This window comes from Prionailurus bengalensis, chromosome B4 (genome assembly GCF_016509475.1).
Source record: "Prionailurus bengalensis isolate Pbe53 chromosome B4, Fcat_Pben_1.1_paternal_pri, whole genome shotgun sequence".
In the NCBI taxonomy this organism is placed as follows: Eukaryota; Metazoa; Chordata; class Mammalia; order Carnivora; family Felidae; genus Prionailurus; species Prionailurus bengalensis.
In genome coordinates, this window is record NC_057358.1 from 81147396 (window position 1) to 81219484 (window position 72089).

The 72089-nt window shown below is 36.9% G+C and overlaps 4 protein-coding genes and 1 pseudogene across 4 annotated transcripts; 3 read left to right on the top strand and 2 right to left on the bottom strand.

The window, feature by feature from the left end:
• Positions 1-8308: 8308 nt before the first annotated feature.
• Positions 8309-9286, bottom strand: LOC122473625 (olfactory receptor 9K2-like). Its single transcript, XM_043564267.1, has one exon. It carries the CDS (start codon positions 9269-9271, stop codon positions 8309-8311), a length of 963 nt encoding a protein of 320 aa, XP_043420202.1. The 5' UTR covers positions 9272-9286.
• Positions 9287-18279: 8993 nt separating this feature from the next.
• On the top strand, positions 18280-19238 carry LOC122473035 (annotated as a pseudogene).
• Positions 19239-22797: 3559 nt separating this feature from the next.
• On the bottom strand, positions 22798-23736 carry LOC122473036 (olfactory receptor 6C75-like). Its single transcript, XM_043563152.1, has one exon. The coding sequence runs from the start codon at positions 23734-23736 to the stop codon at positions 22798-22800; it is 939 nt and encodes a 312-aa protein (XP_043419087.1).
• A 23842-nt stretch (positions 23737-47578) lies between these two features.
• Positions 47579-51288, top strand: LOC122473321 (olfactory receptor 9K2-like). Its single transcript, XM_043563716.1, has 2 exons — positions 47579-47597; positions 50543-51288. The coding sequence occupies exons 1-2, from the start codon at positions 47579-47581 to the stop codon at positions 51286-51288; spliced, it is 765 nt and encodes a 254-aa protein (XP_043419651.1).
• An 11940-nt stretch (positions 51289-63228) lies between these two features.
• On the top strand, positions 63229-64200 carry LOC122473627 (olfactory receptor 9K2-like). The gene has a single exon (XM_043564268.1). The coding sequence runs from the start codon at positions 63259-63261 to the stop codon at positions 64198-64200; it is 942 nt and encodes a 313-aa protein (XP_043420203.1). The 5' UTR covers positions 63229-63258.
• The last annotated feature ends 7889 nt before the right edge of the window (positions 64201-72089 follow it).

Here is a 72089-nt window from a genome sequence, read left to right on the forward strand (position 1 = left end):
AGTGTTTCAGGATACATGGTTACTATACAAATGTTCATTGCTTTCTGTATACTAGCAATGAGCAAGTAGAATTTAAAATAAAAAACACAATGCTATTCATATTGTCACTTTTGCTAATAAAATACTTAGGTATAAATTTCACAAAATATGTATAAGATCTCTAGGAAGAAAAGTATAAAATTCTACTGGAAGAAATCAAAGAAGACCTATATAAATGGAGAACCACTGAATGTTCATAGAGAGTAAGGCAATATTGACAAGATGTAATTTCTTCTCAACTTGTTCTACATATTCAATGCAATCCCAATAAAAACTCTAGCAAGTAACTTTTTTGTTATTGACAAACTATATATATATATATTTATTTATTTTTCTTTTTCCTTTTTTTTTTGTTTTTTGTTTTTTTTTTTGGCAAACACTATATTAAAAATGAAGTTATATGAAAAGGTAATAAGCCAGAATAGCCAACATAATATTGAAGGAGAAGAACAGAATTGGAGGACCGATGATACTACACAACTTCAATTATACACAACTACACATCTACACTAATCCAGATAGTGTGGTATTGATGAAAGAATAAACAAATAGATAACTGAATAGAACAGAGAAACTAGAAATAAAGCCACATCGATAGACTCAACTGACCTTTGCCAAAGGAGGAAAGCAAAGAGGATACAATGGAGGAAAGACAGGATGTTCAATAAAGAGTGCTAGAACACCTGGACAGCCACATGCAAAACTGTGAGCATAGACATAGACTTTACAGCATTACAAAAATTAACTCAAAGGAGCCATAAATTTAAGTGTAAAACACAAAATTACAAAACCCTTAGAAGATAATTTAGGAGAAATCTGGATGACTTTGTGTTTGGTGATGCCTTTTTAGATACAATACCAGGGCATGATCCATGAAAAGCATAACTGATAAATTGAACTTCACCAAAATTATAAAATTATGCTCTGTGAAAGACATTTTTAGCAATTAAAAGAAAAGACATAGTCTCAGGGAAAATATGTAGAAAAGATATATTTAATAAAGGTTATGCAAAAATGCAATGAGCACTTCAATACTCAAGTATAAGAAAACAAACAACCCTATTAAAAACTACACAATGACCTTAACAGACACCTCTCAAGGAAGATATGCTGGTGGCAGATAAACATATGAAAACGTGTTCCATACCATATACAGTGAGGGAATGTCATGTAAAACAACAATGGATACCACTATGCACCTATCAGAATAACCAAAATGCAGAATATTGACAACATCAAATCATTGCATGTGGAGCGACAGGAACACTTAAGCATCACTAGTGGGTAATGCAAAATAGTACAGCACTTTGGAAGACAGTTTGGCAGTTTCTCACAAAACTAAACACATTCTTACTGATCTATGATCTACCAAGTATGCTGCTTGGTATTTATCCAAAAGAGCTGAAAATGTATGTCCATACCAAAACTAGCACATGGAAATTTACAGCAGCTTTATTTATAATTGCCAAAATTTGGAAACAACCAAGATTTCCTTCAGCAAGTGACTGGATAAGTAAACCATGGTGTATTCGGGCAATAAAATATTATTTAGTGCAAAAAAAAACCCCACATTGAATTATCAAGCTAGAAAAGACCAGGAGGAATCTTAAATACTTACTACTGAGTGAAAGAAGCCACTCGGAAAAGAATACCTATGTATGAGTCCAAATATGGCATTCTGGAAAAGCCAGAACTATAGAGTGAGGAAAAAGATAAGTGGTTGCTAGGGCCGTGGGTGGAGGAAGGGATGAACAGCGGGGTGGAAAAGATTTTTAGGGCAAAAGATTGTATGGCTCCACCATTATGGATGCATGTCATTTATATTTGTCCAAACCCATAAAATATATGACTCTAGGGTGAAACCTTAAATAAACTGGATTTTGGATGATGATAGGTGTCACCATAGGTTCATCACATACCAATCTGGTGGGGAATGTTGGCAATGGAGGAAGGTATGCATCTGTGGGGGCAAGGGATATCGGGTAAATGTCTCTGTACCTTAAACTTCTCTAAAATGTAAAGTCTTAAGTAAAAAAGAAACAAAAAGAAAGAACAGTATACTACTACTACTACACCCCTATTAGAATGGCCACAATAGAAACTACAGACTCTACCAAATGCTGGCAAGGATATGGAGGAACAGTAATCCTCAGTCATTGCTATGGTGAATGCAAAATGGTATAGCCACTTTGGAAGACAGTTTTTCGATTTCATGCAAAACTAAAAATCCTCTTACTATACAATCCAGTAGTTGTGCTCCTTGATATTTACCCAATCAAGTTGAAAACTCTCACGTCCACACAAGATCCTGCACATGAATGTGTCTAGCAGCTTTATTCATAATTGCAAAAACATGGAAATAACCAAAATATCCTTTGGCAGGTGAATGAGTAATGGACCGTGATGGAATAACATTCAACCCTAAAAAGAAATAAGCTAAGGGGCACCTGGGTGGCTCACTCGGTTAAGCATCAGTCTCTTGATTTCAATTCAGATCATGATCCCAGGGTCCTGGGGGTGAGCCCCATGTCAGGCTCTGTGCAGGGTGGAGAGTCAGCTTAAGATTCTCTCTCTCTCTCTCTCTCTCTCTCTCTCTCTCTCTCTCTCTCCCTCTCTCTCTCTCTCTCCCTCTGCCCCTCCCCCGCTCATTCTCTCTCTCTCTTTCTCAAAAGTAAAATAAAGTAAAAAAAATAAGAAAAATGAGCTAACTCTCAAGTTGTGAAAGGACATGAGGCGGCTGTAAATGCATGTGATTAAGTGAAAGAAGCCAATCTGAAAAGGGTACATACTGCATGATTCCCACTACATAACATTTTTCAGTTATTGTACGTTTAAGCTCCCGAATATGTGTTTGAAATAACTTTCGTATTTTTTTGTGTTTTGGCTTTAGTTTTTTACCTGTATCATTCAATCTGTTTGCTCTGAGAAATGCTTCGTGTCCCTTTCCAGAGGCACAAGCTTGGGCTTGTGTGTACTCTTGGATGACAGTGGATTTATTGGGTAAGCTTTGGCTGTGTCCTCCCCTGATCATTTTCTTGAATGATGTGCCACTGTAGGTTTCCCACCGAGCATAGAGACTTCACAAATTTTCTTGTTCTATTGTTTTAAAAAAATTGTGTGACATCTATTTCTCTATTGTCTCATCCAATTGTTTTGGCCCCCTCTGCAAGGATGATCTTTAAGGCCAGTCTTTGAGGTTTGCTCTAATCCCAGAAGGGCCTTCTTAGCTGTCTCCTTACCTGGTTCTCTCTAGTAAACATCTAGTTGGTCTGCAGTTTGTTTTTTTCTCTCATGAAGCTATCAGCCTCCTCTTAATTTCTCATCACCAAATGTGCATTGTGTTTGAAAGTCACTTATGCTAGAATTTTCCCACACTTTGTTCCAAATAAAGTCAGTTCACCTGAGGAGAGTTTGGAGCCTCTGTTATTATTGCCTACCTTTCATTCCAGGTAAAGCCTGTTCAACTGTTCTCGAACTGGAAAAGAAGCAGTGGCCCATTTCTCTCAGAGAGACACCCTGGTTTTATGAGCAGATTTCTGCTGAGGTCAGTAACCTATGGTCTTCTAAGCTTATCTCTCCTGGCAAAAAACATCTATCCTTTGAACCAATGCAATTGAAGTTGGAGCCTTATAATTCTTGGCCTATCATGCTTGGGGTAGACCTTCTATATTATGAATGGTTCCTGAGTAGAGGTAGAGATCTCTAGACATTTTAGTTACTCTTGCCTTGAGTAGAGCTTCTGTAGCATGGAGCTGGAGGGGATAAGAAATGTTTTCAGCCTGCCACTCTCAAGGTGATAGGGTAGCCCTTGACTGGGATCTAGGGGAAGAGGAGTCTGCACTTGCCTGTGTGCTTCCTATCATGCTGGACTGGGAGAGGGGAGAGACGGAGTAGCCCTGGTTCAAATACATGTCATGTGAATGTTCATATTGCTGTTATTCACAATATCTAAAAGGTGATAGCACCTCAATTGCCCATCAGTTGTGGGAGGGGGGATGTTCTAAATGGGTAAGGGGCATTAAGGAATCTACTCCTTAAATCATTGTTGCACCATATGCTAACTAACTTGGATGCAAATTAAACAATAAATAATTTTTTTAAAAAGCCCATCAATTGAAGAGTGCATAAAGAAAATTTGGTGTTTGTGTACAACAGAAAATGGAATGCTACTGAAAAATGAAAAGAATGAGTTACTTATACACATGACAAAATGGCTAAATTCAAATTCATTTTACTCAAAGAAGCCTGCCAGGAGAGAGTGCATATCATATGCAGATTAAATAGGTAGATAAATAGATGGATGTGCAAAAACAAAAACAAAAACAAAAACAAACAAAAACAGATCACTGGTTATCTGGGAATGGGATTGGAAGGAGACATGATTTAAATAGGGGCATGATAAGTCTTTCTGAGGTGATAGAAAACTTCTGTATCTTGGAGTTCCTGGCTGGTCCAGTAGGAGGAGTAGGCAATTCTTGATCTTAGGGTCATCAGTTCAAACCCCATGTTGACTGTAGAGATTACTTAAATAAATTTTTAAAAACTTTAAAATAACAGTCTGGTATCTTGGTCTGGAGAGGGTTTCATGATGTATAAAACTGCCAAAAGTCAGAATTGTATACTCTGAGTGAATACAGTTGATTTCACACCAACTATTTCTCAATAAAGTGATTGAAGAAAGAATTGGGCAGATCTTTTTTAGGTTGAAAGAGTTGCATTTTAGAGCAATGACTCAGAGGTGTCTTCTCTCTCTCTCTCTCTCTCTCTCTCTCGTATCTGGATTGAAGTTTTAATTTTGGCCTAAAAACAGGAAACTACTGAAGGCATAGAGAATATTTATGATATAAAAAATCTCAATGATAAAGTAGACACAAACCTTTTACTGTAATTGTTAGCATAGCAGGTGTGGAGTGAGGATTCACTACCATTAACACTATCATTTAAATTAAGAAAACTTTACTAGTTATTGACAGTGCAGTCATCTGTAATGATTCTTTAATGGGAAGTCATCAGATGAGTTTGAAGAAGTTCCTTATGTGCATTATGTTTTAGACAAGAGGGTGGGTGAAATAGGTGAAAGGGATTAAGAGTACACTTATCATGATGAGCACTGATAACGATGTATGGAAGTGCTGAATCACTATATTGTACACCTGAAACTAATATAACACTGTATGTTATAAACTCTACTGGAATTAAAATAAAAACTTAATAAAAAATCATATAATCTCAAAATTAAAATATTAGCTATATATTATTAAAATGGTTTTGTATATGACTCAACAAACTACAACACTGATTTGTTTATAAGTGGTCCTATAATGCATATCATATTCAAAGAATTACATATACATACATATTTATGCATTTCTGAATCTATTTTGATTCATCATATTAACATGAGAGCTAATATTGTCATTATTATTCAATATATCCCTCCTTTAAGAATTTACACTGTACAGCACATGTATCCTTCTTGAATCAAAAGTAAAAGGGTAAGAGTAATTTCCTAACAGGAGTGAGAATAGAATATACCTGAATGCAATTTCTATACCAACACAGAAATTACTTGACGTCAGGAAAAGGGAATAGGTCAGAATTGAAAAATTATTGTGCATATCTTGCCATGGTGAGGTCTGTTAGCTCAGCCTGAGGATTCTTTCCTGAGTCAGCTGCATGACATTAGACATATATTGTTATAGGTTCAGTGATACATCCGGTGATCTTTCTGGGTGTTCTGATCAAAGATATCCTGGTATGAGCATGCGTGTGTGTGTGTGTGTGTGTGTGTGTGAGAGAGAGAGAGAGAGAGACAGAGACAGAGACAGAGATAGAGACTGAGACACTATGTAAATGTTTGTATATATGTGCATGCGTGTCCGATGGTGGTTGTGGGGTGCAGCACATGGTGAATATAGAGGAACATTGTTCTCCCATGGCAGTCAGCTCTATTGTTAGGGTCTTTTTTTTTTCTCAGTTTGATAAAGGATTACTAATATCATTGGATGAAGATTTAAAAAGTTAGGATCCTCTCTCATTTCAGGTTTATTCCAGTGTGTTACTTGAGGGTATCTGCATTTTATTCATAGGGAGGGTTAGTAAACTGTGCCTCTTTCAACCTAAACATGTTTCTGCTTCATCTCAGGAGACACAAGACACAGCGAGTCCTGTATTTTCCCTAGTGATCTGCATTTTTTAAAATGTGGTTGAAGAGATGACATTTGTTAAAATATAAGAGAGGATTCTTAGAGAAAGACATGGGTAGAGAGATGAATAGATACAGCATTTGATGATTAGATAACTATTTTGCATTTAATTGGGGAATGGGCTCAATGGGTGATGGGTATTAAGGAGGGCACTTGTGATGATCAGTTACTGACTTCTACTCCTGAAACCAATATTACACTGTATGTTGGCTAGTTAAAATGTACATTAAAAAATAGCACTAAACAGAAAAAAAATAATTGGGGCTTCTTTTGCCTTTTTGATCATTTTACAATCTTTTCCCTTAGTTTTCTGCGGAGAGAAAGGTAAAGACGGAAATAACAAAGTAGTAAGTGTTTCTCAAGCTCTGTCTATGAAAATGAAAACGGATATGCTTGGAGAGTTGGAGACATCATGGCACAGAGGGAAGACAGAGGGGCAGAGAAAGTTAGTGTCTTCTTCTCTCAGACGTAACATGAATAGTGTTGAGAGCAGGAGGAAAAGACAAATCTGATGTGGATTTAACAAACATGAAATTTACATAATTCAATCATTCAAGTGACTCTATGGTGGAGATTATCTTATACACCCCATTTTTCAGGAGGAAATAACAATGCGGAGATGCTATGTAACTTACCCGAAGCTACAGGGGCAAAAACAGAATTTGAAAGCTCTGTCTGACACCTGAGCTTATTTTCTTAACTCTTACTGATGAACTATTCTTACCCTTATATTTCCTTCCTCATTATGAGGTAGCATTTTCTCCAGCACAGATGCTCAAACATTAGAGTCATTATTCACTTCTAGGTCATTCTCATGTGATCAACCAGCAATCAGTATTCAGCTTACTTTACCTTCCATTCTAAAGGTCATCTCTTTCTTCGCTGTCTAATAAGACTCCGTCCATTAAAGCCACCATAACCTCTTGGATGACCACACACTTTCTGGGATTACTGTCTTCTCTCTATGAGTATTTATCTTCCTCAAAGGTAATGGTATGATTTTTGTAAAATGCTAATTTGAATACAACACTGTCTTTCTAAAAATCCTCAATGCTTACCCCCGTATACAGAATAAAGGTCAGCTTCCTTGGCCTGACATATATGTCAGTAAATCTGTATGATTTCCATGAATTTCCCTTTAAGTCTCATGCTTCACTCTTTGTCTTGTGTGTTACAAATCACTTATAAACCACATGAAGTTCACCATAGAGTTATTTTCTTCATTTGCACAGAAAGCTATTTATTTCATTTGGCTTAATGCTATTTGTTTTAAAATGTGCTTAGGAAGTGTTCTGTGACCAAAGAACCACTCACCTTTAGAGACTACACTTTCTTTGTATTTTCCATAAATGTCTTTTTCACTGGACTAATATATGGCAGTGTAGTTCTCTATAGCTATTTCCCCCGTATTTCATGGTGAGCTAGGACTGAAATTATTTATACATAGGGAATTTCATAGGACAAGAAGGCATCAAAATTCAATAATTATCAATGTGATGAATTAACTCTCACTAGCCATATATAACAAAAAATGAATTGTCTTTATTTTTGGTTCAGTTTCATTACAGTTATCTTGTGAAAGGGAGGATTTGCAAGAATAATTGATCTAAGTCAGAGAAACCATTAACTAAGTGTTCCACTCACTCAGTTCTTACACAGTTGAGTGACTCACGTGTCACCCTTAGGGTGACCTTATATCATAAGGTTATCTACCAATTATACACATTATGTAATTATACACATTATATAATATTTGTTACTGAATAAAAAGGAAAATAAATCCTAACATCATCCTTAGAGAGCCAGCAGTAAATTTGGAATATATTTTCCTTAAAATCAAATTACATGGCAATCATTGTCCTTACTCAAATGAAGGTGAAGTATGGAGAAAGCTCTTCCACCCAAAATCAACAGCTAGGCAAAATATAGACCAAATGTATTCTTCAGCTATAGGTACAAGGGATTCAAATAAATAAACTTTCTAAAATTGAGAATTTCAAAATCATTGGGTGCATTGCTTGCATCGATGCCTCCCAGACTGCCATAATACCCATGTCTTTCAATTATGTCACTGTTAAGATAGAATTAAGTAAAAGTATTTTTTTCCCCAGAATCTTTCTCAGAGCTTCTTTGACATCTTTGTTTCTCAGAGAGTAAATCAAAGGATTCAGCATGGGAGTGACTAGGGTGTAACACAACGAGGCCACTTTACTCAGCTCAGGAAATCTGTCAGGAGTGAGATACATAAAAAACACAGCACCGTACAGCACACTCACGACTCCCAGGTGTGAGCTGCAAGTGGAGAACGCTTTCTTACGTCCCTCAGAGGAGCGTATCTTGAGAACTGTGGACACAATATACAAGTAAGAAATAATAATAACTATGATGGTAGGCAAGATGATGATGCTCGATAAGAAAAAGGAAATCATCCTATAGATGAAGAAGTCAGAACAAGATATCCTCTCAAGTGGGCGAGTGTCACAGTAAAAGTGGTCAATGGACCGAGAGCCACAAAAGGACAGAGTAAATACCATGCTTGTCTGAAGAACCGAGCTAATGCAGCCACAGATATAAGAACCAGCCACCAACTGAATGCAAAGACGTGTTGACATCTGGGAAGAGTAGAGGAGTGGGTTGCAAATGGCAATGAAGCGGTCATAGGCCATAGCTGCCAGGAGAAATCCCTCCGCCACGATGAAGAGGGCAAAGAGAAAGAGCTGGGTCACACAGCCTGCAAAAGAGATGGACTTGCTCTCAGACCAGAAGTTGATCATGGCCTTGGGTGCAATAACAGACGAATAGAAGAGATCAATGAAGGACAGGTTGCCTAGGAAGAAATACATCGGTGTGTTCAGCCGGGGATCAGTCATAATAATGGTCATCATCCCAACATTCCCTAGGAGGATCATGGCATACACAAGCAGAAAGATCAGGAAGAGGAGAATGTGGAGCTCAGGGCGGACCCTGAAGCCTACAAGGATGAAGTCAGTCACTTCCGAGTGATTGTCTGTTCCCCTGTCACCCATGGCAGAAACCTGCTGAAAGGGACAAGGAAAAATGAACAAATGAAACCTGTGCTTTGTTTCTAGTGACACAAATACTTTCTTAAGTGTGGAAAAAATTAGTTATATCTTAATTAAATATTGTATATGAAACCATGTTAATGTCATGAAGAATCAGGAATTTGGATTAGATAATAGGAGATCCATGAGACTGTTTTTCTGTTGAGCAGTGAAAGAAGTTAATGGGTTATTGTATTTTAGGTCATAATTTTGCTGAGTATTCACCAAGAAAGTAACATAATATGTGGTCTAAAATTCATCACTTTTTGAATTTCTATTCCTAATATATTCATTGTTAAATAATTAGCTTTACCTAAAGTAAAAATGTAACCTAAAATGCAGGGAATACATATAATCTGTATGATAGTGCTATAGCCATCATGATTCACTGTCCGTATCTGAATCATTAAAAGACAGTACAAAATATATTTAGAAATATGTTTACCTTCTTTTATGTACAATCTTTGGTTTCCATTATTACTGTGCCATCTCTAAAAATGGAATAAAAATCATAAGTTATTGGTATGTTAAAATTAATAACATCAAAATAATCACTAAACCTAGATATCATTTTCTAATGCTCTTTCCAAATCTATGTTCATTTTCTCAGGTCAAGGATATTCCTCCCAAATAGATGCATTTTTATTGCCTTGTTATATATATTTTACTTCCATTAGTAGGTGTGTGAATCACACAGATTCACTTAGCCATTTTCTTTTAAGCAGAGAAGAAGCTGATAAACATTCTAATCCTCACATGACAGTGAATAACTTCTATCAAAGCTGTGTCAATTCAAGGGATGTCACTCTTTAGTCAGGACAAGCCAATTAAGGAATATATATTAAAGGAGAGTTCCTTTCTTATATTCTATTATGCCTTATATATCTTAAAATGAGGACAATGGGATGACCATGGATATTTGAGGACCATAATAACCTTCGGTCTCCAGAGTCCATGATCACTTGGTAGAATATCAACAGTACTTACTTTACTTCTGATACCTTTCTTCAGGAGTTTTCCACATTGAGGTTTTGTTCATCCTCTGTGATGGATTCCACTGGGAGAGGAGCAATCATAAAGTCAATTATGGAGACAGAAGTGCAGGCTCAAGGGCTGTTGTCCATGAGGACTGCAGTAACCTCAGACATAAGCAAATAATCTAATAATAGTCCATATATGAGGAGCTTTTCTTCTCTGGTTGTGTGTATCCTTTGGGAAATTTCTCTGGACTTTATTTTCTTCATTGACAAGGAAAGACGTTCTGGTAATTATCATAGCATAGATATTGGTAAGCATAAGGAAACAGATTTAAATGTTTGTGATATATAAGTTTAAAACGAATGAATATATTAAATCATCACAAATTACATTTGCTATGCTTTAAAAAAGATAGAAGTTAACTCCAAATTATGATTTACCTGTTTTTCCTGATGTCGATGTGTTTCATGCCATGACAAATGCCCTCTAAGTCACAAAGTCAGATAATGTTTTGCTAATCTAAGCTTTCTTATGTGTAAGTACTAAATATTTTGAAAATATAGTGGAAGAAATGATAATTTAAAAAATATTCTAAGCATTCTTAGCTTGAAATTGGATAAGAGATCATGATCTGTATTTAAAAATCCTCAATAATTATGTGTGGCTAAAAGACTACAGTAAAACCAAAGACATAATACTCTATTTAATGAAACAGTGTATTATAATTATGCAAATGCCATTTTCCCCTGAAGATTTCCATAATTTAATTATAATTGCACTTTTAGAAAATCTTTTTTATTTAAAAATTATTTCTAGAATTACCTGGATTTTTTTTAGTGTGTACATAGCAAAACATATGGGCCTGACGCTTTCCTTCATTATAATGCAGCATTAGTAAAAGTTTGGTAAGTGTAGGAAGAGTAAATAGTTTAAGTATCTTAAACTGGAAATTATTAATGAAGGTGAATTGAGGCCTGTGAAGTTTGGAAAGGCTGGAGGAATTTCTGGGTGACACTCTAATAATGACCCTTAGAGCAATATAATAAGATTCACAAAGATAGGCTACCATCGGAGATACAATTTAAAAACACAGAACCTTAACTGTGGTCCAGAGATCAGATACATGGAAAAAAAAGATGTCACTGCTTCCTCATCCATCAAAATAGCTTCTCTAAGGAAGTTGGGGACTCAACAATGCTGCAGAAAATAGCCCATATGTACCCACAACCTTCCTAAGGTGACATTTCCATGGTAGAAAATGTTGAAATTGTCTACCAAATTCTGAGTTTGTGTGGGTCTCATTGGTAGAACAAAATCTGTGCCAGGAACCATAGTATTAGGAGACATTTGAACTTTCCAACACCTCCAAGGGGAAAGCACATGTGGTAGAGCTTCGCTATCCAATTGATCAAATGTACCAGAATCCAATTCCTGAAACTGCCCACGATGGCATTAGCAATAAAAACATGCTAGTGCTCAAAATACATAAGAACACTTACTGCCATTCACTAGTCTGATGGGACATAAAGAAACCCTCCACAGATTCAACAATTGAAATCATTCAGTGTGTGTTCTTTGATGATGGTCAGCTTAATATAGAAATCAGTTAACTATTAGATAATTAGTTGAGAAGGGTCTAATGGCATGGACATTAAAGATACTCCCTAAAACTCAATAGATCAAAAAGAACTCAAATTAAATTTTGACTAACTTTGAACTAAATAGTGCATTATGTTATGTCTAAACTTTTGCAATTCAGTGAATGAAGTACTTAGAGGGATATATACAAAGCAATATAGGTAAAGACTATAAACAAGAAAAACAGGAACAACTGGATTAATCTTCTATTTTAATATAGTGAAAGAGAACATAGCAAGTCAAAAAATGAGAGTAAAATTTACAGGTGAAAAAAATCATGAAACAGAAAAATATCGATAGTATAGGATATTCACATGGCTTAACATTTTTTTTCTACTGGCTATTTTAGTATGTCTTATTAAGTTTTTAATTTTAATTCCAGTATAGTTAACATACATGTCATATTAGTCTCAGGTGTACAATATAGTGATTCTTCAATCGTGTACCTTATTCAATGCTTATCATGATAAGTATACTCTCTAATCCCCTTCCTTTATTTCCAGGATCTCTCCAGTCAGCCCCCCCTCCTCCCCTCTGGTAACCATCAGTTTGTTCTCTGGAATTAAGAGTTTGCTTCTTGGTTTCTCTCTCTCTGTGTCTCTTTCCTTTTTCCTTTGCTATTTGTTTTTGTTTCCTTAATTTCACATATAAACGAAATCATATGGTATTTGTCTTTCTCTGACTGAGTCATCTTGCTATCTCCATTATCCTCTCTAGCTCCGTTGATGTCATTGCAAATGGCAAGATCTCATTCTTTTTTATGGCTGCATAATACTCCATTGTATATTTAGACCACATCTTGTTAATCCATTCATCTATCGATGGACACTTGGGCCACTCCATAGTTTGGCTGTTGTAAATAATGCTGCAATATACATAGGGTGTGTGTATCCCTTTGAATTAATGTTTTTGTATTTTTGAGTAAATACCCAGTAGTGTGACTATCAGATCAGAGTGTAGTTCTATTTTTAACTCTTTGAGGGAATTCCATACTCTTTTCCATAGAGGCTGCACCAGCGTGCGTTCCCACCAACAGTGCATGAAGGTCCCTTCATGGAGAACTGCATCCTCACCCACATTTAGCCATTCTGACAGGTGTGAGATGATCACATGGCTTAACATTGATTCTCAGAAAGACTAGTAAGATGTATAAAACCCTAACCAAGATAACAGTGGAAAAACAGCAACATTAAATCACAAGTATCAGGAAAGAAAACTGGATAGCACTACAGACAGATACTCCTGATATTAAAAAATATATACAGTTGACCCCTGAATAACATGGACTTGAGCTGCATGGGTCCACTTCCATGCACATTTTTTTTCAACAAATACAGTACAGTGCTGTAGATGTACTGTCCCTTCCTTATGATTTTCTTAATAACATTTTCTTTTCTCTAGCTTACTTAATTGTAAGAAAACAGCATATAATACATATAACACACAAAATGTATGTTAATCAACTGTTTAGGTTATTAGTAAGTCTCTGGTTGTCAGTAAGCTATTAGCAGTTTCATTTTTAGGGAGTCATGAGTTATATGCAGATTTTCGACTACATAGGAGTTCTATGTTCCCGACTCCTGGTCAAGGGTTCAACTGCATAATAAACAATATTTTTACCAAAAATTAAGGATTTTAAAATAAAAAAAATTGAAGAGATCAGGGTGATGTATGAAGGAGAAATATACATTTTAAAATGTCTACTAAAACAATTAAATTTTTATTAACAATTTTCCCATGAACAAAGATTCTCTTGTAATTGGCTCCACTAGTGTTTACTACTAAACATTTAAGAAAGAAACAAGACCATTGTTACAAACCCAAGAAGGATCATAAAGGCAATATTTCCTAGCTGTATTTATGAGTCTCTCATAGTTATAATTTAGAAATTAAAATACAAATTATAGGTGTGTCTATCTCATAAATTTCACTCCAAAACCCTTAAACAAAAATAAACAAATAAAATATATCAATATATAAAGAATAGTAAACTCTCACTGCAATGTCTATTGACACTACAAATATAAATGTCTTTTAGGATTTAAAAAATAATGAATTTAAGGTATTTACACATCTAGTCCTTTTTTGTGAATTTTTATACAGGAAAATTATTAAACACCTGTTATGGAACATATTAATTAACTGAATATTGCATTGGTTAAATGAAAAAGAAATATATCAAGGGACAAAATAACCTGTACAAAAATAAACATATATATTGATATATATGTGTAAATAAGCCTATCTGTCTATCTATGTTCAAATAACTCTTGATTCTGTGTTTTTTACATTTGTTTATTTATTTTGAGAGAGGGAAAGAGAGAATGTCAGCAGAGGAGGAGCGGAGAGAGAGGTAGAGAGAATCCCAAGCCAGCTCTGCGTTATCTGTGCAGAGCCCGATGTGGGGCTCAAACTCACAAACTCATGACCTGAGCCCAGGTCAGGAGTTGGACACTTAAGTGAGTCACCTAGATGCCCCTATTTAATAAACTTTTGAAGTAGGTGCCAAGGGAATTCAATGACAACACATTATTTTTCTACAATTGGTCCTAGAAAAATGGGCTTCTCTAAGCAAAAGTCTGAAGCCTACATGTTTCACGAAGTACAAAAGACAACTCAAAACAACTTCTTCCTAAATATGAAACCTGAAGTTTTATAATTTCCATCAACTGGTGAATCTGTATGTCTGTACAGTGACCTACTACTCCAGCAAACAAGGAATAAGCCAATGACATATACAAGTACATGGATGAATCTTAAAAGTATTATTCAAGGTGAAAAAAGGGACACTCAAAACTACCAACTATATGATTCTTGTTCTGTGACAATAGCAAATAAAACCATAGGACAATGTGGATTTTTCAAGGGCTGTGGGTGAGGGGTAGGGATTGACTACAAAAATACATAAGGAAATGTTTTGGAGTCATGAAGATATTATTTATTTTGACTTGTCAAATTTATAAAAGCATGAAGCAGAAATTTACTGTTCGCAATTTAAAACCCTAAACCTGACCAAAACCCCCCAGGAAACAAAACAAAACCATAGTGTAATTTGGGTGGTGCGAAAAGTCAGTATAGTTGATGTGTCTTTTGAGATCTATATTTTTGGGGACAGAAAAACTGGGAGTTTCTGTTTTAGTCTGGTGTTTGCTGTGTTAGCCTGGGAAGTGGATGGATGTATATTGTTTTTAGTTATTTTAATTAATTTATTAATTAATTAATTTTTAAAATTAATTTATTTTTTTAATTTATATTTTATTTTTTAAAATTTATATCCAAATTAGTTAGCATATAGTGCCACAATGATTTCAGGAGTAGATTCCTTAATGCCCCTTACCCATTTAGCCCATCCCCCCTCCCACAACACCTCCAGTAACCCTCTGTTTGTTCTCCATATTTATGAGTCTCTTCTGTTTTGTCCCCCTCCCTGTTTTTATATTATCTTTGTTTCCCTTCCCTTATGTTCATCTGTTTTGTCTCGTTAAGTCCTCATATAAGTGAAGCCAGATGATTTTTGTCTTTCTCTGACTGACTTATTTCACTTAGCATAATACCCTCTAGTTCCATCCATGTAGTTGCAAATGGCAAGATTTCATTCTTTTTGATTGCTGAGTAATACTCCATTATATATATATGTATATATAATGTGTATACACACACATATATATGTGTGTATATATATATCACATCTTCTTTATCCATTCATCCATCGATGGACATTTGGGCTCTTTCCATACTTTGGCTATTGTTGATAGTGCTGCTATAAACATTGGGGTGCATGTGTCCCTTTGAGTCAGCACACCTGTATCCCGTGGATAAATGCCTAGTAGTGCAATGGTGGGTCATAGGGTAGTTCTATTTTTAGTTTTTCGAGGAACCTCCATACTGTTTTCCAGAGTGGCTGCACCAGCTTGCATTCCCATAGTTTTTAGTGATTTTACTCAACGTTTATTTTTTAATTTTTGGGACAGAGAGAGACAGAGCATGAACGGGGGAAGGGCAGAGAGAGAGGGAGACACAGAATGGGAAACAGGCTCCAGTCTCTGAGCCATCAGCCCAGAGCCTGACGCGGGGCTCGAACTCACGGACCACGAGATCATGACCTGGCTGAAGTCGGACGCTTAACCGACTGCGCCACCCAGGCGCCCCTGTTTTTAGTGATTTTAAATTGACATCACTGACTTCATATGCTCTTCTATATGTAGGACACATTTAACAATGAAAACAACACAAATAACGTAAGAATTTTATCATAAATTGTCAATATTTCCATTTTATCCAGATTATCTAATCTCAGATCTATTATATTTTTGATAAAAATGTCAAATGGTAAATTAATCTTTGCAGTGCGTTACATGGTTTATTTTCAGATTATTTTTAGATATAACGAATTAAAAATTGTAAAGTTACTGTTTTTCACCTATGAGTGTGAGTGCTTCTTTTGGCTGTAGAAAGCTAACTTTGAGATCAAGCTCTCCACTTCTGAACCAGACACCTGTTGGAATTTAATTGCTGTCCCCTCGAAGCCCTTGCAATACTGTATTATTACAGAGACATAATAGTACCATTGGGTTGGTGGTTAAGGGGTGGCGAACATAGGAAAGGCAAGCCTGATTTTACTTACCTGAAACACAGCAATGATGATAAGATGCCTGTGAGGATGAAATGTGATAATACATATGCAGTGATCAAACAGGTATAAATGCTCTCTGCTTTGTTAACATTCAATGTATGGAATTTATTGTGACTGATACCAAAGGAGAGTTTGGATTAGTGTCTCATGCTTCGGCCTAGGGTTTTCTTGGTTATTGCTATCAAACTAAAAATGAAACTTCTGAAGTGCTATTTCATGAGTAATACTGTCCCTTATATAGTTACGAAGTTGACTACATAATATTGTTCCAAGGCTTATGATGTGCCCAGATCATGTAATTTGTAGGTGACTTTAGCCTCCAGGATGGACACTGATTTTTATGAGTGTATGGAAGACTTTTTCAGTACATAATAGGTTAATTCCTTGCTCGGTATTTTAAAGAAATCAGGAAGCAGCAACATAAGGAATGAAACAATCCTGGGTAAAGGCCTCTGTCCCTGATAGCTCCTTCTCTCTACTTCCCATTTTCTCCTATTAGTTCTGAGATCAATGCTGTTTTCAAGCATGTCCTCCATATTAATTTAAAGTATTATTTTTTAGGGCGGCTCAACAAGTGACTGTAATGACAGTCTCAAATGTACAGAGAGACTTCATGGGACTCAGTCTTTAGAAGAATAATAAATTCAACCCCAAATATGGCAAAGAACTAGTATTAAAGAGATATTTTATGTATTTAAATTCATTCCACAACATTCCTCGCTTGATATCATAATGTTTTTTTTTAACTTTATCTTTTTCTAAATTTTTAAAAATATTTAAAAATATTTGAGACAGAGAGAGAGAAAGCATGAATGGGGGGAGGGTCAGAGAGAGAGGGAGACACAGAATCTGAAACAGGTTCCAGGCTCTGAGCTGTCAGCACAGAGCCCGACACAGGGCTCAAACTCACGGACCGCGAGATCATGACCTGAGCAGGAGTCAGACGCTCAACCGACTGAGCCACCCAGGCGCCCCGATATCATGTTTTTGAAATCCTTGCACGTAGTATTTCTTCTTACTGTTTCATCCTAAAATGGAGCATGACAGCAGTTGGCCTTCTTTCATTGTTTCTCTGCACCACCTGTCTACTCTCCTTGCATTTCCTGTCTTCACTGCAAAGCTCACAAGTTGTGTCTCTTAAACCCGATTCCTGGATGTCATTGCTTCCTCTATTTTCTTCCTATAGGCTTGCATTTTTTGCTTCACTCTTACCTCAAGACAATGTCAAGTTTCTTGAAAATGCATCATTAGATGTCTTTTTACATTCCCAGTACTAATATCTTAGATATGGATCTTACCTTTTTTGTTTGTTTTAACCATGGCAGACCCTGACTTCCTTCAATCTATTTTATGCATTGCAATCAGAGTTATTTTCTTGTCTGCTAACATTCTTCAATGACTACTTGTTACTATAGTACAAAAATCCAAGTTGATACTTGGAAACACTTTTAGGGATTAATTTTGAAATTCAGAATGACAATTTTTGATGTTAGACTTCAGTGTGGGGTAAGGATGGCATTTTTGTGACCACTATGATCATGCTAATGAGTGACTCACAGTATATACAGATGAGTCATTCATGTCCTTATTTAGAAGCTAGGCATCTGTTGTATTAAAATCTTTAATTCATCTGAAAAATACATGCATGTGCTGTCTCTGTTCTTCCTCACTTGACAGACAGCTGCATTTCCTTGTGTAGTGCCTCCCAGGTCCCAGAGACACGATGGTGAAGGTTTGAGTAAACAAATTTAGCCACATTGGGTGCCTGGTCAGCATGACTGTTTTTAACTCTGGCAGAGTGGATTTTGTCATCATCAGTGACACCTTCGATGACCTCAACAGCGTGGTCTACTTGTCTCAGTATGATTCCATCCATAACAGATTCAATGGCACAGTCAGCACTGAGAACAAGACACTTGTCATCAATGGGAAGCCCATCTCCATCCTTCAGGAGCAAGATCCTGCCAACATCAAATGGGGTGATACTGGTGCTGAAGTCACTTCACTACCATTGAGAAAACTGGGCTTATCTGAATGGATCCAAGACCATCATCATCTCTGCCCCTTCTCCTGATGCTCCCATGTTTGTGAAGGGTGTGAACCCTGAGAAGTATGGCAACTCTCTCCAGATTACCAGCAATACCTTCTGCACCACTAACTATTTAGCCTCTGGTTAAGGTCATTCATGACAACTTTGGCATCACGGAGAGACTCATGCCCACAGTCCATGCCATCACTGCCACCCAGAAACCGTGGATGGCTTTTCCGGAAAGCTGTTGTGTGGTGACTGAGGAGCCATCCAAAACATCATCCCTGCCTCTAATGGTGTGGGCAAGGTCATCCCTGAGCTGAATGGGAAGTTTGCTGGCATGGCCTTTCATGTCCCCACCCTCAATGTGTCAGTTATGAATCTAACCTGCTGCCTGGAGAAAGTTGCCAGAATGATATCAAAAAGTGATGAAGTAGGCATCAGAGGGCACTTTCAAGGAAATCCTGGGCTACACTGAGAAGCAGGTTGTCTCTTGTGACTTAAACAGTGACACCCACTCTTCCACCTTTGATGCTGGGTCTGGCATTGCCCTCAATGACCAATTTGACAAGTTCATTTCCTGTTACCACAATGAATTTGGCTATAGCAACAAGGTAGTAGACCTCATAGTCCATATGGCCTCCCAGGAGTAAGAGCCCCCTGGACTACTATTCTCACTGATCATATAAGAAAAAGAGAGAGTCTCTCAGCTGCTGGAAAGTTCTTGCCCCGAATCATTCCTCAAAGCACTGAGAATCTTCTGACCTCTACACAGTTTCTATCCCAGACCCCCTGAAGAAGGGGAGGGGCTCAGGTTCCCCTATTCTGTCATGTACCATCACTAAAGTATACTGTATCCAGCTAGAAAAATACCTGTGCATGTACAGATGCTGTTATCAAATTTTTTTATAAAGATTTAATTTGTTTTAAAGTGTTTCTGATCGTGTACACACACACACACACACACACAGATGTGTGTGTCAATGAATATACTTAAATACAAATATTTTATGTAAAAATGGATATATGTTTGTGTGTATAACTAGTTGTGTCTATGTCTAGGAAACTTTGGATAATTTATTTGTGGAATGCCAGTTGAAACCATAAAAGACATATACACTCTTGTGGATCTATATATTCTGGAAAACGAAAACTAAAGCAAGGAAAATAGCAGTGAGAATCACACCTTAGGAAACTGGAGAGAAAGAGATGGTACTAAGTATGGTTCATTTTTGCTCTTGCCAGCACCAATAGCTTTCCAACCCCTCATTCACTCATTCACTCATTCATTCATTCATTCATTCGTTTGCTAAAAACATAGTCCAGTAGATTTGTGGACTCTAGTAGCAAAGTTAATGATATAAAGTTTTACCTCATTCCAATTGTACATTACTCTCAACACAGAGTGCTCACCCCTTATTAAAAATGGAGCAAATCAATAGAGCACTGAACTATGAAATCAGTGAATTAGTTAAGATAATATCTAAATGTCTTTTTATCATCTCCCTAGTAAAAACAAAAGCAAGAAAATTTAAGCGATTGAATATGCTATAAAATCTAGTCACATTTCTAGCTAATACATAGTTTCTAGTATTCTTTTCACGTGGAATTCTGGAGAATAATATACTTGGTTACATAATGGGAAAAAGCAGACCATGCTTTGTCCAATATTCTCTGATATTTCAAATGGCAGTTAATTTTACTTGGGTATCCAACCAAAATCCTTATTCACAGCAAAACTAGACATTCTTTTTGTACTCTTAGGTAGGCATTTCCTCCCCAGGCTTTTTATCTGTCTCTTCCCTTCTCCTCATTTGTTTATCAGAATTAACTCTCAAAATGTTAACTTACCAGTGAAAATAAATGACTATTTTTTCTGTAACCACAAATATACATATTTATACATATATATATACATACACACACACACACATATATCCAGTGGAATACTGTTCAGTCATAAAAAAGGATAAAATCTTGCTATTTGCAACAATGTGGATGGAGCTAGGGAGTATTATGGTAAGTGTCGGTCAAAGAAAGACCAATATCAAATGAAGTCACTCATATATGAAATTTAATAGCAAACCAAATGAGCAAAGGGAAAATCAGAGAGAGAAAGAGATGCAAACCAAGATACAGACTTTTAACCATAAGAAAACAAAACTGATGATTACCAGAGGGGAGGAGGGTGAGGGATGGATAAAATAGGTGATGGGGATTAAGGAGGGCACCTGTGATGTGCACCAGGTGACTTATGGAAGTGTTCAATCACTATATCGCATACCTGACACTAATATTACACTGCATGTTAACTAACTGGAATTTCAATAAAAACTTAAAGAAAGGAAAAGTGTTTTTGAAATATTTCAGTGTGAGCATAAAATATGGGCATAAATACTTTTTGAAAGCTTCTAAAAACATGACCTCAGGTATATGTATACCTGATACATTTCTCACCAAAATTACATTTGCAACAAAAAGTTCATAATTTAATAATACTTCTAAATATTATTTCAATTTAAAGCATATAATATTTGTTTTGGAAAGATTTGTAGGGATTTTCTTATCTTACTGACAATGTGAATGTTAGAATCAACTTCTTTGGAGAGGTTTTTGTCAATCAAGAGGATGAACTTTCCTTTACCCTCTTCTATTCCCCTTTCTCTCTGCTGTCTTCCTACTTAGCTTCTATTATACTTACCACACATATAATATATATTTGTTTAGTTAACATTTGTGTGTTGTTTTTCCACATTCCTGTGTTTCACTTTTGCATTTCTGCTTACTTAGTATAGTCTTATAAGGGCAAACTTGTATAGCTTCATGTCTTTACAAATTTATCCAATAAATAATTTATAATCAAATAAAATCAGTTAATTTTCACTTCATGATAGTATTGTGTTCAGTCTGTTTGAAAAAACAATGTAACTCATTCCATGAAAGTACAGTGGTAAGAAATAGATGAGTGCTCACAGAGAGTCTCATCTATAAGCAATTAGGAAGGAAAAGTCTCTACTTAGAGACTATGTATGGTAGAAGTCTTTACATTAACCTATATATCAGACCAAGCCGGAAATCAAGAAACCAAAGTCAAATCCACTTACCCAGTATGTAGTTAGACTCATAACTATGGTCCCAACACAAACACCCTTGTTAGTGAAACATTGGAGCTGAGGGGCTCATTGAGTATAGGAGCCAGGCTTGGACATATTTTTTACAGTTACCTGCGAGAGTCTTTTTTTTTTTTTTGGACATGGATGTGGGAGGGAGAGCCTGCTGCGAAAGAGGCAATGGACAGATAAACACAGTATGTAGATTTGCAAATAAAGGACAGCTAAGGTGTAAATGGGTCATATGTCATCATTTCCAAGACAGTCTCTGAAGTCTACAGCTCACAGTGTTTGAGATGCTAAGTTTTCTGTTTTCTCCATGTTGGTAGCAAAGACCATTTTTGTATCAATTGAAAGAATCTGATATAAAAATGAATTTTTAAATTTGCTTAAAAAAATTTTTTTTCCAACGTTTATTTATTTTTGGGACAGGGAGAGACAGAGCACGAACAGGGGAGGGGCAGAGAGAGAGGGAGACACAGAAGCGGAAACAGGCTCCAGGCTCTGAGCCATCAGCCCAGAGCCTGACGCGGGGCTCAAACTCCCGGAGCACGAGATCGTGACCTGGCTGAAGTCGGACCCCCAACCAACAGCGCCACCCAGGCGCCCCTAAATTTGCTTTTATAGACCATGGTTTCCCTTTTTAAATATTACTGGCAGAAATAGGGAAAACTTCAGTGAAAGATATTCTTTTCTTGGTAACAAGAAGAAGAAAATTTAGGGATACTGACTGAGACACATTTTTACTTATTTCACATAATATAAATTTTATATTTGTATGTAGTTTTAGTAAACCTCCTGTAGTATAGCCATTTGCATTTTTGTACAAATTTATAACCTACTTGCTTTGATAGGAGAAATAATAAATATTATTGACATCTAAAATTTAGCTACACCGGGGAAGACTGGCCATTTTCCCTAGAACATAAAATACATAGGACCCAGCTTTCAGGCTAATAAGAAAAAGATATTGACAATATATAAAAATGTCTAACTGAAAGAATGAAATGGGGTGTTTAAAGAATTTATGGGGGAAAATCCAGAGAGTTTTTCATTCAGTTTTGCTTTCAGGGGTATGTATATATTTTTTGCATAATCCCATTCATTTATATAAAGAAAAGACCATTCTCTGGACCATGTTCTTGAAGGCTTGCTTTACCTGCTGATTCCTTAGTGAATATATGAAAGGATTCAGGAGAGGAGCAACTGAGGTAATGATGACAGCTACCCCTTTGTTTAAAGTCACCCTTTCCCTTGCAGAAGGCTTAATGTACATGAAGATGCAGCTTCCATAAGAGAGGGAGACCACTATCATGTGTGAGGAACAAGTGGAAAAGGCTTTTTTCCTTTGACTCTTGGAAGGAATTTTCAGAATTGTCCGGATGATGTACGTATAGGAGAGCATAACTAGTGTTAAGGTGACCATAAGTGTTACCACTGCTAAAATAAATGCCATGAGTTCTAAAAAGCGAGTGTTTGTACAGGAAAGCTGTAGAATCGGAGAAGAGTCACAGATAAAATGATCAATTACATTGGAGGCGCAGAACTCCAACTTCTGCAGCAGAATTACTGGTGGAAAGATGATCAGGAATCCTGCAAGCCATGAGCTAAAGACAAGGAGTATGCAGACTCTGTGATTCATGATGGTCATGTAATGGAGAGGCTTGCAGATGGCCACGTAGCGGTCATAGGACATGGCAGCCAGAAGGTAAAATTCTGTCACCCCCAACAGGATGAAGAAAAACAACTGAGCCACACAGTCATTGTAGGAAATAGTTCTGTTTCCCGTCACTATAGTGACAAGGAATCTGGGGATACAGACAGATGTGAATGATAATTCTAGGAATGAGAAGTTTCGAAGGAAGAAATACATTGGAGTCTTTAAGTGGGGATCTGAAAGTGTGAGAATGATAATGATCAGGTTCCCAGTCACACTAAGCATGTAGGTAGCAAGAAGAAATACGAAAAGTACAACCTGCCATTGTGGGTCATTTGTCAATCCGAGAAGAATAAATTCTGTTACTGCTGTGTAATTTCTCATTATTTTCCTTCTTTATGATGGTATTTCTTGTTTTAGCTGAAAAATAGATGAAAAATATAAATTATTACATCATAAAAGAAACTCAAACACATACACACACACATGTTAAAAAAAATCATTGCTGTCTTTCACTTTTAGAAGAAAATGACTTTGTACTAAAAAGAAACAAAATACTTTTAACATTTCTTTATTATGTGATATATTGATTCATTGTTTCTATATTGCTTTCATTTTATTTTCACATATCTCAATATAAATCTGTCCTCTGAATGTTTCAATATATTCCTGAAAACAAGAAAAAAAGGGAAATTAAAACCTCTGAGATTAAAACCTCCTCATATAAGATTATGAGTTTACTCCCAGCATACCACAGTACTCTTTGAAGGTATTTTTTGTTGTTGCGTTCCTCTTCACATCTTTAATTTTTTTCTCTTTTGAATAAACATTTCTTTCTTTTTTCCCATTCAAACTTTTACAATCCACAGAGACCACTCCCTTGCCCATCTGGTAGAATAATGTGTCTCTGATAACAGTATACAGAATCCAGAAATATTTAATAGATGGGAGGGTAGCCCCAATCTAATTCCAATGGCTATGCCAAAAGGCATTCTAATTTTAATTACTAATTGGTTATAATGGTCTTGTCTAAGATTAATATGTTTTTCTTATATATTTTTTTCATTTATTGCCTACCTATAAGGAATCTCTGACATATAAAGCAGGATTTTTCTTTAAGACCTGATTTTATTTTTGTAAGCTGTAAGTGTTCTTACTTTTTTTAAAAATAACTTAACACCGATCCACACATTGCTTATTCTTTTCTTGAGGGGTGATAAAAGGGAATAGTCAAACATTAAGCTAAGTTTTGGGAGGCAAAGATTATTACTATTTTTTCTTCTATTTTGTTTCTAATACAATTCTGGGTATTGCTCAGGATTTGTTTGTTTTTCCTGTTTAAAGTTATTATTTTCCACAAAAGCTTTAAATGTGCTGTCATCTAAGATCATTTTTAAAAATACTTACTTTCCAAAAACATAAGAGACTCTTAAATGTGGAGAACAAACAGAAGGTTACTGACGGGGTTCTGGGAGGGGGGATGGGCTAAATGGGTAAGGGGCATTAAGGGATCTACTCCTGAAATCATTGTTGCACTATATGCCAACTAACTTGGATGTAAATTAAAAAAATAAATTAAATAAAAATTTAAAAGAAAAAAAATACTTACTGTCCAGACAGCCTGTCTACACCTGTACCATCTTATCTGTTTTCTATGTCCTTCAGAAGTTTCAGAGCTGTCAAAATGAATGACATTTTCTGAGGATTAGCCAATTAACTTAATATGTTAATGAACTTACTAAAATCTTTTACCTACATAATTGCTGGGAGAAAATAATTCCTACTTTCCATTGTCTGTCCTCTTCTTTGTGGTCATAAGATTTGCATTTTTTTGGCTTCTGCCTTTACTTGACAGATGCTAACTTTTACTATGTATAAATTCACATTGTATAAAACTAAAACATAAGGTATATCTGCTCAGTGTTAAGATATGTCAATTAAATTGTTTTGAATCTTGCAGAAAAATAATACATTTTGTGTCCTGAAATTGACTATATTAAAATGATTATTGGGGCACCTGCCGAGTTCAGTCGGTACAGCATGTGACTCTTGATCTTGGGGTTGTAAGCTCGAGCCTCACGTTGGATGTAGAAATTACTTAAAAAGTAAAATCTTTAAAAAAATTTTAAATTAAAAAGATTATTGTTAAAAAAATAACTAAAGATAGCTAGCTAAGAACACCAAAGTCATGTAATTCTATCAATCACAAAATATCAATGTTACAATAAAAATGTTGCATAAAACTATTAAATTATAGTAGTTTTAAATTTTTCTTTATTTACATATTTCATATAAATTGTGCAGTTTAATTTGGTTCATATAAAGCATTGTGCATTAATTAAGAATACTTGTAAAAAGTGTAAACATATACTATAAAAGCAAAAATATAATCCTGAAAGAAAAATTTAAAGGCATACTTACTTTTATGGTAAATATCATTGGTTTAGTCAATGGTATTTTTAATGGCTTCTTTAATTTGTTTAAATGTAAGTGCTTTGGGATTTTTCAAAGGTTTTTGCAATCTGTTTCTCCTCTGTCATTTTATATTTGTAACCAAATATTCAAAATAATGATCGTAAAGAATAATTTCAGGAGCTCCTCTACTGTGTTAATAAAAGGGTATACATTAACCTATTTCTGTACATCAACCTCAATTTCTCTAAGGAGCTGAGGTCTTAGAAGATCCTACCTGTTACTATTTATCATTATCTTGATACTTAAAATGAAATAAGTTGTAGTTGAAATAAAAGCTAATGTATTGTCTTTCCAACCTTAGTGGACAAAATGATGTGATCTTAGTAATGTTATTCAGGCTAGCCATAATTTTATCTGCTCCATTCCTAATAGACTCAGGGGGATTAGTTGAATGAATAGACAAAAGGTACTATAGTGATTGGTGTTCTCAGGACACCAGCATTAAACTATAGTCCAAATTAGTACCCAATTTAGAATATAATATTTAGGTGAGAGTGGCCTGAAAGCAGAACAGAAAAATATATACAATCATTTGATTTTTTTTTTATAACAAATTTGTGGAAGCTCTTTCTTTTTTTTAATTTTCTTTTTTCTTTTTTAAAATTTACATCCAAATTAGTTAGCATATAGTGCAACAATGATTTCAGGAGTAGATTCCTTAATGGCCCTTACCCATTTAGCTCATCCCCCCTCCCACAACCCCCTCAGCCACCCTCAGTTTGTTCTCCATATTTATGAGTCTCTTCTGTTTTGTTCCCCTCCCTGTTTTTATATTATTTTGTTTCCCTTCCCTTATGTCCATCTGTTTTGTCTCTTCAACGTTTATTTATTTTTGGGACAGAGAGAGACAGAGCATGAATGGGGGAGGGGCAGAGAGAGAGGGAGACACAGAACTGGAAACAGGCTCCAGGCTCTGAGCCATCAGCCCAGAGCCCGACGCGGGGCTCGAACTCCGGACCGCGAGATCGTGACCTGGCTGAAGTCAGACGCTTAACCGACTGCGCCACCCAGGCGCCCCTGTTTTGTCTCTTACAGTTCTCATATGAGTGAAGCCAGATGATTTTTGTCTTTCTTTGACTGACTAATTTGACTTAGCATAATACCCTCCAGTCCCATCCATGTAGTTGCAAATGGCAAGATTTCATTCTTTTTGATTGCTGAGTAATACTCCATTATATATATATATATATATATATATATATATATATATGTATATATATATATACCACATGTGTGGTGTATATATATATATATATATATATACCACATCTTCTTTATCCATTCATCCATCAATGGACATTTGGGCTCTTTCCGTACTTTGGCTATTGTTGATAGTGCTGTTATAAACATGTGGGTCCAGGTGTCCCTTCGAAACAGCACACCTGTATCCCGTAGATAAATGCCTAGTAGTGCAATTGCTGGGTCATAGGGTAGTTCTATTTTTACTTTTTCGAGGAACCTCGTACTGTTTTCCAGAGTGGCTGCACCAGCTTGCATTGCCACCAACAATGCAAAAGAGATCCTCTTTCTCTGCATCCTTGCCAACATCTGTTGTTGCCTGAGTTGTTAATGTTAGCCATTCTGACAGGTGTAAGGTGGTATCTCATTGTGGTTTTGATTTTACCAATGGAATAAAGACAGTCTCTTCAGCAAGTGGTGCTGGGAAAACATGCAGAAGAATGAACCTGGACCAGTTTCTTACACCATACACAAAAATAAACTAAAAATGGATGAAAGACCTCAATGTAAGGCAGGAAGCTATCAAAATCCTCGAGGAGAGAGCAGGCAAAAACCTCTTTGATCTTGCCTGCAGCAACTTCTTACTCAACATGTCTCTGGAGGCAAGGGTAACAAAAGTAAAAATGAACTACTGGGACCTCATCAAAATAAAAAGTTTCTGCACAGCAAAGGAAACAGTCAGCATAACTAAAAGGCAATGGACAGAATGGGAGAAGATATTTGCAAATGACATCAGATAGAGGGTTAGTATCCAAAATCCATAAAGAACTTATCCAACTCAACACCCCCCCCGAAAAAAAATAATAATCCAGTGAAGAAATGGGCAGAAGACATGAATAGACGCTTCTCTAAGGAAGACATCCAGATGGCCAACTGACACATGAAAAAATGCTCAACATCACTCATCATCAGGGAAATACAAATCATTTAAATTTTTTGTAATAATTTCTAACTTCATAAGGAGAAAAACTTAATAATGGAGTAATCAAGATTAACAATTTATCAAGAGCAACTCGCTAAGTTGTCAACAGTGGGCTTCTCTCCAATCTTAGGGAAAATATTAAGAATTTTTTAAAACTGTGTCTGAGGTCTCTATTATTCTATACCATAAGAGATGTCAGGCTTAACTGTAAGCTTTTACATTTTTTCACTGAATGATGATGTAAACTTGATCATTACAATGAGTACCATGTACTCATTCAATAATTAATTTTATTTATTTGTTTATTTATTTATTTTCTCAAAATAACTTTTTAAAGTTTTTTTTAATTTTTTTTTCAGAGAGAGAGAGGGAGAAAATTTGCTTAAGCGGTGGAGGGGCAGACACAGAGGAAGAGAGAGAATCCCAATCAGGCTCTGCGCTGTCAGCCAGGAGCTGCACCAGGGACTTGATCTCATGAATTGTGAGATCATGACCTGAGCTAAGAGATTAAGAGTCAGATGCTTAACCAACCAAGCCACCCAGGCACCCCAATAATTAATTTTTATTTTTATTTTATTTATATATTTGTATATATGTATTTATTCACTCATTTTAAAGTTTATTTTTTTTTCTGGGGGGGGGTAGGGTGGAGAGGCAGAAAGAGAGGGAAGCTAAGCAGTGTCCCCACTGTCCGTCCAGACCCGATGTGGGACTTGAACTCACAAATGATGAGATCATGACCTGAGCTGAAATTGGACACTTAACTGAGCCACCCAGCCACCCCAATATGCTTATTTATTTTTGAGAGAGAGAGAGGGAGAGGGAGAGGCAGAGAGAGAGGGAGGCAGAGAATGCAAAGTAGGTTCCTTGCTGTCAGTGGAAAGCCTGACCTGGGGCTCCAACTCCCAAACTGTAAGATCGTTCCCTGAGCTGGAGTCGGGCACTCAACTTTTTGAGCCACCTAGGCACCCCTCAATAATTACTTTTTATCTTATTATGTGTTGGGCTAAAGCTTAGATTTTGAGAATACGAAGATAATAAAGACAACTTTCTGCATAATTTTCACTTACAGAACTATGTGAGAATTAGTTTTGAAATCTCATATTCTGTATTTAATGTCCAATTGAAGCAATATCCTACCCTCCCACCTGCATCATCTTATTTCTCACTGCATTGATCTGAAATGACATGTACAATATCCCTTTCACATTCATTGTTTGAGACTTGTATTAGTTGCTACTTAAACAAGGAGGTACAAACACATATAAACAGTTTATAGTAAATTGAATTTGGGATTGTTTAATGACCTTAAAATGCTACACACTATCTGAACAAAGATTTTAAGATATTTTTACTGTTTCTTTGGGAAACATGAAGTTATTCAGGGTATATGATTAAATAATACAGAGTGCACAGTATAGAGACTGTGAAAGCAGAACAGCTATTTTAAACTAAAAGTATATTAATCTATTAACAATAAAAGTCAATAATTTGAATAGTGTGCCATAAACATATTCCTGTTTCATTACAAACATTGTTGCAATTGTGCTATGTGATGTTTATGTGTAGGCCAAAATATTATTTAAAATTATACATTGTGGTGAACCTGTTACTAAGTAAAGATAGTTGAAATTTTGCTTTATGTAGGGGAGGGAAGATAATTTTGATTATGTAGTGGAGGTAAGATAATTGTCCCTCTATTTTTCTAGGTTCTTGAGTAAGACCACCCCCTGTAATAAAAGACTGATTAACAAGATAAAAACAAACAGAAGTTTAATAACACGTATACCTCTTGTGTACATGGGAGAGATACAGGAAAACTGAGTAACTCCCCCAAATGGCCCAAAGCTACTACCTTAAATGACTTCTTCAGCTAAAGCCAGAAGATGTGTGTGAGGTGGAGGGTGAGGTGGATGGAACCAGTTACAGGAAGTTTTCAGGGGAAGCACAAGAATGAGGGTATGCTGTTATGCAGATTTAAATTGCTGCCTGTCCTTTGAGGAGAAATGTTAGGGATTTGATCATCCTCTCCTTCTTGGTACAGAGAGGTACAGAGACACCCTTGCCAATAGAGATTTCCCTTATAAATGTAAACATCTTATGAAAGAGTAACTTCTACTCAGTTTTCAAATCTTTTCCTTTGCTTGTTTTTTTTTCTTTCTTTTTTTTTTTTTTTTTGAAAGAGAGAGAGATGCTGCATGCGAGCTAGGCAGAAGGGCAGAGAGAGAGAATTTTTTTTTTTAACTTTTATTTATTTTGAGAGGGAGAGATAGCTGCAGGGGAGGGGCAGAGAGAGAGAGACGGAGAATCCTAAGCAGGCTGCACACTGTCAGTGCAGAGCAGGACATAGGGCTTGAACTTACAAACTGTGAGATCATGACCTGAGCAGAAATGGACTCAGACTCTTAACTAACAGAGCCATCTAGGTGCCCTGGGAGAAGGAGAATCTTAACCAGGCTTCACACCCAGTGAGGAGCCTCAAGTGGGGATCTCTCAGGACCCTGAGATCATGACCCTAAGATCATGACCTGAGCTGAAACCAAAAGCCTGCCGCTCCAACCAACTGAGCCACCCAGGTTCCCCCGTGTGCTATTTCTTAAAAATGACTAGCTCAGAGGTGCCTAGGTGGCTCAGTCGGTGGAACGGCCAGCTCTTTATTTTGGATCAGGTCATGATCACATGGTCAGTGAGGTCAGCCCCATGCTGGGCGCTGTGCTGACATGCTGGAGGCTGCTTGGAATTCTCTCTCTCTCCCTCTCTCTGCCTCTCTCTCTCTCTCTCTCTCTCTCTCTCTCAACATAAATAAACATTAAAAAAAACGTTTTAAAAAAGTTAAAATCTATCAAAACTTACTTATACACACAAACACTTGAAAACTATATATGACACCATTCAAAGTGGAGAGAAATGCAAACAAACGTAAAGATGCAGTATTAAATCATAACTGCATAAGATGAACTGTGGTACACACTGTAGTACTGTATATCTTCATAGCCACCTCCTGTTGCTATTGTGGTGAGCTCAAGCATTGCGTGTATCTGCTTAAAACACCATGCGACCCTGATATCTCGGTGTGAGTTATTCATCTACCCAGGAAACTGCTTATCACAATAAAATTGAACTCGTGAGGTTTTTGATTTTTCCTCATTGTGTCTAGTCCAGTACCATAAACCCTGAATAACACCAGTGGAACCTGAAGTAAGTGCCACTAGTGATACTGGATATGCTCCCAAGAAGGTGGGAAAAGTCATAACATTACAAGAAGAAGTTGAATTGCTTGGTATGTACTATAGCTTGAGGTCTGCAGTTACAGTTGCCCATTTCAAGATAAATGAATCCAGCATTAAAGACTGTTGTAAAAAAAAGGAGCGGGGGAATTCATGAGACTGTCACTAAAGCTATGGCAGCAGCCATGAAAACATTGCACTTTTTGCAAAATACCTTTGTATCTCATATTAAAAATGCAGGTTTTGTGTGGGCACAGGATTGCTAAGAAAGGTATACCCATAGACTCTAATATGATTGAAGAAAAAGCATAGTCATTACATGACAACGTCGGTGAAGTGTGTAAGATGAGAATTTAAGGCCAGCGAATGATGGTTTGATAATTTTAGGAAGAGCTGTGGCTTTAAAAACCTCAAAATAACAGGAGAAGTGGCTTCTACCAATCAAGAGACAGAAGATGAGTTCCCCAATGTCATTGAGAAAATCTTTGAGAAGAAAAGATATCTTCCTTTTTTTTTTTTAATTCTTGAGAGAGAGAGAGAGACAGACAGACAGAGTGTGAGTGGAGGGGGAGCAGAGAGAGAGGGAGACACAGAATCTGAAGCAGGCTCCAGGCTCTGAGCTGTCAGCGCAGAGCCCGACCCAGGGCTCAAACCATGAACCATGAGATTATGACCTGAGCCCAAGGCAGACACTTAACTGACCAAGTCACCCAGGTGCCCTGAAAAGATATTTTCCTGAACAGAGGTTTAGTGCGGACAAAAGTGCCCTATTATGGGGACAGAGTGTGTGGGGAAAACCACAAAAGATTTGTATTAGTAAATAAGAAAAGTGAGCACCAGAATTTAGCAAGAAAGGATTAGGCCAATTCTACACTTTTGTTACATGCAGGCAAGTTTTTGTCCAAGACCGCTTTTATCCATAAAGTTGCTAACCCCTGAGACTGGAAGGAAAAGATAAATAACAGCTATCAGTCTTTTGTTGGTACCACAAGAAGGCCTGAACAACAAGAACCCATTTTCTGGATCGATTCCATTGATGCTCTGTCCCTAAAGTCAGGAAGTACCATGCCAGCAAGGAACTACCTTTTGAAGTTCTTTTCATATTAGACGATGCCCCTGGCCACCCAAAACCCCATGAGCTCAATACTGAAGGTGTTTTACTTGCTCCCAAACACAATATCTCTAATTCAGCTTCTAGATCAAGGGGTCAGAGGACCTTTACGGCTCATTATACACCATATGCCAGGGAAAGGATTGCCAACATTATGGAAGAGAATCCTCATGGAACATCATGAAAGTCTGGAAGGATTACACCACTGAAGATGCCATTGTTCTTACAGAAGGATCTGTGTGAGCCATCGAGCCTGGAACCATAAATTCCATCTGGAGGAAACTGTGTCCAGATGTTGTGGATGACTTCACAGGATTTAGGACAGAGCCAATGAAGAAAATCACAAAAGAGATTGTATATTCAGCACAAAGGTGGGGGCAAAGGGTTTCAAGATAGAGATCTTGGAGAAATTCAAGAGCTAATAGACACCACACAAGAGGAAGTAACAGATTATGATTTGATAGATTATGATTTGATAGAGTACCAAACCAGTACCAGGAGAGGAGGAAGAAGAAGAAGTGCCAAAAAACAAATTAACATTAGACAGTCTGGCAGAGGAGTTCTGATTATTCAAGACTGCTTATGACTTCTTTTACAACATGGACCCTTCTATGATACAGGCACTGAAAGCAAAGCAAGCAATGGAAGAAGGATTAGTATTGTATGGAAACACTTTTAGAGAAATTATAAAGCAAAAAATCAGACAGAATTACAATGTATTTCCGTAAAGTCGCACCAAGTGTGCCTCGCTCTCCTGTGACCCCTCCCACTTTCTCTGTCTTCCACTTCTGTCCTCCCTGAGACAGCAAGGCCCACCCTTCCTCTTCCTCCTCAATCTGCTCAATGTCAAGATAACAAAGATGAAGACCTTTATGATGATCCGCTTCCACTTAATGAATAGTAAATAGTCACCATGCCATATAGTTAATAAATTTGTGTTGTATATGTCCATGTCTTCACATGAAAATATAATCACTGTATAGCAAGAACTCTTTGAGACGTTTGTGTTATCATTATCATCATCACCTAAGTATTCACCATGTAGGGCAACACGTGTAAACCTTGTTTTTAAGTGGATAGCCTATATCCACAGGAATAAGGTGAGTAATATTTAGCTTAAAATTCATAATGGACTAGCTTTCTTAACCTTTTATAACTTTGCTTTCAAAGAATTGCATTGCCCTACAGTATGCTTCTCCTTCTCTGGTAATCGGAGAAACTGTGTATCAGCCTATCAGCACAGGTAAGTGGTTTTTTAAAAATGTGACAGTGTTTCCAAAAGTGTATTATGAATGACTATAAAATTGTATGCCATAAAAATTGTACAGTGATTCATTCATTAGTGACTAGTCTGGGTTACCGTGAACAATAGTATCAATCGCACTAGGTTACCATTAAGCAATCATACGACTGCTTTTTCCTATCAGTGTTTGAATCATTGTACTTGTAAATAAATCTGAGTTTCTTTTTCATCTTATCTTTCTCATTTTTGAAAAGTAGAGAGAGACAGAGACAAGGAGAGAAAGAGAGAGAGAGAGAGAGACAGAGGTAGAGAGAGGTTTGCTAATCTGAAAACAAGTCAGTGACCTATAACTGAGGGAATAGCGTAAAGTTAATCTATGCCCCCCTTTAACACGTTGGACACTGATCAATAATACAAACACACCACAGCTCTTAGGAGGGAGGCTTTAGTCTCTTAAGAGGGATTTTTATCATTTTTTTTTACTAATACACAGATTTTATTTAAATTGTGTTTAGTGTGTACATTGCATGTTTGTCTCAATGCGACTGCACAGTGTGGATTTTTGACATCATGTCACTGACATCCACAAGGAGTATTTGATGAATTCATCTGAGCTGCCAACCCAGAGACTCTTTCCAAGGCCATTGCAGTGTTCACTGAAGGAACGGTCAGAGCAGCCACACAGAGTAACAGGTATCATCCCCTCAAATGCTCCCAATCTCACTCCCTCTGACTGAAGTGCAATGAAAGTCAAGTTAATTGGAAAGCCACTCTCAACTGGTAGTACATTTTAATGAGAATTTTCTTTTTAGCAAATGCTCAAAAGAATCTTACATACCAGAAAAAAGGAATACTTTGTTACTCTTTCAATGATTTCAGGAATTTCCCAGACACAAAATCTCCATTATTCAACTCCATTCAAAGAAACAAACAGGATGCTTGGGTGGCTCAGTCAGATAAGCAACCAACTCTTGATTTTGGCTCAGGTCATGATCTCGCTGTTCATGGGATTGAGCCCCACATGGGACTCTGCATTGATGGGGCAGAGCCTACTTGTGACTCTCTCTCTCTCTCTCTCTCTCTCTCTCTCTTTCTGCCACTCCCCTGATCAGGCATGCCTGCTCTGTCTCTCAAACGAAACAAACATTTAAAACAAATGCAAAAACAGTTTACGAGCATTTCCTCTTTATTTCATTATGAATACATGTGTGAATGTTAATGCAATGTAAGATATATTGACTTTCTATCATAATATCTGAATATTGGCTTTTGTTGTTATCATTATTTTCCAGTATTATTGAAATATGCTTGACGTGTAACATTGCATACATTTAAGGTGTATAACATAATGATTTGATATATGTATACATTATGAAATGATTACCACAACAAGAATAGTTTAAAAATCCATCATCTCACACAGTTATTTTTTTAAAAATGTTCTTTGTGTGTGGTAAGAACATTTAAGATCTATTCTCTTAGTATCATTCAGGTATACAGTAGAGTACTGGTAATTATAGGCAGCGTACTGTATAGAAAGCCCCCAGAACTTACTCATAACCAGAAGTTTGCACCCTTTGACTATCCTCAACCATTTCCCCACCTCTTTGCACCTGGAAACCATCATTCTACTCTGTTTCTATGAGGTTGCCTTTTTAAAATTCCATATTATAAGTGAGATAATACAGTATTTGTCTTTGTCTGCCTGACTTATTTCTCTTAGCATAATGTCCCCACGGTTCATCTGTGTGGTCACAAATGGCAGGATAACCTTATTTTTAATGGCTAAATAATATTCCTTTGTATATATGGGTCACATTTTCTTTATCCATTCAACTGGTGATGGACATATAGATCCAAAGGAAGCATAGGGGAGAGATATTCAGGAGCTGGGGAGGGTTTATGAAGAGACCCATCAGTGAAATAGTCATTTTTCAAGATTTACAAGGCATGTGAGCAGCTTTGGTAGATCATAATAACAGTATCCATTAAATAAGAATTTCCCTGCTCTCCTTTTGCTTTCCTGCACTCTAGTTAATGGAAGATGAGCAAGATGGGAGAGAAGAATTCCTACACAAAGAAAGAGAATTGAAGCTTGGTCCTGTTCTGCTACTGTAGGTGCCTTTGTTCAACAAGCTCCATATATGTGATGTGTTATAAGTTGTAACATAGGTATTTAACCATTTCTTTGGTGAACTTTACATCATGATATGATACCTATTTTGATATGTGATGTATATTGTGTGTATACTTCTAGCTGAAATATCCATGACACTAGCTTCATACACCAATCCTTTTGTTTAATATGCAGATCTAGGGGTGCCTGGGTGGCTCAGTTGGTTAAGCGTCCGTCTTCGGCTCAGGTCACGATCTCACTGTCCGTGAGTTCGAGCCCCGCATCGGGCTCTGTGCTGACTGCTCAGAACCTGGAGCCTGTTTCGGATTCTGTGTCTCCCTCTCTCTCTGACCCTCTCCCGTTCATGCTCTGTCTCTCCCTGTCTCAAAAATAAATAAAACGTTAAAAAAATTTAATATGCAGATCTATATTTAACCATCAGTACTATCATGAAGAGATCTTCCAGGGAGGATCTAGGTCTACAACTCTATTAGCCTTTTAAATAATTAATATTCCAGTTGCTATACTATTAAAGGAATAATATCTTATGTAAAAGTTGTTCCTATTCAAAACATGAAAACACTACATATATAAGCTTATTTTCCAGAGGTATCTACTATTAACATTAATGTGTCTGCATATATCTGCATAAAGATTATTTTTCCTCTTGGAGGAATTATGCAAAATAAACAGAGACAGGTTTTATAATCATTTTCACCTATTTATTAATTTTATTGGTTAGTTACCTTATTTTTTCATCATTTATTTTCTATGACTTATCTGTCATTGGCTTTTTACTTCAGATGTGGGTTAAGCTGCATAATCTCAACATAATTTTTAGGATCTTTAATTACATAAAACTTTAGTGAACTCATTGTGTGCTGAGATACTGTTTATGTTGTTTCAAAGTCTCTGTTTTATATTTTGTATTCACCCCAATGCAAGGTCTTCATCACATCAGATTTAGGTTTTAACTGTGATAGAATAGAACTACAATTTTTTTCCTTCAAATCTAAATTAATGTCATCCATTCCATTATCTGGAGATATTTCTTTATAACTAACATATTCAAGTAAGCATTTAGAAATGCACGCTGCTCAGAAAAGTAGACACATCAGAGGAAGTGATTGCTTACATGTATTGCAAAGTTTGCAATATCAAGAAACATCTCCGTGATTTTGCTCCAGGACTCTATGTTATAAATCTGAAAACAGGTTATATTTGGAACAGCTCCAAAACTAATAACAAAAAAAAATTCTGCCTTTTTTTCCTGAAGATATTGAAGTCCTACCTCCATGCAGACGTACAGTAAGTTTTCTCACAAGTATGAATTTTGAATAAGTTATTCAACTATAAGTAGGGTACCACCTCATCTGTTCCTGTGGTTTTAGTATGGGATTTAGATTGGGGACAAGAGGTCTTTAAACCTGGATTACCCATGTAGTGTAAATATAGGGAAGACAAGATGAATCTTGGAGAGATTTTCTTTTTCTTTCTTTCTTTTTTTAATTTAAATTCAAGCTAGTTAACATACAGTGGAGTCTTGGCTTCAGGAGTAGGACCCAGTGATTCATTTCTTACATATACATCCAGTGCTCATCCTTGAATGTGCCCTCTTCAATGCCCATTTAACCCATCTCCCCCCAGCAACCCTCAGTTTGTTCTCTGTATTTAAGACGCTCTTATGGTTTGCCCCCTCTCTATTTTTAATCTTATTTTAACCTCCCTTTCCCTATGTTAATCTGTTGAGTTTCTCAAATTACACATGAGTGAAATCATATACCTGTCTTTCTATGATTGATTTATTTCACTTAGCATAATACCCGATAGTTCCATCCATGTTCTTTCAAATGGCGTGATTTTCATGTAATAAAAAAAATCAATTTTTTTATTGATGAAATTTAAAATAAGGAATGGAGAATGTTTAAATATCACTCTTTCAGTCTTTCGTTAGAAAGCACAATATAACTTTCCAGCTCTGAAAAACTTTACTGTTCTAAATAAATGATTAGTACCTAACCTATTAACACCACTGTAGTTAATACAAATTTTATATTTGGATCAAGTTGAACCCTAAGAGTGTACAAAGTAACCACATTATCTTAGTCTTCTACAAAACTTTTAGTGCAATATCCTTGGCTTTTATAGAAAGCTGCTACTGTATGCAGCTATGTTAAATCTTCCTTTGCACATAGCATAAATGTTTTATTTTGTCCATAATAATAAGCCCTGCATGTAGAGTTGTCTTTAGAATTTAATGTTAAGAAAACTTTGCTTTTTTGAAATGTTGGTATAGTATTTTTTTCTCCAATAATACAAAATTTTTTAAAAAATAATCCAGAGTACTTTTCTATTCTGTCCTGATTGTCATACCTTCAGAGAAAGTATTTGAAGTTAAGTCATAGAAAATATGTCCTAGTTAATCTATGTAAAGTTTGTACTTTCACTAATTTTGTATCATGTCATTTTTATTTTGCTATTTGTAAATGTATTATAGTTGTTTAGTGGTAAAACTGTTGTTTTGAAACCAAAATTCCTGGATTCGAATTTGGGCTCCTCCCCTTGGTATTAAACGGCTCTGTACCTCTGTTTTATTATGTCTACAATGATAAAAATAGTACATAAGACATTGAGGCAAAAGTTGGTAAAATTGATTTGAAGCAAAATATGCAGTCTATATAAAGTGCTTAGAAAAATGTTTGACAGAAATTGAGGTTTCAATACATTCAATAACTTCTTTTTTCACTACATTTGTTGCAAGTTACTCCAAAATATTTTAGAATAAGAATATACATATGCACTTGATAAACAATAAATGAGCATCTATAATGCATACCAAATTGTGTTAAGTGTTAGAGGGACTTATAGAGAAATTTATTCCATCTTATGGCAGCAGAAAATTTGTTAGGATAGTAAAATGATACGCATGAGATAATCAAAGTATAAATAGGTACAACCATATATAGGGATAACTATAATTATATTGAAAAAGTATGTGAAGACATGGTGCCAAAGTTGTTTACTGTAGCAAGAAGATAGTATATTTTGGACAGATATGAACTGAGTATTAGATGTAGGTAGAATTTAGAACTAGACTGAAGGAGAGAGAATTGTGGGTAATTCATGTCAGAGTGCTAAGCCTAAACTGAACAAGATGAGTGGATGCCAAGTGAGGCGGCCCATTGATTTCATGAAGTTATAATTTGGAGAGTAGTAGAAGGCCTAATTTGCTAACTATAAATTGGGAACTAACAAAATCTTTTAAGAAAAGAGTGACATGCTGAAGATAGTGCTTTAGAAAGCAATAATCTGGAAGCTTAAAAAACGAATGCTGAGAAGGCCAAGATAACCATGTACGATTTTAAAATTATTATTACTATACTCAAGTTGAGATAAGGAGGTTTCAAATTTGAAGTATAACTATAGCAGTGAAAAAAAGAAAGAAAGATGAATGTGAGGATTATTTCAAGCACTAGATTAAAAATATTTCTTATGTATTGAAAACATAGTGTTATTACTTACAGAAGTTTGATAAGTAGGAATGGAACTTATTAAAAGTTGTCATCATTAGTGACAGGTGGGAAGGAGCTAAGATGGCAAACAAGTAGGAGGGCCCTCGGCTTGCCTCATCCCTGGAACACAGCTACATAAATGTCAAATCATTTTGAATATGCAACATATTGACCTGAGGACTGACAGAACAAATTGCACAACTAGAGGGAAGGAAGAGGCCATATTGTGGAAGGTAGGAAGTGAGGGGATGTAGTGTGGGTGATAAATGGATCACGGGTGCTGTGGAGGAGAAGGACTCTGCTTATGGACAGAGGAGAGAGAGAGAGATTGAGAGAGAGAGAGAGAGAGAGAGAGAGAGAGAGACGTATACAGGGGATTGCACAAGGGAAACACTTCCCTAAAGCCAGTGAGAACATAAAAATGAGAGGGGCTGGTTTTTATGAGATTTTTCAACCAGTGGGGTTCAAGGTCTGGAGTTTTAGAGGTCCACAGTGTGACTGGTATAGAGCCCCAAGGGCACTGCAGTGCTCCTGTGGAAAAGGCCTGTAGAAAACCTGGGGCAGAAGTTGCAGTCTGAGGGTCTCCTGGGACATATAGCAAGAGATTTTTCCCCCTTCTCCAAATGCATCTGGAAGATGTCCCTCTCTAGGGACAAAGTAGCTGGTGGGTGCAATATCCACCCCCCACCCCTCAACATAAACTAACTACAGTAAGCAGCATAGCAGTAACAGTGATGGCCTAAACTGCTTATAACAATCCCTGTACACCTGTTCTATGCAGGTGCTTCTTTTCTTGGGTAAGTGTGCCTGGGAACCAGCGCAGAAGACCAGCACAAATCCCCACAGGTACACATTTATTGTCCATGAAGTTCTTCAAAGCTTCAGTTTAGTGGAAATAGCATCAGGTCTCTTTTAACAAGCAGACCAGAGCACACATAGTTAAAATTTGACACACTCTGGACAGGGTCCAAATACTCTCCATGGAAAGCAAGGAGAAACTCAGTAGAAGACTGACCTGAGATATAGAGCAGCCAAAACACAGGAGCAGAGTGCACCCAGGATACAGCACAGACACTTCCTGAAGCCCCAGGCCCTGGACCATATGTGATATCTTCTTCATAAAGCCATTACTTTTAGGAATACGAAACATAACAGGCTTTCCAAACACAGAGAAGAATACAGAAACCTAGACAAAATGTAAAGATAGAGGAATTCACTCCAAAAGAAATAACAACAAAAGGTCATGGCCAGGGATCTAATTGAAACATATATAAATAATGTGCTTGATCCAGAATTTGAAACAACAAACAAGGATCTTAGCTGGGCTTGAGAAAAGCATAGAAGATACCAGGGAGTCCCTTATCACAGTGATAAAAGAGTTAAAACTAATGAGGGCAAACAAGAATGCAATAACTGAGATTTGAAACCAGCCGAATATAATCACCACAAGGATGGAAGAAGCAGAGGAATGAATAAGTGATATAGAAGTCAGAATTATGGAAAATCATGAAGCTGCACAAAAGAGGGAAAAGGGGATAGAAGGTTTACTCAAGGAAATTCTGGCTGAAAGTTTCACTAATCTGGGAAGGAAACACATTCAAATCCACGAGGCACAAATAACTTCCATCAAAATTAAGAAAAGCAAGCCAACACCAAGACATATCATAGTTAAATTTGCAAAATATAAATATAAAGAAAAAAAATCTAAAAACAAAAAGAAGCCTCTAACTTGAAAGAAAAGACAAACCATTTTAGGAGCAGATCTCTCCATAAAAACTTGTTAGGCAAGAAAGGAATGGCATGATATATTCAACATGCTGAATAGGAAAAATATGCAGCCACAAATACTCTATCTAACAAGACTATCATTCAGAATAGAGGAAGAGATAGAGTTTCCCAGAAAACAAGAACTAAAGGAGTTTGTGACCATTAAACTAGAGCTGCAAGAAATATTAAAGGTGACTATTTAAGTGGAAAAGAAAGACCAAGAGTAAGAAAGTGTCAAAAGGAACAGAAAAAATCTCCAAAAACAACAACAAAACCAGTAATAAATGGCAATAAAATAATATCTATCAATAATTATACTGAATGTAAATGGACTAAATGCTCTAATCAAAAGACATAGGTTATCAGAATGGATAATAAAACAAGACCCCTCTATATTCTGCCTACAAGAGACTCATTTTAGGCCTAAAGACACCTCCAGATTGAAATGAAGGGAGGGAGAAACATTTACCATGCAAATGTATATCAAAAGAAATCTGAAGTGGCAATACTTATATCAGACAAACTATACTTTAAAACAAAGACTGTAACAAGAAGTGAAGAAGGGAACTCTATCATAATAAAGGGATCTGTCAAGATCCAACAAATAAATATTTATACCCCAAACTTGGAGTCACCCAAACATATAAAACAATTAATAACAAACATAAAGGAACTCTTTGACAATAATACAATAATAGCAGGGGCCATTAACATTCCATTTACATCAATGGACAGATCATCTAAGCAGAAAAATCAACAAGAAACAATGGTTTGAATGACACACTGGACCAGATGGACTTAATAGATATAATCAGAACATTTCATCATAAAGCAGCAGAATACACTTTCTTTTTGATTGCTCATGGGACATTCTCCAAAATAGATCATATACTATGTAATATTTGGGCCTCAAAACATCCAAAAAAAATGAAATCATACCATACATATTTTCCAACCACACGCACAAGAAAAAAGTTCAGAAAAACTACAAATACATGGGTACTAAAAAAACATTCTACTAAAAAATGAACGAGTCCATCGGGAATTAAAGAAGAAATAAAAAGAAATACATGGAAACGAATGAAAAACACAACAATCCAAAACCTTTGGGATACAGCAAAAGCAGTCATAAGAGGGAACTATAAGCAAAACAGACCTACATTCAGAAGCAAGAAGTCTCAAACACCCAACCTAACCTTACACCTAAAGAACCTAGAACAACAAATGAAGCCTAAAGCCATAAGAAGAGAAATAATAAAGATTTCAGCAGAAATAAATGATATAGAAACAAACAAAAAACAACAATAGAACATATCAAAGAAAACAGGAGCGGGTTCTTTGAAAAAATTAATGAAATTGATAACCCCCTAGCCAGATTTATCAAAAAGAAAGAGGAAAGTATCAAAATAAATAAGATCACCAGAGAGGAGAAATCACAACCAACACCACAAAAGTAAAAGTAATTATAAGAGAACATTATGAACACTTTTATGCAAACAAATTGGGCCATCTGGAAGAAATAGATAAATTCCTAGAAACAAATAAATTACCAAAACTGAAACAGGAGGAAATAGAAAACTGGAATAGACCAATAACCAGCAAAGAAATTGAATCAGTAATCAAAAATCTCCCACGAGTCAAAAGTCCAGAGCCCGATGGCTTCCCAGGAGAATTCTACAAAATATTATTTATTTATTTATTTATTTATCCCAACTATTTAAATTTTTTAAATTGTTTTTATTTAGTTTTGAAAGAGTGAGAGAGACAGAGCATGAGTGGGGGAGGAATAGACACACACACACACACACACACAGAATTTGAAGCAGGCTCCAGGCTCTAAGCTGTCAGCACAGAGCCTGATGCAGGGCTCGAACCCATGAGCTGTGAGATCATGACCTGAGCCGGAGTCGGACGCTTAACTGACTGAGTCACCCAGGTGCCCCAATAGCTACCATTTAAAGTTAATATATAATATAAGAAAAACTTCCAAACTCATTCTATGAAGCTAGAATTACCCTAAATCCAAAACCATCAAAAACCCACTAAAAAAAGAGAACTACCAACCAATATCTCTGATGAACATGGATGCAAAAATTCTTGAAAAAAATGCTAGCAAATCAAATCCAATAGTACATTCAAAGAATCATTCACCACAATCAAGTGGGATTTATTCCTGGGTTGCAATGGTAGTTCAATGTTTGCAAATCAATCAGTGATATACCACATTAATTAAAGAAAGGTGAAGAACCATATGATCCTCTCAATAGATGTAGAAAGAGAATTTGATAAAATATAGCTTCCATTCTAAATAAAACTCCTCAACAAAGTAGGGATTGAGGGAATATACCTGAACATCATAAAGGCCACTTATGAAAAACTCACAGCTGATATCATCCCCAATAGGAAAAACTTAGAGCTTTTACTTTAAGGTCAGGAAGAAGACAGGGATGTATATTCTCACCACTGTTATTTAACATAGTACTTGAAGTCCTAGTCTCAGCAATAAGACAACAAAAGAAACAAAAGGCATCCAAATCAGCACGGAAGAAGTCAAACTTTCACTATTCCCAGACAACATTTTATTCTATGTGGAAAACCCAAAGGACTGTCACCAAAGTATTGTTATAACTGATACATGAAATAAAGAAAGTCGCAGGATACAAAATCAATGTAGAGATATCTGTTCCATTTCTATACACCAATAATGAAGCAGCAGAAGGAGAAATCAAGAAGTTAGTCCCATTTACAATTGCATCAAAAACTATAAGATACTTATAAGTAAACCTAACCAAAAAAGTGAAAGATCTGTACTCTGAAAACTATAAAACACTGATGAAAGAAACCAAGGATGATGCAAAGAAATGGAAAAACATTCCATGCTCATGGATTGGAAGAAAAAAAATTTGTTAGAATATCTACTACCCAAAGCGATATACACATTTAATGCAATCCCTACCAAAATACCACCAACATTTTTCAAAGAGGCAGAACAACCAATCCTGAAATTTGTATGGAAGCACATAAGAAAGCCAAAAAAATCTTTAAAAAATGCAAAACTGGAGGTATAACAATTCCAGATTTCAAGTTATATTACAAAGCTCCAGTGATAAAGACAGTATGGTACTCTTAAGAAAACGGACACATAGATCGATGGAACAGAAAAGAAACCCAGAAATGGACCCACAGCTATATAGTTAATTAATCTTCAACAAAGCAGGAAAGAATATCCAGTGGAAAAAACCCAGTTTCCTCAACAAATTGTGTTGGGAAAACTAGACAGCAACATGCAGAAGAATGAAACTGGACCACTTCCTTACATCATACACAAAAATAAATTCAAAAGGGATGAAAGATATAAATGTGAGACAGGAAACCATCAAAACTCTAGAGAACACAGGCAATAACCTCTTGACATCAACCAAAGCAAGTTCTTACTAGACGTGTCTCCTGAGAAAAGGGTATCAAAAGCAAAAATGAACCAGTGGGACCTCATCAAGATAAAAAGCTTCTGCACAGTGAAGGAAACAGTCAACAAAATTAAAAGGCAACCTTTTGAATTGGAGAAGATATCTGCAGATGACATATCTGATTAAGGGTTACTATCCAAAATATATAAACTTATAAAATTGAACATCCAAAGCCCAAATAGTACAGTTAAGAAATAGGTAGAAGACATGAATGGACATTTTTCTAAAGAAGACATCCAGATGACCACCAGATACAAGAAAAGATGCTCAACATCACTCATATTCAGGGAAATGCACATCAAAACTACAATGAGATATCCCTTCACGCCTGTCAGAATGGTTAAAGTTAAGAACACAGGAAACAACAGATGTTGGCGAGGATGTGGAGAAAGGGGAACCCTCTTACACTCTTGGTGGGAATGCAAACTGTGCACCCACTCTGGAGAACAGCATGGAGGTTCCTCAAAAAGTTAAAAATAAAACTACCCTATGACCCAGCAATTATAAATACCTAGGTATCTACCCAAAGGATATAAAAATACTGATTTGAGGGACACGTGCACCCCAATGTTTACAGCACCATTATCAACAATAGCCAAATTGTATAAAGAGTCCAAATGTTCATCAACTGATGAATGGTAAAGGAACACACACACACACACACACACACACACTCAAAATGGAATATTACTCAGCCAACTAAAAGAATGAAATCTTTCCACTTGCAATCATGTGGATGGAGCTAGAGTGTATTGTGATAAGCATAATAAGTCATTCAGAGAAAGACAAATACCATATGATTTCACTCATATGTAGAATTTAAGAAACAAAACAGATGAACATAGAGAAACAAAGACAGAGAGAGAGAGAGAGAGAGAGGCAAACCATAAAACAGACTCTTTTTTTTTTTTCAACGTTTATTTATTTTTGGGACAGAGAGAGACAGAGCATGAACGGGGAAGGGGCAGAGAGAAAGGGAGACACAGAATCAGAAACAGGCTCCAGGCTCTGAGCCATCAGCCCAGAGCCTGACGCGGGGCTCGAACTCATGGACTGGGAGATCGTGACCTGACTGAAGTCAGGGACGCTTAACCGACTGTGCCACACAGGCGCCCCAAACAGACTCTTAAGTATAGAGAACAAACTGATGGTTACCAGAGGGGAAGTTTGTGGGGGATCGGTTAAATAGGTGATGGGTATTAAGGAATGCATCTTGTGATGAGCACTGGGTGTTGTATGTAAGTGAAAATCACTATATTCTACACCTGAAACGAATACTACACTCTATGTTAACTGACTGGAATTTAAATAAAAACTTGAAACTACAAAAAATAAAAAATAAAACACTAAAGAGTACAAATATATATAAATCTCTGAAAAAGGAAAGCAAAATAATGGGACAAAATAAACGCTGAAAAAAAGTTGTCACCATTAGCAAATGTAGTGTGTGTGTGTGTGTGTGTGTGTGTGTGTGCGTGCATGTGTGTGTTGGATGAGAAGGAGAGGGAGCTAGACCTCTGTGTTTAATATTTGACAAGGTAAGCACCTAAGTAACATAATTTCATCTTTTGTACAAGTGTATTTGTCTCATCACTGGTATTTCCATCAAGATGATTTCTTGGTTTCACTCTATACAGTCTAAATTTTTTTTCATGATTTTCCCAATTATCATCATGTCATACTGTTGCTTACATTGATAAAAATCCATTACTTTGGGAGACAAGTAATTATTCTTTGTGTTTCCTCTTGTCTTGACTTTAAGTCAGGATTGAAAGAGGGATTGGCATGAGTTTGTTTGATATCCTTAGGACATCCACATAGGCACTTAGGTTTTACATTCTGTACACAAAATTCAAATTAACCATGGCATTTTAAGTAATGGTGGTAAATGAATATGTGAAGGGAAGAGTTTAGACGTATTTGTGATGGTATTAACAAGTAATTTCAGTACAGAAGTGAGGTAAGAGATATTCAGGGAACAAAGAAAGGCAAGAGTAACATTGGGGAGTCATGAAACTTCAAGGTCTATTGAAGTGTTATGGAAACTGAGTATAAGTTTAAGGAGATGAAAGGGTAAGACTTGAAGCTGGAAATATACATTATGGACCCAGATTAATAAAACTAATACATGAAACTAGATTGTGAAAACCTCTGGATTCTCTGCTTTATGGATTAGAACTATGATATTCAACTCACACATATGAACAGTTTCTGAGATGACTATTGAGCCTATCCATAGATCAACTGACTAACACATATAAGGTTATTTTATATATTAATTTTGTAGTTCTGAATACATATCACAAGGCTTGGACTATATCTGACAATTTGCCCTGATATCTTCTTATATTTCACAAAGTTGTTTGGTGAGTCCAGAATCAGGAGAAGTGAACTGAAACTTTTTTCTGATTAAGGTAATATTCAGAAGATTATGAGTTTTTATTTTAATGAGATATTTTAGAGTCTGTGAAAAAAGGCGACATTTACAGTGATTTACGAAGTGTACATTTTTAAAATTAATTAATGGATCTTCATAAATCTGGAGGGGGTCTTTACTAAGAAATCTTGATTTTTTTCTGCACCAAAATTATTTCAGTGAAAATGTAGAAGTCTGTGTGATATAACTTCCATTTGTGTAATAGTAGAGGATCCACAAATGTATTAGAACTGACTTTTATAACATAGGAATCTAGGCTATATCCAATAGACTAAAATATAAAAAGAGGCTAAGTATAAAATACTGCAAACTGGTGTGTGGAAAAAGAAGGTGTAGGAAAAATCCACAGAACAAGATGAGGAACATCTGGCTTAGAAGCAATTCACATAAGGCCAAAACAGAACAAAGGAAAGAAAAAGGTTGCCCTTGACTGCAAGATGAATATGAGGCAACATGTGAAAAAATCTTTCAGTCTTATATGCCTTAAAAGAAGTATAAATTGCAAATATAGAGTGATATTTCAAGGAGATAGTTTATAGGAAGAGTGATGTCAAACGTTGACAGTGGATTATTTGACAGAGATACTGGCAGGATAAAAATCACCTAATAGCAGCTTGAAGGGGAAGCTTAATAAAAAAATAAAGACAATAAATCCAGAAATGAGAAAACTATGGGTCAAGAGTGTATCTGTCTTTTTAAATTTTGAGAGGATGTCATTTAGAGGATCAAGTAGAGATAGTCAATGTCCTACCTTAAATTTGGCTAAAGCCTCTGCCAATCAGACTGATAAGAGTTCCAGAGAAGTAAACTTTAGCTTACTGTAAAGACAAATACTTTCTAACAAGGAGTCTTGTACAAAATAATTTTGTAATTGTCCCAAGAGTATTTAACAGGTTAAGAAATAATACTGAATGTTCACTCCTCCTGTAGCCCTCATGGGATGACCCTGGAGTTTGCCCTTATTAAGAAATTGTAATTAACTTATTTTCAGTCCTCTCTCAGGGGGACTGTTTCCTCCAAACTTCAAAAAACTTCATGCTGCTATTTTCTGAAATAGTTTCACAGGATTGGAAAAAAACTACCGCTACCGTGGATTTTAGCTGCTACTATTTTTGCAGGTTGTCACAGACTGGGAAATCTTGTTACTGGTCTTAAATTTCCATTTTGCTCCCATCTTCATTCAAAGGTTTGCAAAACATGTCAGCATGGAGGCAGAGATTTTTGTGCAGCTTGATTTCATAGATCTATTGGCACTTACTTTAATTTTGGTAGAGAAATACCAGTAATTCTCTAGGGGAGCCAAGGATATTCCTAGTCCATCATGTTCATTGGTGTTCCGGAAGACAGACACAACAGGTTTTCAAACAAAATTATACTAAAGAAAGAGCAAGCTTTAATAATAGGTAATAAAAATTATGGCTCCATAGGCAATGCCACCAACAAAAAATATAGTCATGTTGTGCTTAAGGAGGTTATTTTCTTGGGGATTAAACATTATTTGAGATGTTTAATTTTGGCATTGTCATTGACAGATTTATTTATTTAATTTTTTAAGGTTTACTTATTTTTGAGACAGAGAGAGAGAGAGAGACAGAGTTCTAACGGGGGAGGGGCGGAGAGAGAGGGAGACACAGAATCCCAAGCAGGTCCCAGGCTCCAAGCTGTCAGCACAGATACTGATGTGGGGCTCAAACTCATGAACCATGAGATCATGACCTGAGCCAAACTCAGATGCTCAACTGACTGAACCACCCAGGCACCCTGATAGTTTTTATTTCTTAAATGCATTTTCTTTTCTAGATTGCAATAAAAAGAATTTGGACCTCTGAAGTTTTCCATGGAAAAGTTCATAAAATAGAAAAACAATATAAGTTTAGGTAAGAATAATTAAAGGAATCACACCTATTTTAGATATATAATAAGACAGCCAAGAACATTTCCTACATGTCTAAAAGATATTTTCCTTGCATTTCAAAATGCTTTTCTTAATGCTTATTTATTTTTCAAGGAGAGAGAAACAGAGCATGAGCAGGGGAGGGACAGAGAGAGAGAGAGAGGGAGACAAAAATTTGAAGCAGGCTCCAGGCTCTGAACTGACAGCACAGAGCCCGACACGGGGCTCAAACCCACCAACTGTGAGATCATGACTTGAGCTGATGTTGGACACTTAACCAACTGAGCCACCCAGGTGCCCCCCAAATATTTATTCTTAATACTAGTGTGCTCCAACCATCAATAAACTTTGCTATCTAATCAATAAACTTTGCTATCTAATCTATTCTTTTACACAGTTGACCTTTTTTTATTGGCTCCTTATTTTGAAGTTTTAATTTTTTCTCAAATCTAGAAAAGTTTGAGATGACATGAATTTCTTGACAGATTTATGTGGAAAAAATACAGTGTTAATAAACTTCACAGGATAAAATATATAAAGGCATCACTTACATTTTAGTTTGCACTTAAATAAAATTAGACTATTTCCAGAAGTTGAAGGCAGATTGCATTTTAAAACAATAGCCAAAGTATGGAAAGAGCCTAAATGTCCATCAACTGATGAATGGGTAAAGAACTTGTGGTTTATATACACAATGGAATACTACGTGGCAATGAGAAAGAATGAAATATGGCCCTTTGTAGCAATGTGGATGGAACTGGAGAGTGTGATGCTAAGTGAAATAAGCCATACAGAGAAAGACAGATACCATATGTGTTCACTCTTATGTGGATCCTGAGAAACTTAACAGAAACCCATGGGGGAGGGGAAGGAAAAAAAAAGAGGTTAGAGTGGGAGAGAGCCAAAGCATAGGAGACTGTTAAAAACTGAGAACAAACTGAGGGTTGATGGGGAGTTGGAGGGAGGGGAGGGTGGGTGATGGGTATTGAGGAGGGCACCTTTTGGGATGAGCACTGGGCGTTGTATGGAAACCAATTTGACAATAAATTTTATATATTGAAAAAAAAAGGGATTACGGTACAAAATTAAAAAAAATTAAAAAAAAATAAAAGATCTCTAGATGAGACAGTTGGGCCTTTAGAAATTTACCTGTACTTGTAAGAGGGTTTTTTTTGTTTTTTGTTTTTTGTGGGTTTTTCTTTTTTTTTTTGGTAGAGAATTCGTATTATCTTGAAATGTACTTTTAGCTTCTTTGTCTTACATTTACTGATTTTTATACTGTAATGAAGCAAAATATTATGAGAAAAATAAATATTAAGTGATAAATTCAAGGAAGTGTCTTTTTCTTACTATGAGGCGTTTATCAGATTTTAATGTTTGAAATCACAAATGACATCTAACAATTACAGAGTCATGTGTGTAAACTTAATGGGGTAATGAATATGAAGATGTTTTTTCAGCTATCAGGTCTCTTTTTTTTTTTTTTTAAATTTTTTTTTTCAACATTTATTTATTTTTGGGACAGAGAGAGACAGAGCATGAATGGGGGAGGGGCAGAGAGAGAGGGAGACACAGAATCGGAAACAGGCTCCAGGCTCCGAGCCATCAGCCCAGAGCCTGACGCGGGGCTCGAACTCATGGACTGCGAGATCGTGACCTGGCTGAAGTCGGACACTTAACCGACTGCGCCACCCAGGCGCCCCTATCAGGTCTCTTTTAATGTGAAGTGTTATATGTGATAATAGAGAAACAGAATTTGCCATGGGTGGTACGGGAGGAGACAACCACTCAGAAGTGACTGACTTCATTCTTGTAGGCTTCAGGGTCCGTCCAGAGCTCCACAGTCTCCTCTTCCTACTATTCCTGGTTGTTTATGGGATGGTCCTTCTGGGGAACCTTAGTATGATTGGCATCATTGTGACCGATCCCCGGCTGAACACACCAATGTATTTCTTCCTAGGCAATCTCTCCATCATTGACCTCTCCTACTCCACTGTTATTGTACCCAAAGCCATGGTCAACATCCTATCTCAGAAAAAGACCATATCCTTTGCAGGCTGTGTGACTCAGCTATTTCTTTATGCACTTTTCATGGTCACCGAGGCCTTTGTCCTGGCAGCCATGGCCTATGACCGCTTCATCGCCATCTGCAATCCACTCCTCTACACTGTCCGCATGTCAAGAAGCCTCTGTATCCAGTTGGTGGCTGGTTCCTATCTCTGTGGCTGGGTCAGTTCCATCCTTCAAATCAGTGTAACATTCTCAATGTCTTTCTGTGCCTCCCGAGTCATTGATCACTTCTACTGTGATTCAAACCCCATCGAGAAGATCTCCTGTTCCAATATCTTTATGAATAAGATGGTGTCATTCAGTCTGACTGTCCTCATTATTTTGCCCACAATAGTTGTTATTGTGGTATGTTACATGTATATTGTGTCTGTAGTTTTAAAGATGCACTCCAGTGAAGGGAGGAAGAGAGCCTTCTCCACTTGGAGTTACCACCTGGGAATCATAAGTTTGCTCTGAGAGTATTTCCTTTGTCAATTTCACACCTCCCAATAACCTTAAACTTTGTAAAGTGGCTTCAGTATGTTACATTTTGTTCACACGTATGCTGAACCCTTTAATCTACTCTGAGAAATAAGGGTGTTAAAGATGCCATGAGAAAAGTCCTGTGGAAGAAAAAGTTTTACTTTAAATCTGCTTCCACTTATTTTACTGTTTCTTGTACCAATTGATTTTGTCTGCTTGATCTTCTAGACTCAGACATTTAAAGTTCAGGCTGATTAAAAGACAAAACAAAACAAAGCATGTTAACTCTTTTATTCCACAGCATTAATAATTTCCCATAAAGAATGCTCCAAATAACTTATTCACATTTCCTCGAGGCAATGTTAAATATGAAAATTCTGGACACCCATGAACATTGGCATATTTCTACAAGGAGTTATATATTTCTTAGTCTCCAGGTATTAATATGTTACACAAATGGGGAAGTATAGAATTTTAATGTTTCTCTTCCCTATATACCTAAGTAAAATTGAGATACAGAAAATACCTAGTACGATTAACTTAGAAACTGTGTGACCAGGTTTTATATGCAAATATATTCAGTATAAATGCTAATTCTGTGTTTTGTTTTTAATGTCATTCCAAAGATGTGAGTGCATGAAAATAAGATAAGGAAAAAAATGGAAAGGTAGAATAGCCAGTGATCCTTGTTGAATTAAAGGGACCAAAGAGGGAACAAGGGGAAATTGTAGTGATTTGGTAAATTATGACATTTTGTTTGGTTTTCTTTGAATGGGATGGTCATCCCTACTTTGCTCTAATACTGTGAGTATATTTTAGGATGCTTATGGTATTTTACAGCTGATGCCCTGTATCATTTGGATAATACAAATCATTGGTGGTGACTATGCAACTAGTAAAAACCCCATAGAGAAATAAAGTCAGGTTGAAAATCTGTTAAAAAAAATCACAATCATTACAATAATATCTATGATTATTTGAAGTATATGTGTGTGCATGCATATGCATGTTATTCTGTCTATGCATGAGAGTGTTTGGATTAGTTTGATATAGGGTAATTTTAAAATGTGATCAAGATGTCGAGGGAGGCCAAATTATGGAGAAATTCATGTCAGAGTTACTGATTTTACAACTGATATAAATAATACTTCAGCCAAACAGTCACAGTGCTTAATTCCAGTCTATATAAAACAGACACAAACTCAACCTAATATAAAAGATTGATATTTTATCAGGTCTCTTTTTTTCTGGTTTTGTTTATGTAAAAGCCTCCTATGATGAATGTATAATGGCAAGCATCTTTATGGGTTAATGTTTATTAGAGTAAGAGACTTGATAAATAAGTTTTTTATTTAGGAAATAAAAGGAGAGAAGCAAAGTGATTGATTTTAGAAATCAAAGTTGTATTTATTCCCTCCTCCCTAAACTTGTGAATGAATCTACCATTTTTCTTGGTATTCGTATGCTACTGTTTAAATGATATTCAGAAAAACATCATTTGAGACAGAAATAGGAATCCAGATCATCCTTGGGAAAGTGACTGTTGGCATTGGTTATTATTAGTCTGGAATTAATAAGTAGGCTTAGATTTTACTTATTTCCACTAGATGCCCCTCAGTATTAGAATGTCACTCTGTGGTAGATCAAACAAGTGTGAGTCACTAAAGACTGTTGGGAAAAAGATTTGAATATTGGATTAGAATACAGCCTGGATTTGTTTGCTTTAGTTTTTAGTCTGGTTGATTGCATATCCTGTTTTATAGTCATAACAGCAGTATTCCAATGCATAACCTCACGAGTGGCATTGCTGAAACCACTTCATATGCTTGAAGGAATCTGGGAAAGTTGAAAACCAAGGCAGAATGCTTTAAAATGTGCTAAATAAGGTCTCTATAATTTTCTTTCAATTGCCATAAACATTTTCCTTGCTAATGTTCCTGGGTTCACAGGCCTTATTTGAAAAGTAGAGCCTAATTTATACCTGTCTTGTTACTTATGCCATCAAAATTCCATCAAAACACCGCAATGTCTTATCAACCTTTTGTTGGCCTTTTTGGCATGTCTTTTATTTTTCAATGTTTCATGGAATGTTAATGAAACACTGCCACAACCAAGGGACTTTGCAGGTTATATTCCACAACATATACAACATGTTGTTATTTTGAGGGGTCTTTAAAACTGCACCTAAAAATCCACTAAAGAGAAATCTTTTAATATGCATATGATCTTAAGAGGCTGAAGATTACATTAGACACCTTAAACACTCTTATGTGTGATGATTCATCTTCCCTGGTTACTAGTTTTTGGACATGCACATATATTGGTTATCCTATAACAATGTGCTGCATTTGGTCTTTAAATGCTATGTACTGTTAATGCTTACTTAATGTTTAGTGTAATGATGCAGAACTTTGGTGAGTTCATTTATAATAATATTTTCTATTGCCAGAATGCTGACATTCAGCATGCTGACGTCTATCATGATTCAGATAGTTGCAAGTCATTTTAAGCACTGTTTGAAACTTCATTAACTTACTTATATTAAAGTTGACTAACTGATATTAAATTTAAATGACTACATTAAGCATCTGTGGGGAAGCACCAAGAGCTTGCTTCATTGTCTATCCTTTGGAAAGTTTCAACTTCTTATTATGAGATTTAAATTATTATAGTGATTGGAGAAACTGAACTGATTAAATATTGTAAAGTGTTGTAATATTGGATGATATTGGACTATGCTATTCTTTTTTTTTTTTTTTAGTTCTAATACTTTTTATTGTCAAATTGGTTTCCATACAACACCCAGTGCTCATCCCAAAAGGTGCCCTCCTCAATACCCATCACCCACCCTCCCCTCCCTCCAACCCCCCATCAACCCTCAGTTTGTTCTCAGTTTTTAAGAGTCTCTTATGCTTTGGCTCTCTCCCACTCTAACCTCTCTTTTTTTTTTTTTTCGTTCCCCTCCCCCATGGGTTTCTGTTAAGTTTCTCAGGATCCACATAAGAGTGAACACATATGGTATCTGTCTTTCTCTGTATGGCTTATTTCACTTAGCATCACACTCTCCAGTTCCATCCACGTTCTACAAAGGGCCATATTTCGTTCTTTCTCATTGCCATGTAGTACTCCATTGTGTATATAAACCACAATTTCTTTATCCATTCATCAGTTGATGGACATTTAGGCTCTTTCCATAATTTGGCTATTGTTGAGAGTGCTGCTATAAACATTGGGGTACAAGTGCCCCTATGCATCAGTACTCCTGTATCCCTTGGGTAAATTCCTAGCAGTCCTATTGCTGGGTCATAAGGTAGGTCTATGTTTAATTTTCTGAGGAACCTCCACACTGCTTTCCAGAGTGGCTGCACCAATTTGCATTCCCACCAACAGTGCAAGAGGGTTCCCATTTCTCCACATCCTCGCCAGCGTCTCCTGATTTGTTCATTTTGGCCACTCTGACTGGCATGAGGTGATATCTGAGTGTGGTTTTGATTTGTCTTTCCCTGATAAGGAGTGACGTTGAGCATCTTTTCATGTGTCTGTTAGCCATCCGGATGTCTTCTTTAGAGAAGTGTCTATTCATGTTTTCTGCCCATTTCTTTACTGGGTTTTTTTTGTTTTTCGGGTGTGGAGTTTGGTGAGCTCTTTATAGATTTTGGATACTAACCCTTTGTCTGATATGTCATTTGCAAATATCTTTTCCCATTCCGTTGGTTGCCTTTTAGTTTTGTTGGTTGTTTCCTTTGCTGTGCAGAAGCTTTTTATCTTCATAAGGTCCCAGTAATTCATTTTTGCTTTTAATTCCCTTGCTTTTGGGGATGTGTCAAGTAAGAGATTGCTACGGCTGAGGTGAGAGAGGTCTTTTCCTGCTTTCTCCTCTAGGGTTTTGATGGTTTCCTGTCTCACATTCAGGTCCTTTATCCATTTTGAGTTTATTTTTGTGAATGGTGTGAGAAAGTGGCCTAGCTTCAATCTTCTGCATGTTGCTATCCAGTTCTCCCAGCACCATTTGTTAAAGAGACTGTCTTTTTTCCATTGGATGTTCTTTCCTGCTTTGTCAAAGATTAGTCGGCCATACGTTTGTGGGGTCTAGTTCTGGGGTTTCTATGCTATTCCATTGGTCTATGTGTCTGTTTTTGTGCCAATACCATGCTGTCTTGATGATGACAGCTTTGTAGTAGAGGATAAAGTCTGGGATTGTGATGCCTCCTGCTTTGGTCTTCTTCTTCAAAATTACTTTGGCTATTCGGGGCCTTTTGTGGTTCCATATGAATTTTAGAATTGCTTGTTCTAATTTCGAGAAGAATGCTGGTGCAATTTTGATTGGGATTGCATTGAATGTGTAGATAGCTTTGGGTAGTATTGACATTTTGACAATATTTATTCTTCCAATCCATGAGCAGGGAATGTCTTTCCATTTCTTTAAATCTTCTTCAATTACCTTCATAAGCTTTCTATAGTTTTCAGCATACAGATCTTTTACATCTTTGGTTAGATTTATTCCTAGGTATTTTATGCTTCTTGGTGCAATTGTGAATGGGATCAGTTTCTTTATTTGTCTTTCTGTTGCTTCATTATTAGTGTATAAGAATGCAACTGATTTCTGTACATTGACTTTGTATCCTGCAACTTAGCTGAATTCATGTATCAGTTCTAGCAGACTTTTGGTGGAGTCTATCGGATTTTCCATGTATAATATCATGTCATCTGCAAAAAGTGAAAGCTTCACTTCATCTTTGCCAATTTAGATGCCTTTGATTTCTTTTGTTGTCTGATTGCTGATGCTAGAACTTCCAACACTATGTTAAACAACAGTGGTGAGAGTGGACATCCCTGTCGTGTTCCTGATCTCAGGGAAAAAGCTCTCAATTTTTCCCCATTGAGGATGATGTTAGCTGTGGGCTTTTCATAAATGACTTTTATGATGTTTAAGTATGTTCCTTCTATCCTGACTTTCTCAAGGGTTTTTATTAAGAAAGGGTGCTGGATTTTGTCAAAGGCCTTTTCTGCATCAATTGACAAGATCATATGGTTCTTATCTTTTCTTTTATTAAGGTGATGTATCACGTTGATTGATTTGCGAATGTTGAACCAGCCCTGCATCCCAGGAATGAATCCCACTTGATCATGGTGAATAATTCTTTTTATATGCTGTTGAATTCGATTTGCTAGTATCTTATTGAGAATTTTTGCATCCATATTCATCAGGGATATTGGCCTGTAGTTCTCTTTTTTTACTGGGTCTCTGTCTGGTTTAGGAATCAAAGTAATACTGGCTTCATAGAATGAGTCTGGAAGTTTTCCTTCCCTTTCTATTTCTTGGAATAGCTTGAGAAGGATAGGTATTATCTCTGCTTTAAACGTCTGGTAGAACTCCCCTGAGAAGCCATCTGGTCCTGGACTCTTATTTGTTGGGAGATTTTTGATAACCGATTCAATTTCTTTGCTGGTTATGGGTCTGTTCAAGCTTTCTATTTCCTCCTGATTGAGTTTTGGAAGAGTGTGGGTGTTTAGGAATTTGTCCATATCTTCCAGGTTGTCCAATTTGTTGGCATATAATTTTTCATAGTTCCCTAGTAATTGTTTGTATCTCTGAGGGATTGGTTGTAATAATTCCATTTTCATTCATGATTTTATCTATTTGGGTCATCTCCCTTTTCTTTTTGAGAAGCCTGGCTAGAGATTTGTCAATTTTGTTTATTTTTTCAAAAAACCAACTCTTGGTTTCGTTGATCTGCTCTACAGTTTTTTTAGATTCTATATTGTTTATTTCTGCTCTGATATTTATTATTTCTCCTCTTCTGCTGGGTTTAGGCTGCCTTTGCTGTTCTGCTTCTAGTTCCTTTAGGTGTGCTGTTAGATTTTGTATTTCGGATTTTTCTTGTTTCTTGAGATAGGCCTGGATTGCAATGTATTTTCCTCTCAGGACTGCCTTCCCTGCATCCCAAAGCGTTTGGATTGTTGTATTTTCATTTTCGTTTGTTTCCATATATTTTTTAATTTCTTCTCTAATTGCCTGGTTGACCCACTCATTCGTTAGTAGGGTGTTCTTTAACCTCCATGCTTTTGGAGGTTTTCCAGACTTTTTCCTGTGGTTGATTTCAAGCTTCATAGCATTGTGGTCTGAAAGTATGCATGGTATAATTTCAATTCTTGTATACTTATGAAGGGCTGTTTTGTGACCCAGGATATGATCTATCTTGGAGAATGTTCCATGTGCACTCGAGAAGAAAGTATATTCTGTTGCTTTGGGATGCAGAGTTCTAAATATATCTGTCAAGTCCATCTGATCCAATGTGTCATTCAGGGCCCTTGTTTCTTTATTGACCATGTGTCTAGATGATCTATCCATTTCTGTAAGTGGAGTGTTAAAGTCCCCTGCAATTACCACATCCTTATCAATAAGGTTGCTTATGTTTATGAGCAATTGTTTTATATATTTGGGGGCTCTGGTTCGGTGCATAGACATTTATAATTGTTAGCTCTCCCTGGTGGATAGAACCTGTAATTATTATATAATGACCTTCTTCATCTCTTGTTACAGCATTTAATTTAAAGTCTAGTTTGTCCGATATAAGTATGGCTACTCCAGCTTTCTTTTGGCTTCCAGTAGCATGATAAATAGTTCTCCATCCCCTCACTCTCAATCTAAAGGTGTCCTCAGATCTAAAATGAGTCTCTTGCAGACAGCAAATAGATGGGTCTTGTTTTTTTATCCATTCTGATACCCTATGTCTTTTGGTTGGCGCATTTAATCCATTTACATTCAGTGTTATTATAGAAAGATATGGGTTTAGAGTCATTGTGATGTCTGTATGTTTTATGCTTGTAGTGATGTCTCTGGTACTTTGTCTCACAGGATCCCCCTTAGGATCTCTTGTAGGGCTGGTTTAGTGGTGACAAATTCCTTCAGTTTTTGTTTGTTTGGGAAGACCTTTATCTCTCCTTCTATTCTAAATGACAGACTTGCTGGATAAAGGATTCTCGGCTGCATATTTTTTCTGTCTAGCACACTGAAGATCTTGTGCCAATCCTTTCTGGCCTGTCAAATTTCAAAAGAGAGATCAGTCACGAGTCTTATAGGTCTCCCTTTATATGTGAGGGCACGTTTACCCCTTGCTGCTTTCAGAATTTTCTCTTTATCCTTGTATTTTGCCAGTTTCACTATGATATGTCGTGCAGAAGATCGATTCAAGTTACGTCTGAAGGGAGTTCTCTGTGCCTCTTGGATTTCAATGCCTTTTTCCTTCCCCAGTTCAGGGAAGTTCTCAGCTATGATTTCTTCAAGTACCCCTTCAGCACCTTTCCCTCTCTCTTCCTCCTCTGGGATACCAATTATGCGTATATTATTTCTTTTTAGTGTATCACTTAATTCTCTAATTTTCCCCTCATACTCCTGGATTTTTTTATCTCTCTTTTTCTCAGCTTCCTCTTTTTCCATAACTTTATCTTCTAGTTCACCTATTCTCTCCTCTGCCTCTTCAATCCGAGCCGTCGTCGTTTCCATTTTGTTTTGCATGTCGTTTAAAGCGTTTTTCAGCTCCTCGTGACTGTTCCTTAGTCCCTTGATCTCTGTAGCAAGAGATTCTCTGCTGTCCTCTATACTGTTTTCAAGCCCAGTGATTAATTTTATGACTATTATTCTAAATTCACTTTCTGTTATATTATTTAAATCCTTTTTGATCAGCTCATTAGCTGTTGTTATTTCCTGGAGATTCTTCTGAGGGGAATTCTTCGTTTGGTCATTTTGGATAGTCCCTGGCGTGGTGTGGACCTGCAGGGCACTTCCCCTGTGCTGTGGTGTATACCTGGAGTTGGTGGGCGGGGCCGCAGTAGACCTGATGTCTGCCCCCAGCCCACCGCTGGGGCCACAGTCAGACTGGTGTGTGCCTTCTCTTCCCCTCTCCTAGGCGCAGGATTCACTGTGGGGTGGCGTGGCCTGTCTGGGCTACTTGCACCCTGCCAGGCTTGTGATGCTGGGGATCTGGCGTATTAGCTGGGGTGGGTAGGCAAGGTGCACGGGGGCAAGAGGGGCAGGCTTAGCTCGCTTCTCCTTAGGTGATCCACTTCAGGAGGGGCCCTGTGGCAGCGGGAGGGAGTCAGATCCGCTGCCGGAGGGTTGGCTCCGCAGAAGCGCAGAGTTGGGTGTTTGCGCGGAGCGAGCAAGTTCCCTGACAGGAACTGGTTCTCTTTGGGATTTTGGCTGGGGGATGGGCGGGGGAGATGGCGCTGGCGAGCGCCTTTGTTCCCCACCAAACTGAGCTCTGTCTTCCGGGGGCTCAGCAGCTCTCCCTCCCTTTGTCCTCCAGCCTTCCCGGTTTCCGAGCAGAGCTGTTCACTTATGACCTCCCAGACACTAAGTCGCGCTTGCTGTCGGAACACAGTCCGCCCGGCCCCTCCTCTTTTGCCAGCCAGACTCGGGGGCTCTGCTTGGCCGGCAAGCCGCCCCCCCCCCCCCGCCCCGGCTCCCTCCCGCCAGTCCGTGGAGCGCGCACCGCCTCGCCGCCCTTCCTACCTTCCTCCGTGGGCCTCTCGTCTGCGCTTGGCTCTGGCGACTCCGTTCTGCTAATCCTCTGGCGGTTTTCTGGGTTATTTAGACAGGTGTAGGTGGAATCTAAGTGATCAGCAGGATGCGCGGTGAGCCCAGCGTCCTCCTACGCCGCCATCTTCTGCATCTCTCCTCATTAATTTCATTCTTAAACATTTCATAATTTCCATTTTTTATTTTAAGGTATAAACTATTTAGAAGCTTTGTTATTAAAAGAGTCTGTCTGCTTACATAAATGAAACTTACTATTCTATGCCCTTATAATATTAATTATATCAGTACATTTTGTTGTATTGAATGCGAGTTTTGGCATAGGTTTGTAGCCCCATAATAACTTTTTACTACATTGAACTAACATATCTGGTGTATTTATTCCAATTATTATATTTTTAATTTACTGTGGTATTTTGTTATAGAAAAATCACCCATAAGTAGTATATGGTTACATCTCATTTCACATCTTACAGAAATTATAAATCCAATTTAAAGTGTTTAAATGGGGTGCCCGGGTGGCTTAGTCAGTTGAGCGTCCAACTTCACCTCAGGTCATGATCTCACAGTTCATGGGTTTGAGCCCCATGTAGGGCTCTGTGCTGACAGCTCAGAGCCTGGAGCCTGCTTCAGTTTCTGTGTGTGTGTCTCTCTCTCTGCCTCTCTCTCTCTCAAAATAAGTAAACATTTAAAAAAAAGGTTTAAAAAAATAAAAAATAAGGTGTTTAAAAAATAACTCCATTTTTAATTTAATTTAATTTTATGGCCATTGGAATTTAACTTTTTATTTGTTTATATTTTTTTCTTACCTTTTCTCAGAAATAATTAATGCTAAGATTCCAATCATATCCCAAAACATTGATGACCTATACTTAAATGTTCATGTAATGAGCAGCCAACTTTGATAATATTTTTGGTATTGCTTTCCCCAGTTTAAGACCCCAAATTCAGAAGAAAAACAAACTTCAAAAGAGTATTTTATAATCCAAGTATTTCTTGAGTTTTTAAAGATGACTGCTCCCTTGTAATCATGATGACATAGTAAAAATGAGTGAGAAGTGATGGTATAAATAATTGGTTATAATTGTTGTGCTCCCTTTGTTTCAGTAGTTTATCACAGTTATTTCAGTGACTCTGCAAGTCTACAATATGGTAATTATCAGATCAAAAAGAAATGTTCAATCTTCCTAGAATGATTGCATATAGGTACATATATTTAAAATTAATGTATTTAATTAATGGTATAATACTCATGATCAGTAGAAACATGGTCAGATACAAAGACTGATATCATGTTTTTATTAATTTTATAAAAGTATTACATATATAAAAATACATAAATCATAAATGTATAGCACGATAACCTTCTTTCATGTTGGAGGGGTAACTCATGGCGATAATACTCACCACATGATAACCAGAAGATCTAAACCCAGGTTCAGTATCTATTAGGTTTTGGCTCCTTTTTTTCTTTCTTTTTCTTTTTAATCTAGAGCCTCTGTGGTCCTCATGGAGCTTGGCTCTGGAGGCTAGTTACCTTAATAACTTACTTATACTTCTTTTTCTCCCAGGAGGACCATCTCCCAGAAGGTGAAGGAAACCTCAATGCTGCAATTATTTGAAAAAGCCCCACTGTTAGCCCAAAACCAAAGCCAGTATGGATAACCACGGTTGATATTCTAGTAGGTTATCAGGGATTCCAGATGGTTCAGGACCTCTATTTACATATCCAGGACAATCTACTTCACTTCTTTAAAAGCACTCAACATCCAAGAATGCAAGACAGAATATCCTGAGGATCCATTCCTCAGGTTCACTTTGCATACCTACAGACTGTAATTCCTGGATTTGTTTCAGTCTTAGCAAAGCATCATTTGGAAAATTCACCTTGGGTCTTCTACAAAAGGACTCTAGCATTTTTCAAGAAATCAACTACTAAAGGAAAGGACAGTTATTTAAACAGAGAAATTAGGGAAATTATTCCAAGTTCTCTATGGGAAGGGCTAAAACTGAGATAATAAACATGCATTTGGAAAATTTGGGGGAAAGGGATTCGTTTTATCTTGACACAGTGATTATACAACACTTAGAACAAAGTCATTAATTAACTTTATGTTTACCTTTTTTAGAATTAAAATAACAAGAGGACAACATCGGGATTCTGTTTCTTCATTTTCAGAATCTAACAAATTACCAAACAATATAAGGTAAGAGCACATCTTAAAACATGCAAACTCTGACGATTAAGTCATAAACTGAGCACTCTTTTATTGGCTACTCTGGGAAAAATTCTCCATTTTCAGTTCTTCAGGTGAAAACTTATTAACATGACAACAAATTTGATAGGAATAAATTTGGAAAATTCAAATGAACAGTGTCCCTGCCCCTAGGCAAGATTACAGGAAAATAAGTAAAATATATTATTTTTCAAAAAATATTCATGGCTACATCAGGCCCTCTTTTCATGGCTTAAGTATCTTATGCCTCCATCGGTCCTAAGTATGATCTATTTATAATTGCTCTTTTTTAATACTGATGCTGGCAGGTGGTCAGAGGACCTGGAGTTGAGAGGAGTCTCATAGGACCAGCTAAGAGGGTTTTTGGCTTCACACAGGGTGGAAATCAAACATGAGCCAACAGGATATGAAAGCAGAGTTTACAGAAGATATATATATATATATATATATATATATTTAGAGAGACAGAGACAGAGACAGAGACAGAGGCACAGAGAGACAGAGAGACAGAGACAGACAGAGAGAGAGAGAGGGAGATGGAAAGAGTGTGTCCAGGAGACTTAAAAAGGAAAAAAGCATGAGTTTTGTCTTTTTTCTGGGTCTGAGGTTTTTATTGAAGATGGTGGTCTGATGTACGTGTCATCTCAGGCAACCAGGAACTGGTTTGAAGAAAGACGAGGGCCCAGGTGTTATTCCTTGGAACCAGGGGCTCTTAACTTGGAGATATCTAGCTTGGTGTCCTAGAATATGCATATGATAGATTTATAAGGTCCTTTTCAACTGATCTTTTCTTAGATGTTATTTTTTCTAGAGAATCATTACCTCCATGTCCCTTACTTGATGGGTATAGGCTATTTGCATTACAAAGCATGTAGAAAGTGGGGTGGGGCTGCAGGTCCTAGAAAGAATAGAAGTAGGAAAAAAAAGCAGCTTTTTCTCTCTTGGGGTCCCTTAGGTTTCCCTGTCTCAATACAGTTCCAATGCTATAGAAATACAGCCCCAAAACTAACCTTTTGATTCATCATCGGTTGTAATTGGCTTAAACTTAAGTCAGAATAATTTATAAAGTTAATGAACAATGATTATAGAATAACTTAACAAATCCTAATATTGTAAGAGATTATTTGGAGCTTGGATCAAATCCAGAGTTCATTTGTTTTGCCTTGTGCCTCTCAGCAGGTTTCTGCCATGGGTGACAGGGGAACAGACAATCACTCGGAAGTAACTGACTTCATCCTTGTAGGCTTCAGGGTCCGCTCCGAGCTCCACATTCTCCTCTTCCTGATCTTTCTGCTTGTGTATGCCATGATCCTCCTAGGGAATGTTGGCATGATGACCATTATTATGACTGATCCCCGGCTGAACACACCGATGTATTTCTTCCTAGGCAACCTGTCCTTCATTGATCTCTTCTATTCATCTGTTATTGCACCCAAGGCCATGATCAACTTCTGGTCTGAGGGCAAGTCCATCTCTTTTGCAGGCTGTGTGACCCAGTTCTGTCTTTTTGCCCTCTTCATGGTGGCAGAGGGATTTCTCCTGGCAGCCATGGCCTATGACCGCTTCATTGCCATCTGCAACCCACTCCTCTACTCTGTCCAGATGTCAGCACGTCTCTGCACTCAGTTGGTGGCCGGTTCCTATTTATGCGGCTGCATCAGCTCAGTTCTTCAGACAAGCACGACATTTACTTTGCCATTTTGTGGTTCTCGGGCCATTGACCACTTTTTCTGTGATATTCGCCCACTTCAGAGACTATCTTGTTCTGACCTCTTCATCTATAGAATGATTTCTTTTTCTTTATCCAGCATCATTACCTTGCCTACAATAATTGTCATTATTGTGTCCTATATGTATATTGTATCCACAGTACTAAAGATACGCTCCTCTGAGGGACGTAAGAAAGCGTTCTCCACTTGTAGCTCTCACCTAGGAGTCGTGAGTGTGCTGTACGGTGCTGTGTTTTTTACATATCTCACTCCGGACAGATTTCCTGAGCTGAGTAAAGTGACCTCCTTATGCTATACCTTAGTCACTCCCATGTTGAATCCTTTGATTTACTCTCTGAGAAACAAAGATGTCAAAGAGGCTCTAAAAAAACTTTTAGAGATGAAAAATGCTATTCCTTGATTATTATTTCTCATCCATCGAAGGTATTGTGGCTATTTCTTTCATCTTTCTTGTGACCGTTAATGAAAATTAATCTCCTGAACATCATAAAAATATTAACACAGCTTTTTCAAGATGATGTGTGTTCCACATATTACATTTTTTTGCTCAGGGACATTGTTAATCCAAAATGTCCTTGATATCGGAAATGTCCTGGACATTAGGGCAGCATTTTTCAAGTTGAACCTTCCCACTGATCTAAAATAACATTTTATTTCCTGAATTGACTTTTATATTTTTATAGCTTGCTGTTAAATGTGATTTTGATATTTTATTATAGTGTACGAACAGTACTTGTTAAACAGTTATCAAACATTCAGTTTGACAAGTGAAAAAAGTATTATAAAATACTTTCACCAGCATTTTATATGTCATGTATTGAGAAGAAGTATAATAAGGAGAAACAAAAAATAAGTAATCTTCATAATACATATTAACTTGAAATATTGTTTATTGATGTGTTAGAGGCTCTGAGGCCCTCTAGGTGCTGGATCCCAACTAACATGAAGAAACAAGTGGGACAAAGAGAACTGCAAATATTTCTCAGTAGTCACTTCCTCAATTTGGATCTTCATAATTTTTTGTGTTAATTATTCTATGAAATACTTTTTGAAAATTATAGCAGGAAGGTAGTCATCAAATACTGTATGATCCAAAATCACTCTTTTATGCTTTAGAATATTTATTTATTTGATTAATTTTCTTGATTACTTATTTGATATGTTCGCATCGTGGGGTAAGCTCAGGTATCAATAAGGTCATTCTTTTGGGGGGATGCATATATGTATTTAATTTTATTTTTGAAAATGTAAAGTGTTTACATAGTTAAAAGTCAAAACTGTATACAAATATATTAAGAGAAATCTCACTGCTATCTCTTTCTTCTCCATGGTGTTGCCACCAGCTCCTTATGAGAAACCATTTTCAGTAATTTTCTGATTTATCCTTCCTGGATAAATGTTGGCATAGTTAAATAAATAAGTACACACGTAAATAAATGGCTTTTCAAAAGTTCTTCTTACCTGGAAAGTAGCATACCATATACAGTCTTTTATACTTTGCTTTTATTTTTTGTTTTTGTTTTTATTTATTTATTTTAAAATTTTAAAGATGTTTTTATTTTTATTTTTTTAATGGTTAATTTAATTTAATTTAATTTTAATCTATGTTAGTTAACATATAGTGTATTAATGATTTCAGGAGTAGAATCCAGTCATTCATCACTTACGTATAACATGCAGTGCTCATCCCAACAAGTGTTCTCTTTAATGCCCATGAACCATTTAGCCCATCCCGCCACCCACCTCCCCTCCAGCAACCCTCAGTTTGTTTTCTGTATTTAAGGGTCGCGTATGGTTTGCCTCCCCCTCTTTTTTTATCTTATTTTTCCTTCCCTTCCCCTGTGTTCATCTGTTTTGTTTCTTAAATTATACATGTGAGTGAAATTATATGATATTCATCTTTCTTTGACTTATTTCACTTAGCATAATACACTCTAGTTCCATCCAGGCTATTTATTGCAAATGGCAAAATTTCATTTTTTTGATCACCAAGGAATATTCCATTGTATATATACACCACTTCTTCTTTATCCATTTGTCATTTGATGGATATTTGGGCTCTTTCCATAATTTAGCTATTGTTGGTAGTGCTGCTATAAATTTTGGGGGTGCATGTGTCCCTTCAAATCAGCGTTTTTGTATCCTTTGAATAAATACTTAGCAGTGAAATTGTTGGGTCACAGACGAGCTCTATAATTAAGTTTTTGAGGAACCTCCAAACTGTTTCCAGAGTGACTGCACCGGTCTGCATTCCTACTAACAGTGCAAAAGTGTTCCCCTTTCTCTACATCCTCGTCAACATCTGTTGCTTCCTGAGTTACTAATTTTAGCCATCCTGACAGGTGTGAGGTGGTATCTCATTGTGGTTTTGATTTGTATTTCCCTCATGATGAGTGATGTTGAACATCTTTTCTTGTGTGTGTTGGCCCTCTGGATGTTAAATAAAATCATTCTTTAGGGAAGTTACAATTTAGTGTGAGAGTCACAGCTTACACAGGGAATTATAATCCAGAAATGTGTATGCCAATAATACATACAAGTGGTAAGACTGTGGTTGGTAATAAGTGAAAATCTGCAGTGCTACGTGGAAGATATATTTAAAAGGAATAAGACTGGAGTCAGGGAAACTGCTGAATCAATTCATATTATTGATGAAAACTTGAAGTATGCCAATGTAAATCTAAAAAGGCTGATTTGAAAAGCTGCACATAAAATACACAGTACTGGGGCACCTGAGTGGCTCAGGTGATGAAGCAATTGATTTTTTTTAATTTTTTTTAACGTTTATTTATTTTTGAGACAGAGAGAGACAGCATGAGTGGGGGAGGGTCAGAGAGAGAGGGAGACACAGAATCCGAAACAGGCTCCAGGCTCTGAACTGTCAGCACAGAGTCTGATGTGGGGCTTGAACTCACGGACAGTGAGATCATGACCTGAGCCGAAGTCCAACGCTTAACCGACTGAGCCACCCAGGCGCCCCATGAAGCAACTGACTTTTGATCCCAGCTCAGGTCACGATCTCTTGGTTTGTGAGATCAAGCCCCGCGTTGTTGCATTGGGCTCTGTGCTGACGGCACAGAGTCTGCTTGGGATTCTCTCTCTCCCCATCTTCCCCTCTCAAAATAAATACACTTAAAAAAATACACAGAACTGATTAGCTGATTAGTATGTGCAGAGTACACCAAAGGAAGTGTGTCTCACATTTTTGAACTTGTATGATGTGCTTGGTGATGGTAAAAAGTAAAGGAGTTATCAGCAAACTAGGAGTAGAGGGGAATTTCCTAAACTTGAAAAAGAACATTAAAAAAAAAAACTAAGGTTAAGATTATATTGGGGCACCTGGATGGCGCAGTCGGTTAAGCGTCCGACTTCAGCCAGGTCACGATCTCATGGTCCGGGAGTTCGAGCCCCGCGTCAGGCTCTGGGCTGATGGCTCAGAGCCTGGAGCCTGTTTCCGATTCTGTGTCTCTCTCTCTCTCTGCCCCTCCCCGTTCATGCTCTGTCTCTCTCTGTCCCAAAAATAAATAAACGTTGAAAAAAAAATTAAAAAAAAAGATTATATTTAATGCTGACAAACTAGAAGCTTTCCTGCTAAGATAGGAATAAGACAAGGATGTCTCCGCTGATCACAACTTCCAGGATCCTTTTACAAGTCTTAGGTAATGCAAAAGACAAAAAGGGAAATACAAGTGGCTGAATTATGTCTTCCCAAACTCTTATTTTGCAGCCCTAACCTCCATTACTGTAATATGTGCCTCTATTTGTTTTTTGTTTTGTTTTGTTTTTTCTTTTTTTTTAAATATATGAAATTTATTGTCAAATTGGTTTCCATACAACACCCAGTGCTCATCCCAAAAGGTGCCCTCCTCAATACCCATCACCCACCCTCCCCTCCCTCCCACCCCCCATCAACCCTCAGTTTGTTCTCAGTTTTTAACAGTCTCTTATGCTTTGGCTCTCTCCCACTCTAACCTCTTTTTTTTTTTTTTCCTTCCCCTCCTCCATGGGTTTCTGTTAAGTTTCTCAGGATCCACATAAGAGTGAAAATATATGGTATCTGTCTTTCTCTGTATGGCTTATTTCACTTAGCATCACACTCTCCAGTTCCATCCACGTTGCTACAAAGGGCCATATTTCGTTCTTTCTCATTGCCATGTAGTACTCCATCGTGTATATAAACCACAATTTCTTTATCCATTCGTCAGTTGATGGACATTTAGGCTCTTTCCATAATTTGGCTATTGTTGAGAGTGCTGCTATAAACATTGGGGTACAAGTGCCCCTATGCATCAGTACTCCTGTATCCCTTGGGTAAATTCCTAGCAGTGCTATTGCTGGATCATAGGGTAGGTCTATTTTTAATTTTTTGAGGAACCTCCACACTGCTTTCCAGAGTGGTTGCACCAATTTGCATTCCCACCAACAGTGCAAGAGGGTTCCCGTTTCTCCACATCCTCTCCAGCATCTATAGTCTCCTGATTTGTTCATTTTGGCCAATATGTGCCTCTATTTGGACACAGGGCTTTTAAATAGGTCATTAAAATACGGCTGTTACGGTGGATTCAAATATAATCTGACTGGTGTCTATAAGAGATTAGGACACACAGAGAGACACTAGATGTGCACATGTACTGAGGGATGACCATGTGAAGAGAGAGGGAGAGGAAAACAGCTGCAAGCCAAGGAGAGAGACCTCAGAGGAAACCAAATCTGCTGGCACCTTATTCTTGGACTTTGAGTCTCCATAACCATGAGAAAGTAAATTTGTTATTTAAGCCACCCAATCGATGGCATTTTTGTTTTAGATGCCCTAGAAAACTATTCCAAAAAGGTGTACAGAATGGGAAAAGGAAAAAAAAACACTTTTTTTCACATGATTCTGTGTAGAAAATCTGAGGGAATTGACAAAAACAAACAAACAAACAAACAAACCCTGAAACAGAGATTATACAAAGGTTGTGGGATATATGGTTAACATACAAAAGTTAATTGCTTTCCATACACTAGCAATGAGCAAGTGGAATTTAAATTAAAAACATAATATCACTTATATTATCATCCTTACCTTGAAATAAAATATGTATGTATAAATCTCACAAAATATGTACAAGATCTATAGAGGGAAAATTATAAAACTCTAATGGAAGAAATTAAAGACCTAAATAAATGGAGGGACATTATATGTTTGTGGAAAGGAAGACTCAATATTGTCAAGATGTCAGTTTTTCCCAACTGAGTCAACACATTCACTGAAACCCCAATCAAAATTTCAGCAAATAGTTTTATGGATACTGACAAACCTTAGAAGTTGAATCTAAAGTGTATATGGAGAGGCAAAAGACCAGAATAACCAACACAATATTGAAGGAGAAGAACAGAATCAGGGACTGATACCACACAACTTCAAGACTGACTATATAGCTACAATAATCAAAACAGTGTGGTACTGGTGAAAGGATAAAAAGATCAATTGAATAGAATAGAGAGACTAGAAATAGAATGACATCAATAGAACCAACTGATCTTTGACAGAGGAACAAAGATAATAAATGGAGGGGGAAAAACAGGCTATTTAACAAAGAGTACTGGAATACCTAGACATCCACATACAAAAATGTGAACCTAGATATAAATCTAACAGTATTCACAAAAATTACTCAAATGAACTGTCGACCTAAATGTAAAACACAAAACTGTAACTTTTCCTAGAAGATAATATGAGAGAAATGTATATGACCTTGGGTATGATGATGCCTTTTTAGATACGATACCAGAGTCATGGTCCATGAACAATATAACTGATAAGTGGGAGTCCATTAAAATTAAAAACTTCTGCTCTGCAAAAGACATTGCCAAAAAATGAGAAGAAATGAGACAGGCTGGGGGAAAATATTTTCAAAAGATATATCTGATAAAGGATATCCAAAATACGCAAAGAACTCTTAGTACCGAACTATAAAAAAAAAAATCTGATTGGTCCAATGTCTTGAACTGACAGATCACAAAGATATACAGATGTTCAAATAAACATATGAAAAGATGTTCCACATCATATGTCATAGAGAATGCAAATAAAAACAAGATGCGCTATAATCCTATCAAAATCACCCAAATCCAGAAACCTGACAACATCAAATAGTAGTGAGCATGTGGAGCAAAAGGAACTCTTTACATTTTCAGTAGAAATGCAAATAGTATAAGTACTTTGGAAGACAATCTGGTAGTTTCTTATAGAATTAAGTATACTGTCACTGACCTGCAATACAGAAATTGCCCCTTGCTGTTTACCCAGTGGATTTGAAAATTTATGTCTGCACAAGAACCTAGAGCAGTTTTATTCATAATTGCTCAAATTTGAAAGCCACCAAGATTTCCTTCAGTAAGTGAATGGATAAACCATGGTACATCCAGAGAATAGAATATTATTCAACACTAAAAAGAAATGAGCTACCAGTGTGAAAAGAGAAGGAGGAAGTTTAATTGCATAGTACTAAGTGAAAGAAGCCAGTGTGAAAAGTCTCCCTATTATATGATTCCAACTCTACGACATTCTGGAAAAGACAAAACTTACGGTGACAGAAAAAAATATTGGCAGTTGCCAGGAGTTGTGGGATGAAGAGATAGAGCACAGAACATTTTTAGGGCAGTGAAAATACTCTACATGATACCATAATTATAGATACAGGTCATTATATATATATATAATACCATGTATATATACATAGATGTACATATATGTACAGAATATACAATGCCAAGCATGTACCCTGAAGTAGACTATGAATTTTGGATGATAAAATATGTTAACACAGGTTGATCGATTGTAATAAATTATGCCAGCCTGGTGAGGGATGTTAATTAAGGGCTTTTAAGCTCTGGAAGAACATGGAAGAATAATAAATACATATTACTATGTGAAAGAAGCCAATCTCGAAAGGGTACATACTGCCTGATTCCCACTATATAACATTTCAGTTGTATTTTTAAACTGCAGAATACATTTTTGAAATCATTTCTGTATTTTTCTTGTTATTTGCCTGTTTATTTATTTATTTATTTATTTATTGACTGTTTTATTGGCTTTTGTTTGCTCTGAGACGTCATTTGTGTCACTTGTCAGAGGCACAACCTTAGGCTTGTGAGTACTCTTGGATGACAGTGGTTTTATTGAGGCTAGTTTCTGCTGTATCCTCCCCTGAACATTTTATCGGGTGTACCTCTGTAGGTTTCCTAGCTAGCAGGGAAGCTCCATTAATTCTCCTTTTGTTCTATTGTTTTGACAGCATTGTGGGGCAGATATTTCTCTACTGTCAGATCCATTGTTTTTGTCACCTCTGCAAGGATAGCCTTTAAGTCCAGTCTTTGAGGTTTGCCCCCATCCTATGAGGAGGGCCTTCTTCACTGTCTCCTTCCCTGGTTCTCTCTGGTAAACTTCTACTTGGTCTGCATGTAGCTTTTTATTCTCCTGGAGCTACCAGCTTATCACCAAATGTGTATAATGTTTGAGAGTCACTTATGCCTATGCTTGAATTTTCCCACTTTTTTTCCAAATAAATTCAGTTCACTTGAGGAGAGCTTTGGGGCCCTCTGTTATGGACTGCCTTTCTTTCTAGGTAAAACCTGTGTTCACCTGTTCTGGAACTGGGACAGGAGCAGTGGCCCAGCTCTCTCAGAGTGACACCCTGGATCTAGAACAGGTTTCTGGGTGAGTTCAGTAGCCCATAGTTTTCCAAGCTTGTTTTTCTTGACATAGAACCTCTATCCTTTGAACTGAGGCAACGAAAATTGGGGAAACCCATTATTCTTGCCCTATCATGCTTGGAGTAGATCTCCTACCCTATGAATGGGCTTTAGATAAAGGAAGACATCTCCAGACATTGTAGCCACTCTTCCCTTGAATAGAGCTTCTGCAGCATGGAGCTGGAGGGAAAAAGGATTGTTTTCAGCCTGCCACTTTCGAGGTGATATGGTAGCTCTTGACTGGAATGTAAGGGAAGACTCTCTAAGTTCTTTTCTGCACTTGCCTGTGTGCTTCCTATCATGCTGGGCTGGGAGAGAAGAGGGAGGGAGTAGGTCCTGATTCAAATAATACAAACAAATGTTCCTATTGGTTTTACTCATAGTATCTAAAAGGCAAAAACACCTCAATTGCCCATGAATTTAAGAGCACATAAGGAAAATTTGGCCATATGTGTACAATGAAAAGCGGAATATGACTGAGCAATAAAAAAATGAATTACTTAAATAGATGATAAAATAATTAAATTTCAAATTCATTTTACTCAGTTA

Excerpts from the sequence above, each read along its gene's own strand:
- LOC122473625 (XM_043564267.1), bottom strand. The coding sequence starts at position 9,271 with ATGGGTGACAGGGGAACAGACAATCACTCGGAAGTGACTGACTTCATC.
- LOC122473036 (XM_043563152.1), bottom strand. The coding sequence starts at position 23,736 with ATGAGAAATTACACAGCAGTAACAGAATTTATTCTTCTCGGATTGACA.
- LOC122473627 (XM_043564268.1), top strand. The coding sequence starts at position 63,259 with ATGGGTGACAGGGGAACAGACAATCACTCGGAAGTAACTGACTTCATC.